This window comes from Aptenodytes patagonicus, chromosome 1 (assembly GCF_965638725.1).
Source record: "Aptenodytes patagonicus chromosome 1, bAptPat1.pri.cur, whole genome shotgun sequence".
Classification (NCBI taxonomy): Eukaryota; Metazoa; Chordata; class Aves; order Sphenisciformes; family Spheniscidae; genus Aptenodytes; species Aptenodytes patagonicus.
The window spans coordinates 224,882,932-224,953,828 of record NC_134949.1 but is presented as its reverse complement, the minus strand read 5'-3'; the positions used below and the strand labels follow the sequence as shown (position 1 = coordinate 224,953,828).

The following is a 70,897-nucleotide window of genomic DNA, read 5'->3' as shown; positions in this document are numbered from 1 at the left end:
AAACCAGAGGAATAGGGGACTACGTGGGCATCTGTTCTGTCACTGCTGCTCTTCAGTCTCACCGAACAAACTTTACTAGCACCTGCCTTGCCTTCAAGGAGACTTCCAGGGATAACTATGTTGCCAGCTAAAACAGAAGACAAACAGGCATGGTTTTGAGAAAAAAGCAAGCTTGCTACACAGGAATAAGTTAATAGAAACGTTAGACAACTATGGCAATAATAAAATGAACAATTACTACATTATGGAACATGCACATGGAATTCTATTTGATTAACGGTGTTATTTTGCAGAGCCAACTTATAATGAACATGCACGTATTTTGAAATTGCTATAAGATCTGTCTACAATTTCCAACTGCTTTTTTTTTTTTTTTTGCTGATGCCCCACTACTTATACATAGGCAAAACGCTGGGGAGACTGCTATTCTGTGTAAGAACTCTTTTCCTTAGGGAAAGTAGGGAGCATTAGGGGTCTGGGAATTATTGAATGTTAAGCCTGCTTTGGGATAACACCTATTGTTATTGTAGGTTAGCAACTGTTTCTTGAAACAGATCCAGTAAAGAGATTTATTTTCACCTTCTTAGAGTAATTGGGATGTTTCTGGCAACTCTGAGATTTGCAGTGTTTCACATGAGCAGAGCGCGGGGGGGAACGGGATGGCTGCACCCAGAATCATTAACAGAACCTTGGCAGCCAAACAAGCAGTTACAGGATTTCTGCAGCCGGTGACAGAAATAACACTACAGGAGAGACAAAGCTACTTTTCAGAGAAGTAATAGTGATTTCTAACAGGAACTCTGTGCATGGGAAAAGGAAACAGTTTGTATATTCTTAAGACAAGCATTGCTTTCACAAAACACAATCAGCTGAGCAGCTAAGGAAAATCCACTTTCACTAAAACACATTAATTTCTCAGCAGTGATACTTAAGATAATTTAAATAGACATATTGCTTCGTTACACAGAAGAGACATATTGCTTCATTATACAGAATGTGCCAAACAGCCGGGTCAAAGCAAGGTAAATACCTCAGATGCACCTTGGAAAAACCTACTGCCCTGAACTGGCAGGATATTTAAGATGACAATTTCCTCTGCCTCAAGAATCTGCTAAAAAAAAAAAAAGGTTGAATCGAAATTTATCTTCAGTGATTATTTGTCCCATTTTCAGACACCTCTCTGTCAGTCTCTGACCTGCTTTAGCAAGTGTTCTCTTTAAAATTATATTACTGGATTCCACCGCAGTTGCATCCTTTCTCTGCACCCCCAGAAATAAGATGGGAGCCACTATGGTTTCAGCACATGGTTTTCCTCCACAGGAATCTCTTAAGTTAAAGGAGTACCTGCCATTGCAATCCGCTCTTCCCCTGCACCCTGCCAAGCCATCGCTATTCAGACTACCTGCTGCAGGTTCCTAAGTGATGCACCGACGTGCCTACAAAATGAGGCATTCCTCACCAACAGGACAACTCAAATAGGCTAAATAAGGAGCTTTTGGCTGATTACAGACAATCTAAGCATCTCTGGAAAAGGCTGTGCAACGATCAAGCACACCAAGCGATCAAGGCTCGTGGAGCCAGCTAATTAGCAACGCTAGTCACAGCTGCGTGTCTCATCCGAGCTCCAGAAGACACTTCAGTAGCTAAAGGAGTGTATTACTGCGTTTCCCTTCCTCAATTTGCCTCAGTACATCGGTCAAAAAGATCTCATTTACACAGTCAGAAAGCACTCTTCAGCTCTTTCGGCCAATTCTATGGCGCGGGGTATCAACTTTCCTTCTTTGATTAGGCCTGTAAGCCTGGGCTCACCCAACCTGACTCTACTGATGTGGGGCTCATAGTCTCAGAGGTCGCGACCACCTCGCGTTGCTCTCTTTAGCAGGGGAACTCACAGACATTCCCAGGATGGGAAAGATTTTTTTATTTATTTATTAAAACTGTAATTGAGATGTTCTTTAAAAAAAAAGACAATTTTCCATATGACTTCTAATTAAAAAAATGCCTTTTTTTATAGCATTAACATAGATTTGGGCTATTTTCATATATTCAGAGGAACAGAGCAAGCTATTAGATAAAACATTTTTTAACGATCAAGGCAACAATTGCATTAACATGAAAGCATGCCAGAAAGCATATACAAATAGCAGTGGAAAGAAAAGATAATACTTTTTAAGAGTAATTTTTACTACTCCAATGTAAATAAAAGCTCGTGAAAGCATTCCTTAAGATGTATATAGCCACTTCAACATCTAAGCTTACTTAGTAAAGGGGTTTTCTTCAAATTTATTCTTCTTCTTTGACTGCATTAAAACATTAAGAACTGTATTTGTCATAGTCTGTACAATCATTCAATTTTCTGTTGCTGGGGGTCTTTCCCACTGCAACTGGAAAGTACATAAAAGGACAACTGTAAATAAGTGCTAAAATTGGCATGCATCAGGATAGCTGCAAAACTTAACTGTTCAACCATTTCAAAGTTCATCTATTTCCACCTGTTTCAGTTAGACAGAACTTGACAATTAAAAGCACTGTATTTAGTGCTATCTCAAAATACCTTAAAAAAAAACCTTCAGCAGAATATACAGATCAGAAGTGCTATTACACAAAGTTTCCTGTGTCTTAAGACGCCACTCACTAGAATTGCAAAAACAACGGAGAAAAAGTTGCCAAAACTAAAACGTACCTTACAAAAGAATACACATTCTCAAAGAGGCACAGCTTTACTAAGAAATTCAATAGTATGTAAAAAGCAATTCACATTTTATTTTAAATTGCAATAAACTGTACAAAAATGTTTCATTCTTGCCAAAAATAACAGCAATATTTTCAATCTTACTTCTAGACAAACAACAAAGTCTTATTTTAATCTTTCCTGGGTGAGTTTACAAATAAACAGACAATAAGATGCACGGGTTTGTGTCAGAGTCAGGATAGAACGAACAGATTTAAATGTTGGTGGAATAAATTTTAAGTTTTTAGTGTCTTTTAGGAATTTCAGCACTCCCGCCATGCCTGTTAAAAGCCTAAAGAAAAAGAGTTTTGTGTCTCACACAAAGGAATGTAAACAGTCATCGAGAGATTAAAGAGGTTGACTCTTCCAATGAAACCGTAAACGTACCTCTGTACCACTAACATTCACTTTACACCGTGAACAGTCCACAGCGCGAGGATCGCGCAATAGCTGCATCCACTCTCCAAAATGCCAATTAAATATACAAAGACCTTTTTTTTTTTTTTAGTTTTCAAAAAGAATAAAACCCTAAGTAACAGAACTGAAATGGATGACACTCTTTTTAACATTTTGAGGGTTTTTTTCTTACCCTAATTCATGAGTGAATATGTAACAGCCTCACCAGATCTACAATCACAATGTACTTTTTCCAAGATGCAATAAAGTAAACGAGCATCTAGTTAAGTCAATCAGATGTAGAAAGCACCCCTGCCAAGAGCACGGGCTTGTTTTCAGGCTTGGTTTTGTTCGCATAACACATTTAATGCAGACTAACAAAACATAATTTGGGTCACTGACCACAGCTTCTTCAGTCCGAGACCTAAAATGGAAATACAATTGCAGTGATTTTATAGATTTCACAGTTGTGTTTTTTTCTTAGCGTTGAAACTTAATTAAGAAACAGCTGTTTCAACAGGTTGCTTAGAGCTTAAAAAATTAAGCATCTTCTGTTACTTCAGAGTTGTTTGAGGGAATAAAGTCTTCTTGAAATTCCACTTTATCTGGATAGAGTTTAATGTAGGTGTCCACCATTAAATCTAAGTCATGTTTTATATCAAAGTTTATGTTCAGCAAAGCTAAGTTGCTTGACCTTTGCTCTGTCAGGGTGTTTTTCAGGTATGCCTTTAAGCGCTTTCGTCCTATTTCATATTTTTCGTTCTCCACCTTCATCACTGGAAGTATGCACAAGACTTTAAGCAATGCGTAAACATTAGGGAAAAACTTTATGTCAGGCAAGTGAAGTGCTTCATAAATAGTAGCTGGAAGTTCAATATCTTTTCCTCTGTGCTTCCACTTGATTCTCCAACAGTGAAGCTCAGCAGAAAGTGTGTCTGGATTAGGCAAGTCATTTTTGTACATGTCAGCGTGATGTTCCTCAGATGTATTGAATTTGAGCTGCCCCATGACTGAGGGCACCAACGATAAACACTTCAGAGCTTTTAAATGTTGTTCCGAGAATATATCTTTTAATTCTTGAATAATATGCTCCACTGTGGGGACACTAAGGATTTCTTTGTAGTAGTTTTCTGATGTTACCTCAGAGTCCAAGTTACCTTGTTGAGCCCTGCGAAATTTTCCTGGGAGTTTAATTTGTACATCCAGTTTTGTAGCCAAATTTGTTGCTTCCTCAAACCAAAATTCATGGTAAACTTCAATATTCTCCATCACTTCATTCAGAGAATGCAACACTGCTGTTAAACTGCTAGCTGCAAAGAACACATCTGATGTTTGTCCCTGGAGATTTTTTCCGAATGCTCTCGTAAAAGACAGAACGTTTTTCAGAATTACGATAGTGACAATGAAGTCAAAATCTGTTAATGCACTTGAAAGTACAAACGCTCGACCGGCAATAAAGTTGTTCCACCTGACGGATGAGTCACTGCTTACTGCATCCAAGCACAGTACCAGTGCTTGCATGAGGTCCACTAAAACCTCGAAAGTATCATGCCTGCCTGTCCACTGAGAACGGCAGATCTCCTTCAGCTCGTTACCCTTCTCCTCGTTGTTCTGAAAAAGAACAGAAATTGTGTTGTCCAGTTCTACCAGTAATTGCGGAGACTGATTAAAAAGACAGCAAACTTCTTCGATTGTTCCCAACGCAATGGAAACGCCAACAACAGGAACGGATTTTGCCAGCCAAACGTTTAAGGCACACGAGGAACACAGCGTATACACAGCTTGCGGATACTTTTCCAGGAGTCTTGTAGCCACAACTTTCATCTTAGAAGCAAACCCACTGGAGACGATGTAGGCTTGACCTCGACAGTACTCCATGTTTAGACCCCACTTTTCAGTAATAGTCGCGTGAAACTTTACAGCTAAAATTTCGGGATCAGCCTCATAAGGTAAAAACCCTATGAATTCTTCTCTTAGATTATGAGAATCATCAACAAATCTCACCAACACCGGCAAGTGTTCCTCTCCTGCTATGTCTACTACTTCATCAGTGACAATAGAAAAGAAGTGCGAGTCTCTTACTTCCCTCAGTGTCTCTTCTCTAACACAGCTTTCACAGATCTCAAGCATTTGTTTCTGCTGAGTTTTCGAACAATACTCAAGATTGACTGCAGTCATCTCAAATCGTTTCCTCAGAACTTCATCTCCAGCATTTATTCTATATTCCAGTAAAGCCTGAAAGTTATCTGAAGTAAAAATACCTTCTGGAAGCTCATCAACACTATGGCCATCCAAAGGAATATTTTGTTTACCCATTAAGATCAAAATTTCAAACAAAGATTTAAGGTAATCTTTGTTTTCTCTTTCTTCCAGTGTTAAGGGGACAGCTTCTTCCTCTCGTTCTTCCCCTCCTTCCTCTGAGACAGTATTTTGCTCATTGCTTTCGTTCAATTCTTGAGTTGCCTGTTCCCGTTCAAAAGCTTCATCAACTACAAAATGTAAAATACTGTAAGTGTCAAGATAACATGAATAAAACATAACATTTGCTTTCCCCTACTATCCCCATTACCTTTAAGTTACTGGAGTCCAGAGAAGAAAAAAGTGAATGGGTATTTCGGGAAGAGTTTAGACTGGCTGTTTGAATCAAGCAGCAACTCAACTATCCTCCTGATACATATAAACTTACAGTTATGTGTCCTGCATTACCTTGTCAGCCTTAGTAAACAAAGGTTTTATGAACTCAATTATTTTGCCCACTTACTCTTTTGTTGCTTCAGTGTTCTTATTTCATCTTCACTCTTTAAAAAAACAAAACAAAACACTTATACTGATGATAATGTCTAGCACATGACCTTAAAGTATTAAAACACATCAAGATCAGATACAAATATTGTAGTTGAGACCATTTTAAGAGTGTTAATATTTACCAAAAAGTGCTAGAAGGTCCAAGAGGAGGTTTCTTCAGGTAGTTTATTGCTGCCATGACACATATCTACTAACTACACGAGAATAGGTTGCTATTACTGCTAAGATTCCCATACTTATGAGTTTGTTCAGTATGTATTTTATAATTATTAGTAAATAGATTCCATTAAAGAATTCTGTTTCAATATGAACATGCACTGCCAGTAGACAAGAACCGTCTTTAACTATTTTCAGTCAATAAACAGACTCAAACTCATGAAGAAACATTTAGAAATTGTCTGTAATTTTCCAACATATAAGCAGAGTTTAGGAGTTGAATTCCTCTTAATTGTCAGTATACTTACAACCAGAGACCTAGAGACACTTTTTTTATAAATAACACAAAAGAGGTATTGACAACACACAATTCCACAAAAAACCGCTTGATCTTGGTTTTATACATGGATCATCATTTCAGAACAATAAGCTAAAACAAGCATGTCTGAATTGGTGCAGACTTCAAAAGTTAACGGGTGAACTGAAGATCACAATCAATATGTAGCAAGAATTTCAGGGTACTGTGCATAAGTTGTATTCAGTTAGCGCAGTAATAACAAGGAAAAAGAAGCTATGCACTTTCTTTGGAAGACAGAATCATCTCTGGATCAAGACATTTCATCTTCCAGATTATTTCATTAAACCTGCCTTAGTAGGTAAAATTTTTATCAGCGTAATATTTGGGCATTTAACTTATAATCAACAAAAAGATACTAGAATAGGCAGTACACTCAAGTGCTAAATATTATTATTTGACACTTTTATACAAAAGTTTCACATGAACTTACTTGCCTTTATGGTTTTAATATTAAAAAAAAAAACCTTACATGAAATCTTACCAGCTCTTTTATCCTTTTCCTATGTCTGCTGTGGGGATTGTTCAAGTGACTTGTAAGATCAAATATAGTTGGAACAGCATTATCCCGTAAAACCGTTCTGTAAGGGCTCTGTAAGAAGACAGACATCTAGATTAAGGATATCTTTGGGGAGTTCTCACTGTGTGTGCGCACAAAAAGCCCCCAGAATTTCGGATGCCATGCCCCCCCCTTTTCTTTTTTCTTCCTTTTTTTAAAAAGTATTTTCACTTTCTGATGTTTCAAAACAAAGAGAAAGCTATGCTATGCGATTCACATTTTGGGGTGTCAAGAGAACACTGAAAAATAGAAAAGAGATATTGAAAAAACACCCCACCGCCCCAACCCAAACCACAAACACTTTTTCTTCCCCATTGTCTTCACATCAAAGATCCCAGATGCAATAATTAACGCTGTAATATTATGATTTTTTTTTTTTCTGGATAAAGAGACATCTATGCATCAGAAAGGAAACCTTCTGTTACTATTGAGCTTTGGTTTTTATCACTTATTTCACAATTCTAGAAACAATCACATAACCATTTTCACAATGAAAATGTTCAACTGCTTCTTTATGTAGACTTATGAATTCCACAAAACACTATCGTGAAAGATCATATTGAAGGAAAACGTATCTGTCAAATGAGCAGGAGGAAGAAAAGACTTCTAGATAGTCATGTAAATGTTTCTAGCAGTTAAAGTATTTTAAGTAAAATTTTATATTTGGATATATTGTAAACTTACATCGTCTAAACTGGCTAATTTCAAGTACAGAATTTTAACTGATTATGCTTATACCTGTCATTAGATTGAAACACATTTTAAACAAACTGAGTTTCATAAAGCTTCATTTCAGATTCAGAATTACGTCCAACATTCATTTGTTCATTCGTTTCTGGGATGCTGGCTAATCAGAGACCCTGTCATGTGTAATACCACCAGGAGCTCAAAGTCTGACCTGCGTATTTTAACTATCCTTTATAATTAAGGACTGATTTTGCCTATTTATCAATGTAAAATTCAGCCTGGAAATTCAAACTTGATACAAAGCCCCAAATCCACCATTTCCTACTGTTATGTAAGCTGTTAAAATCAGCGTTATCATGTTAACAAGAAGAATTGAAAGCTATTATTTCATTAACAGGAAACAGTGCCTTGATTTTAGCTGGATAAAATAAAACAGGAACCAAAAGCTTGACAGATGCAAAGAATGTTTACATCTCTTGGCCACAAAAGAGTGTAATTTAACTGAATCACACCATGTACACACTTCAGTAACAGCACATTAATGATTTTAAATAATTAGAGGTATGCAAACTTACATACTTACACCCAATAAATTTATATAATGTTGTAACATCTAGTGACAACAAACAAACTGAGCATTGCTTTGCATGAGGAAAGAACTGCAGTGAAGACCAGGGCTCCACAAACATATTAAACCAGCAGGAGCAGCTCTGCTTTTCTCTTCCCCGACTGCTCCTTTCCACCTCATCCTTTGTGCCAACATCTGCGAGTCTGTGCGGTGCCCTGGACCATGACAACGATCTCAATTAAGACTCAGAGATTAATTTTCCCAGGGACCAGTTACCCAGGAGATCAAAGACTAAAATGCAGCATTTTGATGAAAAATGTTAGTCACATTTTGCAAGACGCAATAAACAAATGCTTGGTTTTACTTACACTTCTACATATCATAGAAGTCTCAAAATGTTTAGCGCACAATCTGTAATGCTTGTTGAGTTGATCTGGAGTTTTATCTTCTAAATCTGCCCTTCGACAGTTCTCTACCCATCTTTGACATCTGCATGTAAGCAAAAGAATTAGCTAGTTTTAAGAGAAAACAAAATGCCCTACAATTTCAAACGGTACTCAAAATTGGAGTGCAGTGAGCCTTGCCCTTTATGCAAGGCTAAGGAAAGTTCTGTACACCTTCCGTTGTAACATACCATCAAGTCTTCTTAAAAATTTGTTCTTCTCCTTTTGCTCACCACTTAACACCACCCCAACAAATTCATGAATCTTTTCCCTTAATGTATATATTCTTGCTTAACACCGCCCCAGAAAATTCAGGAATCTTTTCCCTTATTTTATACATTCTTGCCTTTGTCTCACACGCACAGCAGATTGTAACGCAGCTGCTCATGAAACCTGACCATTTAATTCTTAAGAACTTAATCTTAAAAAGAACAGTTAAAAAAGCAAGAGATGTGCTTGTAGACTAAAGTCATAAGTTTTTGAAGGCAGCTATTAAAATAGTTGTCTTCTCTGCCTCCCTCCAAAATACAGCATTTTTCTTATTTATTGTGGTCATTGGGGAGTTCAGAGTAGATTTTTGAAAAGTGAAATAATAAAAATAAAAAAGCAATCAGTCTACAGACAGTGCTCACACGCCTGAAGTAAGTTTTCATTAGACACGTATCTTTACAACATTTACTTCTGCTTTGGATTAGTTCTCTGAGATATAAAACAAAGCTAAAGAAACATTTCCCCGACTAATAGGGCTCCTTTTAGATATGCAAGGTACTGTTTCCTCTGGTGAGTAAACCATTTGCAGTAATTGATGCAAATGCATTAGTCAGCTTATATTTCCCCCAACAGGGTCTATGCAATCACTTTCTTGCTATGGATTTCTGAGCAACAACATGCATAGACTGATTCTGCACAACTACTCCAGTAAAACTCATCTGCTATTTTATTTGTGCAGTAATATATATATATATAAACACAAGACTCCAGCAGCTATTGATAGCTCTGTATTTAAAAGTTTCAAAAAAAAAAGTCATTCTCTTCCTGCAAAAATAACCCTCTGAAGCAGCATTATTTTAATGCACTTGCTTACACCTTGTGGCTTCACAGAGCCACCAATTTACAACAGCACGTAAGTAAACAGACAGTTGAAAACATACAGTACGGATGACTAAAAACCTTCACACGAACACGACTGATGATCTGTTCACTATTCTAACTGTACAGAGTGGTTACACCAGCTCCCATTCCTCCTCGGGTAAATCCTTCCCCAGACAAACTCAAGAACGCCAGACACAACTACAGTATAAAGAATTTATGGTAATATGACAATAACTCTACAGCAAAAAGGAGAAGGAACTTTCACTACAGTCTCAGTGACTTATTTTACTTTACAACCCATCACTTCGCTACATACTTTTCAACACGGACTCGTATTTTAAAGCGTTGTGTTGGCAATGTCCACAAAGTTCCAGGAACCTAAACAAAGAAGTTACATGAAGAGTCTACTATTTCAGTAAGGCAAAGTGGGGGAGATCTCCCCACAACCCAATCATTGCTGAAATTCATGAAAGTGAAAAAATTACTCGGTCCATTTAAAAACAAAAGGCTTTAAATGTTTTGGGTTTTTTTATTCCTAAATTAAAAAGATTATGAGTCCTGACCCAAGAAACAGCTAGAAGTTACGAGAAAGCAATTTTTTTTTATTACTTTTTACTGCAAACATGGAATTATTGCTCATAGGAGCAAGGAGGGAGGAAAAATAATTAGTGATTATTCAACAATTTAGGAATGAAGGCTGTCTCGCCAGATGTTTTGGTGGGCAGCCCAAATGAGGAAATCCACAGCTCTGAGTGGATTCACCATCACCTCTACTTCAACTGAGTGCAATAAAGGGCAACTGTGAAGATGAAAGGGGGGAATCTTGGATTCAGATCTCTGCTGGCTTAACTGCTTGTGCGTCTTAATTTTTCATTCATGCAAAATATCAAAATAACAGTGACAGCAAGTGCCGTAAAACAGGAATCATTTCTAATATTGCTCTCGTAGATCTAGACATAGTATCCTCAATAATGACTTAAAATAATAATAAGAAAAAAATATCGTTTCTTGCTCAGTTTTTTGGCACCACAGATCTTGTACTCTTGCTGGATAGTGCAATCACGCCAACAAGAGAACAGGAGAGCGTTCTTCATTTAACCAAATGGTATAAACAGTCTTTTTACACGGGAGACCCTTAGCATGCAGATCATATTGAAACCGGCTCTCATACTTTCTGAGTGGGTGCTGATTACTAGATAACTCATTAAAGGTGATCGCACCGGGCTGTCACAAAGGCTCATGAGCCTCCCTATAGTTAGTGGGGAGGGTTTCAGACCAGAGGGGTATCCAGAGGAAGAGCCTGACCCTAGTGGTCTTACCTGCCTCTCTCAGTGACTCAGGGAAGCTGAGGAAGACTGCCAGGGGGCAAAGTCAGAGCTCCTCACATTAGGATAGCTCCTCTGAATCACCTCCTGGCAACCGCATAGGGACAAATCGGTGGCAGCGATGGTGCATCTAGCACATATACCAGAACTGGCACACAGTTGTCAAGGACAGACAAAAATCAGCCCAAATCCCGTCACCTCTGATGTTGCTGCCAACCAGAGAACAAGTTAAGTAGATACTAGTAATAGCTAGGGACCAGATAGGACTAATCAGTGATGGCAAAAGATACCGTGAGCTCTTCAGAGGGGTCTTACTGGGGAAATGAGTCTCACAAAGATTAAATTAACCACCCAATACTCCTCTCCCTTCCCAACTCCTTCTACAGTTACACAGAAGTGGCTGTGGCCGCTGCCTTTTGTGCTGAAGTCAACACTGTCTGAGCACACGGTCCAAAAGAAGCCCTTGGCACGCAAAGCCCCAGTTTGCGGATCCTGATCGGACACGGGCGCCAAGCTCCTCATCCCATCGGAGCAGCAGATGGGAAACCGGAGCTCTAGACATCTAGGAAACTGCTGGCAAAGGCTGGAGCGTTGACATTTTCTCAGGTAGCTACAGGACTAGAGGGAGATGGTGGAGGCTATGCGACTGGACTCAAACATGCAAACTCCATCTGAGCCTGAATTCGGCCCTTCAGTCTTGCTACGAGTTTGGCTCCAAATCGAACGCTCTCCGAGGAACGAGGAATGCAAGAACAAAGAAAAAGGAGGTCAGACCCCTGCAATCACCCAACATAGCTCTGCATGGTATTATCCAAGCAGCAATTAAGAAGACCTTAGAATAAAATTACGTACAAGAATTTCTCCAGTTTTCTTAGTATTCAGCTAACGCACATGGTATACTGTTGCACAAGTGTTTTAGCTGCAAAATATTTGGCACAAATTAAAAGCCATTTCAATGCAATGTATTACAACACTGCTTAGGTATCACTCATTAGCTTTTAAGAAGGCTTTCTTCAGTCACAAAACCTTACATTTTCAGAGATCTGCTGACATCTCATGGAAGCTCAAATGGCATTTTATTTAGGTGCGGGTAGAGTGTTTTATGTTACCCCAGTATTGGTCAACTGCAGAAGAACAGCATCCCTTTGCTGAAGTAGTAGTTTGTTCTAAATACTCAACACCTCACCGTAACTCAAACCACCATGTCGAACAGAGTCAGAAACACAGACAAGGGTCAAACAGACAGATCGTCCTGTGGGGATCACTGCCTAGGCTGTACAGAACTATAAAATACACATCCTTATTGGGGTAACAGAGGCTATTTACATTAATGTTTGACATGAAAAGACTACTTGCCATCCATTAAACGCGGCTGGTTCTTTTTCAAAGCCTACTCTGTGCACCCTTTCTCGTTTTCTCAGGTAGTGACAATAAATGAAGCTAGTCTTAAGTAACTGGTTAGCTCTCACAGACTTGCTAACGCTCAAAAGATCAGACTTGGGATGTCTAACTGGAACTGCTTAGCACTGAACTGGGAAAACGTAAAGGCAGTTATTCAGTTACTGTGGAAAAACTGAAAGCAGTAAGGTAGTAGAGACAATTTATCTAGGACCAGGTATTTCTCATCAATGATTTTATTAAAACTAAAATTTATTTTTAAAGACGTATTCTAATGCCCTTATACTCAACTTTCTCACTGTAAGCTGCCAAGCACAAGCAACATATTTTTGGCATAAAGTACTTTTCCTCACCAGACCAGTTTGATCGATATCGCAAGAGGTTTCTACGACAGCAAGCAGTACGAGCAGCACATTGTCATTTACAACTGCAGATGATTGCCATAATTCAAACAGGAGAATAAACCACTAACATCCTCCAGTCTACAAAGCCAGAAGGTTGCATGGATTTATCAGTCTTTAAATGCTGCTGTTAAAATAGAACATATGACCAGCTTTGGACATTTTAACATAGGTTAAAAGAGAGAGGTGTAAGATACTAGGGGGGAAAAAAACTTGTAGAGAACTTAAAGAGAGTGTCATCCTTGTCACTGCACATTTTTAAGAGCACAACAAAGATGCTAGAAACAGTTTAGGTATAGCTTATCCTTCCTTTGGACAGTGGAAAGGTCTAGACGATCCTTCCGGGTCAATTTTAACTCTATTTTCTACTATTCTGTTACAGGAACACTAACCGTATTAGCCTGAACTACTTCAAGGGGATTATGAAGTAGTCATGTGCTCAGAAAGCATGCTTACTCACATACTGTAGAAACCTAAGCCAGCACATGCTTCCTAAAACCATGTCTGCAATCCACTTTAATGTTTGCAAAAGAAATATCTGTAAAACGATATTGTTCAACTCGTTGTAGCTGACAAGCATTGTTTTTTTCAAAAGGTTTTTATTTCTAAACTTCCACAAATGGTGGTTAAAAGTAGTAGTAGTCTAATTCCAAAATACAGTGTTAAAAAAAAAATCTTTGAAATTAGTGCATTGTTTAATTAACTGCACATTTTTGTATATATCTCTGTATTGCTACCATTGAAAACATTCCTTCAGAACGTCTTTCAATAGAAAAATTATAAACTGAAGGGGGTATTTTCTTCATACAATAAACTGTCACGTATTGACCAATTTTGCACGACTTGACATGACTCGGATTTTATGGCACGGACTCCTTACAAATTAAGACCGAACTTCAGACAGCACCAAATCTCTTCAATTCCGCACAAACTGCAGTCATTCCTTTGACTGTGCAAGAACCTGCAGCTCTCACAGGATAGAGGGTGGAAAGAGACAAGGCTAGGAGTGAATCACACAAACAAAAGGTTAAGAGTAGGCAACCAACTATTTCAATTTCAGTTTTCATTAAAGGCACAAACATATGTAATAAGGATTGTACTGCAAAACCTTGCATGTATGGGCATCAGAAAGAGGTCTGGTTATCCTAGCTTTAACGCAAGGCATTGCATTCACCCAGGAGAGCTTGACGACATATCTGAAAACACAGCTTTGAGCAGCAGCTCCTACCTATATAAGGTTTTTGTATCTTCGCTTGAAATCACCTACAGGGGACTGCTTTCTTAGAAAAAACTATGTACCCACAATTCCCACGGGTTTTGAAAGTTTCCAAAAATCAGGTCAACCAGCTTCAAGGAAGGAAGGAAGCGAGTATCACGTATAAATAGTCAAAAATTTCAGCCTTAATTACCTGCTGTTAGGAGAGAGAGAACTAGTATTGCTCTGGCCCCTATGCACCTTCCAGAATTGTGAGGAACAAGTTAAGTCAAATGATTTTAAGAGCGTTATCTAGATTTAAAGGTGAGCTTCTACATGGGGGTTTCTACATCTAAGTGCATGATTTATTTTTCATGGTATTTTCCACGGCCTCTCACTCACACACTTCTTGCTTTACCACCTGCACCACCCCTGCTTTTCACCCGTTGGGAACCTGAATATCCCATCATTTCTGCTGTTGCTCGTGATGCTTCGCCACCAACCATCATCCTCGCAATCCTGTGACAGCTGCCTGTCACACCGGTGTCCTATTTGTCACGCACACACCTCGTCGTCCAGTGCCACCTCACCTCTGTACGTGCAGTACGACTGACAGACTTCCACCTTCTGAGCCAGTGCCGGCCCTGCATGGGCTCCCCACGACGCCTGGGCTCCCCGGGCTCCCCTGCCTCATTCCACTGCTCCTGCACCCCTCCAGCTGCCCCACACCTCTAACAACCATACATCCCATCGCTGCCCCACGCCCCTAACAGATCTGCACGCCCTCACACCCAAGGTACCCCCTCACACCCTCCCACACCCCTCACAGCCGGGCAGCCCCTCATAACCAGGCACTCCTTCACACCCCTCACAGCCAGGCACCCTCTCACTCCCTCCCACTCCCCACACAGCCAGGCAGCCCCTCACTCCTTCAGCATTCCTCCCCCTCCCCCCCAAGCCAGGCAGCCCCTCACTCCCTCAACCCCCCCACTCCCCTCACAGTCAGGCAGCCCCTCACTCCCTCAACCCCCCCACTCCCCTCACAGCCAGGCAGCCCCTCACTCCCTCAGCCCCCCCCGCTCCCCTCACAGCCAGGCAGCCCCTCACTCCCTCAGCCTCCCCGCTCCCCTCACAGCCAGGCAGCCCCTCACTCCCTCAGCCCCCTCACTCCCCTCACAGCCAGGCAGCCCCTCACTCCCTCAGCCCCCCCGCTCCCCTCACAGCCAGGCAGCCCCTCACTCCCTCAGCCCCCCGCTCCCCTCATGCCCTCAGCCCCCCGCTCCCCTCACAGCCAGGCAGCCCCTCACTCCCTCAGCCCCCCCGCTCCCCTCACAGCCAGGCAGCCCCTCACTCCCTCAGCCCCCCCGCTCCCCTCACAGCCAGGCAGCCCCTCACTCCCTCAGCCCCCCCGCTCCCCTCACAGCCAGGCAGCCCCTCACTCCCTCAACCCCCCCACTCCCCTCACCCGCCACCCCCTGGAGCGGCACCGCCGCCGGTCACCGTCACTCCCACGACCCCCCCACCCCCACCCCCGGGGAGGGGGAAGAGACGGCCGCCCCGGCGCATGCGCAGCTGCTCGCCCGCCTCCCCGCCGCAGGCCGGAGGGTCCCGCGGAGCCCCGCCCCCCCGGCGCCACAGCGCGCGCGGCCTCCGCCAGGAGAGCCGGCAGCTCCGGGCGGCCGCCGGCCCCTCACCGCCCCCCCCCCCCCCCCCCCCGGCCCCGGCCCGGCCTGCCGCCGACCCTCCCTGTCCCGTACCGCGGCGGCCCCCCCCGCCTAGGTGAGAAGGCGCGGAGAGGGGTTGCGGGGGAAGCGGGAGGGAGAGAGGCAGGCGCCTCCCCGCCGCGGTGTCTCCTCAGGCGGAGCGGAGGGCTGCGGGCCGGCGGGGCCTGAGGGGAGAGGCGAGCGCGCCCGCGCCCCGCCGCCCCCCCCCCTCTGCAGCGCGGGCTGCCTTCCTGAGGCGGCGCCGGCAGTGCCCGGCTGGGGTCTCACCTGACCGGGTCCCGGGGGAAGCGGAAGAAGGCCAGGTCGGACTGGGTGCTCTTGCGGGTGCAGTTGGGAGCCGCACAGAAGTTCGGCATGGTCCCCCGGATTAGCGCCGCTGCCCCTTTAAATCCGCGGGCCGGAGGGAGGAGGGGGGGGGGTGTGTATGTGGGGTGGAGGAGGAGGACGGGGGGGAGGGAGGGAGGAGGGGGGTAGGGGAGGGGGGGGAAGCGGCTCTACACTGCTGTGAGCGGCCGGGAGGATTCACCGCCGCCCTCCGCCGGGAGAAGAGCCGCCTCCTTCCCACGATGCACCGCGCCCGGCCGCCCGCGGGAGAGTGCCCATGCGCCGCGCCGCGCCGGAGGGGCCCGGATGAGCGGTGCGCATGCGCCCCCGGCGCGGCGGGGGCGGCCCTGCCCCGCCGAGGGGGGCGCGCGCGCCGAGGGGGGCGCGCCTGCGCACGGGGAGCGGCCGGCGGCGGCGGCGGCGCCGCGCATGCGTAGAGGCGCCGGGCAGGGCCGGCCCGTCTTCCGCCGGGCCGCTGCGGGGCGGGGAGCGCATCGAGCGCGTTTACCTTAAAAACGGACCTGGGATGCGGAGTGAGGTCATCGTCTTCTCACCGTGTCTGTCTTCTTCCGCTTTGCTTTGCAGGAGGCTGCCGTTACTCCGCGGCCCGGATGGATAATGAGAGAAACCAGGCGTGTTTTAAGCAGTAAAGCAGTCGGAGGGGGAGTATGCGTAGTGTGACGGCTGGGCCAGGTCTGTCGTAGGTAAAAATGAAGCGAAGCTTAGCGCAAAGAAACGGGAAACCGGATAGTTGGGAGGAGAAAAAGGACTCGTTCACCAAACGTGGCCTGCTGGTAGTTCGAGGAAGTAGATACAGCAGCCGTGAAAGGTATAAAGGCAAGCGGTAACCGTTTCAGGTGTAGTAGTGCTATGGGGTAAGAATTCAGCTTTCGTGCATCTTTTATATAGCTTTAAAATCACACGAAAAGCGTCCTGACAGGGAGATTTGTTGGGCTTTAGGAAGCATAATCCAAATACATGAAATAGCCGAAGGGCGTGTCCCTTTCAAAAAAGTGCATAAAGGAAAAACAACAAAAAAAAAATACTCATTCGATTCCTTTCGGCTGGCTTCAAAACTTGTGAGCTTTTTTGTTTAGTATGCGTTGGACGAAAGCTGTCTTTTGCATGAGGAAGCCTTGTCATCAAGTGCCCTTCAAGCTAGGAACCTCAAAGCATGTTTCGTTGGACCAATTTCGATAGCATCCGTTTATTTGGTGTTAATTCTTTGCCAGATTTCTAACTCGGGCATGTAGCTGAGTTCATTCCTTTTAAGTATTTTTGCGTCATCACTGAAGCCAATGCTAAAGGTACGTTCAGCTGCGTCTGACTGCTTACACTTTACTGGGCGATTGCCAACGTTCGTATACAGTGAACCGTCTAAGGGAGTTAGTCAGATGAGGAACTTTTTTTCTAAATACACTCATTTACCTTCAGGTTAGATTTAATTCGGGTAACTGCCATCTGGTTTGCTGTGCAGATTGCACAAATGTTTCTGCTGGTGCAAGGGAGTGCAGAGGAGAGGGCAGGATCATCTTCAATTGCAGTAATAGTTTGGAGGCATGGCTGGGTAATGTTAATGTGAGGCACCCTAATTTTCCAACACTTTTAAAACCCGTTTCAGTATGAAAAAATACTTTTTCACCCTTCAATAATTGTTATTATCTTTTGCCCAAGATTGAAGGGCCTTTTCCCCTCCAAATTGATTCACCGAACAAAAGCGTGTGCGTGCTGAAACTCCTCCTTAGGGTTCTGAACAAGCAAAACCAGAACATTATAATGGCGGTATTAGAAGTAAATTAACCGTGGCACATACTTCTAAACGGCTACTTCTGACCGAAGCTTCTGTTGCTACTGCATCATTTGAATCACTATACAAGCATCTTATGGCTGTTACCTTCTAAATGTGTATATACTCGCATATGAGCTTTCCTAATGAAATGAATGCAATGACTTGTGCACAAAGTTAACTTACTGAAGTCTGCTGGATGATGTTTTTTATGCGGAGACTAATTTTTAAGTGATTCCTATATAACGGAAAGAAAATGAACTTAATTATCTTTAAAAACCAACAAGATTACTGGAAGCCCATTATTTTTAAAGAAAATTCGTTTACATTACTACTTAGTTGGAAATTCCAAAAATTAGCTTCTGTTGTAGAGTACAGAAATCACCGAAACCGTTTTTTTTCCTGCAGAGTAGCCTTTGAAGTGTACATACGTAATTTGTATGACAGTGATTTTGTGTCTGAAATAATCCTCCAGATTATTCTGGAGGTGTCATTCACAGTGTATTTCCAAGTGTGTCTGTCTATGGTCTATTGACACTGAGTGGGGATTATAGATTGTATTGGTAGTGTTGTACATAGAGTCTGTATTCTCTGGATAAAGTATTCTTAAAGGAATTTTGTGTGTTCGCGTGGATTTTTTTAATTGCTTTCCCTCCCGCCCCCGCTGTGTCTTTTAAGGTCAGCTGTATCTTAAATCCAGGATTCTCTATCACTTAATAGTGGTTGTAAAATATCCTCTTTAATGTACTTCTGGAAATGAACTGCATGTCTTTTTCCCAGGGTGAAAGTCAGTATGCCTTTATTTTCCGATTGTACTGTTTAAGTACGATCGTGTGCTCCTGCAGGTTTCCTGCCGTTAAAAGTTTATTTGCAAGAGAATATTTGAAGTCTGAAATGCTTTCATGACTCTTACTGCTATTATATTCTCTTGCAAGTCTTACAGCTGCATTGTTGTTGGGATAACCTGTCTGTAAGAACTAAAAGAACGTGGGGTTAATCCTGTAGAGGTATTTTTGTATATCTGTATCCATGCTTCCTTTGAGACGTGCTGAAATTCGCAGTGACAGGATGAAAAACAAGGTGCTTATGTCCAGGGTTTGCCTACCGTTCTGGAGAACGGGAAGGCAAAGGTGGGGAATAACTTCAGTCTTGCACACTGTATGAGAGAGGACCTCTGACACTATGTGAGTGCACGCTGAGTATGCAATACTAGTGACCACTGTGCAACTTAACTCCAACCCTAACTTAGAATCATAGAATCATTCAGGTTGGAAAAGACCTCCAAGATCATCGAGTCCAACTGTCGACCCAACACCACCAGGCCCACTAAACCATGTCCCTCAGCGCCTCATCTACTCGTCTTTTAAATACCTCCAGGGATGGGGACTCCACCACTTCCCTGGGCAGCCTGGTCCAATGTTTAACCACTCTTTCAGTACAGAAATTTTTCCTCACGTCCAATCTAAACCTTCCCTTGGAGGCTGGAGTAACTTGGAGTAACGCAGCATCCTGGCTCCTCCCTCGTGGTTAGTTTTTTGCAGATGAAAGTCAGCAATGTCTGTGACTATATTAAAAGGTTATCAGACCCAATTCCCATTGCATTTTCCCTATTTCACTGGGATCTTTTTTGCTTCTTTTTACGATTCTGATTCAAAGAATGCTGATTTTCCTCAGGTTTTTATCAGATCTTCAATGCGAGGAAATCCAGAGGGCTGTTGGCTTTGCTCGCTTTCATGCGAGGGTGGTGTTCGTGTCAGGGTCGGCCCAAATGACGTGGTTTTGTGCACAGGCATAGCTTTCCAAGTGACCCGTACCGAGCCATTTACTCAGAGCAGTCTGCGTCCTGCCCTACAGCTGCTTCCCTCCCTGCAGTAGGAAAGCAGCCTTCTAAATTACAACCAACTGCTCCGAGTCCAGTCCTCGCTTCCACCGGAGCTGCTGCAATTTCTGAAGCGTTCAGCCAGCCCACGCAGATGATTACGGCCTACCGTGCTGCTCTGCGGGCAGCACATGCTAACGGACAGACAGACGTTTATATCGCCGCAAAGGAGTTAAAGTGAGGGAATCTGAGTCATCTTTTATTTTCCCGATTTGCTTGCCTCAACCCAGGAGCCCTAGGTTATCCTTTTTTTTTGCCTGCGCGAGCCTTGCTAACAACCGGTGTTAAGACCAACCTCTTAAAAAGTACGTGAACTTTTCCCAAAGTTTCAGTGAAGACTCTGCAGTGACAGAGGCGTTACTGATTGCGGTTTGCAAACTCGGCACCAACGTGCTTTCCTTTTCCATTGCTGTTTTCACTCTGCAACGATGCTGCACGTTTAAGTAAACTTCCCTTTGCAAGGTGTTCCGGGGTCAATATGATTTCTTGAATTCAGGGCACGGCAAACGAATGGGGTCCTTCAAAACCAGTTGGGCATAAAGAGTTTACGAATCATCACATTGCTAGGAAAAACGAGGTCGGTGGTTGTCCGATGCCTGGTTTCATTGGCCATTAGGTAATTACGATCGTTAACTGTTTATCCTGTTGTCTGTGGAGCTGCCTTTGCTGTCCGGTCTCCACGGAGTGATCGAATACATCATTTACAGTTGATGTGTTCACTTGCTTCCCCAGCATTTATATAGCCCATCTAGCCCTGTAAAAATATTTGGTCAAAATCGGGAGCAAATAATTCACTGATGAGTTGTCTTGAACTTCGAAGCAATACGTGGTCTGTTGATGGGTTAAAAGAGCAACTCGAGGGAGAACATAACACTAATCAGGTCCTATTGTGGCTGAATTCTGCTGAATGCTGCTCTGGGATATGTTTTTTGAGTTGCAGAAGTGTGCTAGGGTTACCGATGGTTTGTAATACGCGTATGTGACCGTAGATAAGGACACAAGTTGTGCAGTGGAGCGATAACTTTAATACTTTGCCTTATTCGCGTGCTTTCCACTCTGAGAAGTGGCTTTGCTTTCTTCCCAGCAAGTTTATACGTTCTTCATCGGTTGGACTCGATGATCTTAGAGGTCTTTTCCTCAATGATTCTATGATTCTATGATTCACCAATACAGCACGCTACAAAGAAGATGGAGGTTTGCATCTGCCTCCCTAGATAGCAGAGGGTACCGACTTTAATTCGCTCTCTGATATGCCGCAGAATGACACAAGGAAGGGGTTTTGGTTTTTTTTTTTTTTCATTATCTGAGGTTATATAATCAAGTTTTTGCCTCCGAGTAGCGGAGTGCTTAAATAGGTGCTCAGCTTGATGCGCGGTGGCGTTTTGATGGATTTAAGCCGTGCCGAATTTAGGTACTTTCAGCCCTGAGGCTCTTGCGATTTGTAAAATAAATACGTATGTTGAATATAATACGTATTACTTATTCCCCCCCCCCCCCCCATTATATCTATTAACTGGCAACACACAAAGCTATCTCCAGTGAAAGCATTTGAAACGTCTTTGTGGATTTAAATACAAATAGTCCTGGGTGACAATCCCTGTAGCTGACAAGGCTGTATATAAAAGGCTCCTCTGGCAAGCTGCCAGCGCCTAAACATTGCTGAGGCTTCTGCGCTTATCTTAACCAGGAGGAAAAATGTGACGGGAAGGCGTTTGAGGAGGAAGAGAGAGTTTAGGAGTGGTCTGAGGGCGATAGAATGAACTTGAGAGAGAGATGCTTATGTCAGGAACGCGTATCGACTCACTGAATAACCTCTTAAGGGAAGTGGAAACTCCGTTGGTTAGGCCATTTAACTCGGAAACAAAAAAAAGACCAAGAAATAATTTAACTTCTGTTAGAATCTGGACTATTTCTCTCTTATGCAAGACACAGAAGATACTTCAAACAGTCTTTAAATTCCCTAAAAATTTAAATTACCTACAACGTTGCATTCATCTTAGTATAAAAGCATAGTGGGTTTCTTGCTTCTTTTCTCAATCGCTAGCAGGCTGATACGAATAGTATTTTTTTTCCTTGATTTTCCAATTTTACTTTTGAAATTACCAACCTAAGACTCGTGGAAGCTGAAAATTCACCGTTTATGGCAGAAAAGAGACAGCTGCAGTAGCTGTGAGTGGTTCTCATCTAGCAGCGAGCTGATGTGCCTCTCTTCTACCCCGGAAGGGCTGCTCTGAAGAAAAAGGATTATTTTGGAGTCTGTATCAGTCAGGTTGTAGCGATGCGAGCGGAGATGGAGCTAATAATCCAGCGAGAACCGCAGCGAGGCTGCTGTGCTCGTTTCCTACGAGCCCCCGAAGAGCTGAGAAGCACGGCTTTGTCCTGGTGACCTGGGCTGCATACAAATCACCTTCTCCACGTGAAAATCGCTGCTCCTCCCTTGGGTCGTCTCACCGCTGGTGCTTCCAAGCTACCGCTCATTGTCTTCCCCCTTCCATTGTCTTCGGGGATGGAAAGAAGTGTGGTGAGACGCAGATTATTCTGTAAGTGCCCAGAAAGTTTCATTAATTAGACCAGTGGCTGTAATTGATGAGAATCGTATTATTTAAGCTGCTGATGGGGGATCTGAGGATGTCAGGTCGTGGAGAACGTAACGCAAAGTAGGAGTGCTTGATGGTCACTGTATTCCTTTCCCTTACTGGAAGGAGGAACAAATTTTGCTTAAATGCATATAATTGAGCAAATTCTTAGAAAGAATACCCAGCAGTATGGTGTTATAAATAATAACGCGTGGCTTTTGTATATCACTGTCTGTCATTAGTTTTTAAAATGCTTTATAAAAGTGGGAAACGGAGGCACGAGAGAGGTGATACAACTTGTCCAGGGTTGCTCAGTAGGTCACCACCAGATGAAGAACACCGCAGGTCCTGCTGAGCCCCAGTTTCATCTCTGCTGGCCGTAACAGGAAAGCTAACGGTGAGCTGCTGTTAACACATTTAGAGCTAAGGTACCAGCCTAATATCACCCAGCTACAAAAATTCAGTGATTTACTGCTTGAAGCTGTTTCAATGATGTGAATTCTTAGCTCGCCTCAACTGCAAAATAAAATGGATTATTACAAACAACTTTCACCTTGTGGTTTTTGACACTGTTGAGCATTGCCTCCTTAGGAAACGACGAAACGTCGCTGCTGTTGTCAAGTTTCTCTCTTGTTTTGCTTTCCAAACAGTCAGAAAGTGCTCTGTAATTTTGGGCCTCCTTAACTGATGACTCGGAGTCCGAGGATGTAGGTAATGAGAACTAAGAAAGTGATTAACATCTGGAAGGCAACTAAGGCTAGAAAAAACGCTGGCGTTTTCACATTCGGCATTTTCACATTCGGCGTTTTCACATTCAGCATTTTCCTCCTTCACCCACAATGAATTTGTTTATTTTATATGAACTTACCGAGAAAAATGTCACCTGTGGGACACCTAGCCATTTTTCTGTATTAACAAAGTAAGCCTAAACCATATTGTCTTCGTTTTCATTTTTTTTAGTATATAGCTGGAACACTCCTGACATTTTGTTCATCAGACATAAAGAAATGCTGTCAAGTCTCGGTCTCCTCTGGGTGACCTCCCTGGGCTAGGCTTGAAGATCCAAGCTGGCTCCGTGCAGTCATTCTGAGGCCAGATAACCTTAATCTAGTCTTACGGAAAGATCCGTGCTGCTCCTGGGACCGGTTAGGGCTGTGCAGCAGATTAGTGATTTTTATGGGGTGGGGGGGACTTGGACTGAAGACGACCCACCTCAGCAGAGCCCGCTGGGCTCGGGGGTAGCTCTGGTGCGTCTGCTGGGACTCATCTCTGCTGCTCTGCAGGGACAACCTTGGTGGACCCATCCCAGTTGATCAACCACTGCAGAGCTCTGGCCTTGGTTCGGGTTACTTACGCTTTTCGAGGCTCATTATTTATGTGTTTTGGGGTTTTTTTTTCCTTTGTCCGTGGTATCTCAGCCCTCCCATTTTTATGGGTAATAGAGAATTGATTGTAGGTTAAGCTGAAGTAAATGGCAACGGTGCTGCCATAACTACAAGCCTAATTTGGCCTTCGGACTTTCTGGACCTCTCTCGCGAATTTCCAAGTCTGGATCTTCATCCTTAATAAAAATAAGAAGTCTTCTTGGAAATCATCTTACGACATCTGTAGAAACGCAGCAGTCGCAGACACTTCATACATAACTGGCTCGTTTTTCACGTCTCTGTTCTGTGCGCCGAAGGAAATGAAGCGTATACCATTTTCTTGAGTACATACATACGCACGTACGTGAGTGTCGGTGTGTGCCTGTCCACCTTGCCCATCATAACTTTTGATCCCGTTGGCTAGTTTCGTCCACATTTGTAAAAAAACTGAAGATCAAAAAAAAAAAAAAAACAAATTCATGTAATTAAGTTTAACAAATCATAGAATCATAGAATCATTGAGGTTGGAAAAGACCTCTAAGATCATCGAGTCCAACCGTCAACCCAACACCACCATGCCCACTAAACCATGTCCCTAAGCGCCTCATCTACTCGTCTTTTAAATACCTCCAGGGATGGGGACTCCACCACTTCCCTGGGCAGCCTGGTCCAGTGCTTGACAACCCTTTCAGTGAAGACATTTTTCCTAATACCCAATCTAAACCTCCCCTGGCGAAACTTGAGGCCGTTTCCTCTCGTCCTATCACTAGTTACTTGGGAGAAGAGACCGACCCCACCTCGCTACAACCTCCTTTCAGGTGGTTGTAGAGAGCGATGAGGTCTCCCCTCAGCCTCCTTTTCTCCAAATACAGCTGCTGAGCAGAGCTGAGAAAAGGTATTTGTGCTCTCTCCGAGCTGCGTTGTTAGCAGAGATGTCGCTGGAGAGCGTGTATGAGAACAGAGTGCATTAATAAACACATGAACTCGAAGAAAACGTTCAGCTAAAATCTACGCCTTAGTAGATAAATTTTCTTCAAGAAAAAGAGGTTTTGGTAGCTTCTTGCTCGCGGAATGATTTATTTTACAAATGTCAGGGCCAGCTGTTAACCGCCTCGGATGCAATAAAAGGGATACTCTGCATCCCAGTTACAACTGACGAATAAACCTCAGAAAGGATCACCTGGCAAGCGGCGAGGCTGTCCTGCCTGCTCCCGGTGACCGCGGTAATCCGACTAAAAGCCACATTCCCAGATCAGTTTGCAGCGGTGTCCCTGACCTGCAAACCTGAGGTTTCGATTGGACGTGAGGAAAAATTTCTGTACTGAAAGAGTGGTTAAACATTGGACCAGGCTGCCCAGGGAAGTGGTGGAGTCCCCATCCCTGGAGGTATTTAAAAGACGAGTAGATGAGGCGCTGAGGGACATGGTTTAGTGGGCACGGTGGTGTTGGGTCAACGGTTGGACTCGATGATCTTAGAGGTCTTTTCCAACTTCAACTTCTGGCGCTAACCTGGTCTGCACCTTCCTCGGTTTTGTGCAAAGCTTAGGACATTTATTTTTATTAGGTAATATTATGCAGAGATGATGCTACCTTGCCTTCCGCTGGTTCTTGTTTAGAAAGGCATTAAAAAAGGAAAATTGTTCTAGCTCTCCTTTACTGTTTGGCATAATTGTTTTCAAGTACTTGAGGTTCATACCGCTGTGAAGAACAATAGGAGATTGCAGGTGAGAAAATGTTCATCACTGATCACAGGGAAGAAACGTTTTTATCTGTAGTTAGGTGGCAATAACGGCACTTGCAGATCTGGAAATGGGTGTCGCGGTTCAACACGCACCATCCCTCCGCCCCGTCTTCACCTCGGCGAACGTCCGGCCGGTTCTGGCATTTCGAAAGCAAACTGTAAGGCTTTTTGGGAGGGAGCAGAATAAGGAGGAGCCCTGCCCTCCTCTTCATCAAACTGTCCGTCTGCATCAAAGCGCCCGTTCGCTTCGCAAAATCAGGAAGCGTGCGAGACGAAGCGTGGAAAACGAAGCGCCTGCCGCAAAAATGAAGCCCTGCGAGATGGAGACCCGCTAGCAAAAGCTCATCCTGGCGGGGCTTCAGTCTGATTCCCCGGCGATCGCCCTGCAGAGAGTTTTATAGATGGGATTTTTTTGTTTTTTGGGTTTTTTTTGTTTTCTCGCAGCAACGCGCAGCCACAAACAGACGGACGCGTTGTTTTTAAGCTTCGGCTGCGCCCCAGGGGGATTTCCTTTTCTATTTCCAACCTGATCTAAGGACTTTTGAAGGGAGGCAATTGCTGCTCGTCTCGGAAACCCGCAGGGGAGGAGTGACGACCGCTGCTGCCTACGAAATAGCTGCCAGGCCCGGGGCTCCGAGGTCGGTGCTGGTGGCTCTCGGGAGCAGGCGGTTGCGCGGCTCCCCGATGAATTACCGCCGGCAGCAAAGAAAAAAAAAACCACAGCCCCGAAGCGGGTGTGAGCGCGGCTTTAGGGCGCGGGGTTTATGACCTTATTGTTTGCGCGGAAGCGCGGTGACTACAGCCCTGCGCGGCACCGCGCGTAACCGCTGCCGGTTTTAAGTCAGAAGGCTGGAAGCGGCCAAATGACGTCAGGGCTGATGTCAACCCTGCCAGGTTTCTTTGCAGAAGCAGCGGCCAGCCTGAAGTTGAGGGGTGCGTGGGAGGCGTTTAAACCCCGCCGCACTCCGCGCTCCCCAGCCCCGGCGGACAACGCGCGCGGGTTTTTGTCCCCTCTCGCTGCCCGTACCCGGCCGCCGGGCCATGGCGGGACGGCCGGCGCCGCTTCCCACCGCGTCGACGAACGCCGAGAGGACTACAGCTCCCGGGCGTGCCCTGCGCCGGCGCGCATGCGCGAAGCGCCCCTCCTCCCCGCGCCATCTTGGCACCCGTTTCTTCCATCTCCTCCACTCGCGGCAGGTGGCTGCGGGGGGGGGGCGGGGACTACAACTCCCGGCGTGCGCCGCGGCGGTCGCGCATGGGCAGTGCGTCCCGCCGCCATCTTGGCCCGGGGAAGCGCTGCCGCCGCCGCCACTAAACAAACCCGAGAGCGGCACCGGGGGGAGGAGGGGCCCTGCCGCCGAGGAGCCTTTCGATGTGCCAGGCACGGCCGGGCAGGTGGGTCCCGCTCCCCGGCAGCGCCGCCGCGCCTCCCCGCCTTGCCTGGGGCGCTCCCCCTCGGGGAGAGGGGCAGCTCGCCTCCCCTGGACGGAGGGGACCCGCCGCCCCCTCACGGGCCCGGGCCCGCGGGCAGCGCCCCGTCCCCCGCCTGCAGGCCGCCGGCGCCGCCCCTCCGCCCGGCGCGGGGAAGCGGCCGCCGCCCGCTCTCTCCCTCCCTCCCTCCCTTCCTACTGCCGGCGGGGGCCCCGGGGGCGGCCGCCCCCGAGCCCGGCGGGGACCCAGCGCCGCTGGCTCCCGCCGGTCCCCCGCGCCGAGGGCCGGAGAGTCCCCGGGTGGCGGCCGCCTCCGGGCGCCCTTGTGGGAGATCCTCCCTCCTTCCAGCCCCGCTTTGGAAGGTGCGGCGGCGCCGGGGCTTTTGTTCCCGGTGCCCACCCCCCACCACCACCACCCCGTTGCGCCGTTCCCTGCCCGGGGAACGCGGCGCGGCCGCGGCTGGCACAAGCCGGCTCGCACCGCTCGCCTCCAGCTCCTCTTTTTCCTTTATTATGCTCGTTGCAACGGGGAGATGCGCCCTCCTTCCCCGCCACCCCCGGAATCTCGCCGAGATGCGATCGGGCGAGGGGGTGTTCCCGTGTTTGGGTTTTTTTGGGGGCTGGTGTTGGTACGTGGAAAGCAAATTTTCACGGTGTTTTTGCCGTTCTGTCATATAATAGGCTAGTGCTAAATGCATTCCCCGGGGGGGAAGGGGGGGCGTGCGGTTAGCTGGAAGAGTTCTTATAATAGGTGCTCTGTGCATAAAGAGAGGGAGGAGACACGAACATCAATTCGGAGAGCGTTTCAGCATGAAAAAAGGCTTGAGAAGGAGGTAGGAAACTCGGTGAAAAGGCTTGGGTGATGGACCTGAGCAAGGGAGTATAGGAAGTCCGTGCTCTTGTGAAACTGCTGAATTCCTGCATGGCAAAGCATGCCATTACAAAGGTTGGAGCAGGGGTGGGAGCGACTGTGTCGGGGGAGTTGTGAGCAGGCTGAGGAGAGTTTACGTTAATCGGCTCGGGAAATCAGTAAATGATGGAGTTGCGCTTACTGCGTTTATATTCCTTTTTCAGCGAGGCTGAGCTCTGGGGGAGCACAAACACGAGGGAAAGATGCCTGTGGTGTGGCCAACTCTTCTGGATCTCAGCAGAGATGAATGCAAGAGGATCCTTCGCAAACTGGGTACAGTAAGATACGATTTGTGGGTCTGTATGTTTGCCCTTTTAAGACTTGCCTGCCTGCTCCTTCCATGAAATACTTTAATATGTCTACAGGCAACTTACAAGTCATTTCCTGCATTTTGCATGTGTCATTGGTTTGACAGCCCTGGCTTAAAATGATGTTTGGCAGATGCTCTCTGCCTGAGCAGAATGAATAGAGCAGAATTGTTTTAGTTTGGTAGAATCTCTCATGGATGTCCTGGTCCATCTCTGCCTCGATGTTGCAGTGTTGCATTGCTCTTTTTACAACTATTAACGTGCAAGGGGATACTCTGTGAGAGGAGGGTCTTCGTTTGTCTTTCAGTTCTGTATTAGACACCTTTCTGTACCAAAAAAAAATCGTGGAACCCTGGTTTAATTGACACGGTGGGACTGAGTTCAAGTAGTAAAGGTACTATCGTAAAGACTTGAAACAGGAGGGGAAAAAAATTGTGATGGTTTGTGATTTGCAGTTACACAAATTATCAGGGGAGTGTGAAAACAGTGTTCTCTTTTAACTGTCCTAACAACAGGAGCTTTTTGCATTGTTTCAAATGAATTTCAAGATCTGAGACCCCTGCCCAATAGATATATATTGGGAGATTTTTTTGTGCTCTGTCCTTGTAAATACATGTGTACAAGGAGACACGCTTTTGTATTTTGGAAAGTAATAAAAATATTTGCTCTTCCCTCACATCCACTTTTGGCTACCACAGGGGAGAGAAACCCTTGTTAGACCATTGATCTGATCTTGCGCAGTCGTTTTTGAGTTCTTAGAGCTGAATTTCTTTTTATTTAGTTAAGGATTTTTTGCCAGTTAAATCATGTGTAGTATCAGAAGGGGAAAAAAAACCACCTTAGATTTCTTTTCAGGCTTTCTTCCGAGGAGCATAACCTAAGAGGTGATGTCAGGAAGAAAGCTGAGGCTGCCTCTAACTTCCTGTGACAGTCAAGTCACAGCTTTTCTTGTTTTCATTTTACTTGAATGTTAAAAGATGATGTGCTGTACTTTTCAACTGTGCCAGGGTTCTCGTACCTTACGAAGCCATCCACTTTATTTTCTGAGTGTTGAGAATTTATTTTCCCTCGCTTTGCCCTTTTTATTTCATTTCTTGGGAATCTGGGATTTGTGTTCTGTTGAAACGGACTTTGGTGCAGATGTTGCACACGACGTTGCAACTAAGCCGTACACCCATTAAGGTGACAGCCCTAGGTCTTAAGTGAGGCTCAAGAAGTGCGAAAAGCAGGAGAAAGTGCAGGATGCCGAGAGATTTGAACCGCATCTGTGCCGCTAAATTTTGTTAACGTAGCTCTGCTGGCTAGGACCGTGGAAAAAAAACTTCCAGCCCAGCTGACGGCAGTGTGCTGGCAGAACCCTGCTGGTGCAGCTGAGCCAAACAGAACTGCAGCTACACCTCCTTCAATGACATAACCTAGGCTGACAGGGGAAAAAAAAAAAAGAAAAAAAAAATTTTTTTTTCTTTTTTTCCTGCTGGCGTGAGCTGTGTCCCCACAAGAGGGCCCTGCCAGCACCATCAGAGGATCAGAGCCTGTAGCGGCCCTGTCTCTTCTGGGGTAGGGGAGCCCTCAGTTTAAATAGACGCACCGCAAGACTGGAGGGGGAAGGAGCACGGGCAGTGGGAGCGAATAGCCGTCTAACAGTCGTATCCAGCAATATTCCTCCGCTTTATAGAGTCCCACTTTTTCAGCTCTCGGCCCAAGATCTTATTTGGCTGACGGTTCAGCAGTAGTGGGGTAATCCGTGATGAGTGAAGCGCAGTGGTGTAGGTGAGGCTGAAACGCGTCCTGAGGCGTGCAATACCTAGCGTTGTTCTGCGGTGTTTGTGGTTTATAACTGAATAAGGGGATGATGGTAGCACCTTACACTTGAAATAATGATATTTATTTGTGAAACCTGTTTTGGCCGTTTGATGTGTTTTGTGTTGGAAAGAGAGCGCACCAGTTAGTGATTGCTACATAGACATAAGGGTGAGGAAGCCAGTTAGAGCTGTTCCGTAATCTTCACTAGCTTCTAAAAAGCCCGAATGTGCGTTTTTAAAGCTCTAGTGTAGAGGATCTCTATTAAAAATGCAGAAAGGAGAAAAAAAAAAAAATTATCCTTGCTAAGTAATTATATGGTTGTATCTGAGAATTACTTTATGTTGTTAACAGAGGAAAATAATTAGTATCTTAAATATTGTAACATGGTTGTCTAAATAAATGTTGATATTAGTAATAACCACTGCATTAATTAGCAAATGTTTTATAACTGAAGCTGTAAATGCTTCTGTAGGTCACTCAGCATCCCTGTGCAGGCTGCATAGTTAACCAAAGCGACTCTGCTTTGTGTTTTGTCTGCTTAATCAGGACAGGAGGGCAGGACTTCTTTTCAGCACAATTCCTTGATTTGATTTGTAAATTAGCTCTTTGGAATCCTAATCTGAAAGCTTTTCAGAATAGCATCAGTCTTTCTTTTGCAGCAAACTTCAGAGGTGTTAGGTTTTGGCCTGCCCCTTTTATTCTTGCTTTGGTTAACTGGGATCTGTTGTGGGGTTGGTTTGGTTGGCTGCTGAAATGCACCTATGTAAGTATCAGAAGAATTTGTATTTCTGGTTTAAAGCAGGAGTTTCAGTAACATTTCCTTAAACTGTGCTAAGCTTAGAATAGCAAGTAATTCTTTGTCAAATTAGCAGACTCCATTATTTGCATTAGGTGTATTTTCACTCTGCTTAGTAGGACAACATTCAGAAGTTTCGGTAGTCTTTAACTAGCCTATTTTTTAAAGTGCCGACGGCATGACTTTTACATAGGTCACCTGGAGTTATAAATTTACGTTAAATCAGAGTTGTATTTTTGTGAGTTAATCTTCACGATGGCTCTACGTGTAAGAATAGCTGGATCGTTTCTTTTGTGTTGAGCAGGTTTAATTCAGTGTGTTGCATTCTTTTCAGATTCAAGCAGTTGTACATATCAAGTAAATGGGCATAGAAGATTATGATGATAGTATTTAACAAACTAGAGCTGATGTTCTCTGTGCTGATTAAGGGAAAGCATTAGGAAAAAATCAGTTGCTCTTTTGATACTGTATTTCTTTTTCCAGCCAAGCTTTTCCATGGAACTTCTAATAATGATATGTTTTAAAGTTTTTCTTATCCTGTTTCTAGAGAATTCTGAGCTGCTCTCCAAATTTGGGGACTGTTTCTTCAAGCTTTCTGGCTGAACTGTGAGCTCAGAGAGAGCTTGAAATACTCGGTTGGGTTTAAAAACTGGATAATCCTCTGTGATGATGCAATTGTTTCATAGAAAAGCTGTATGCTGCAGAGTAATTGACTGAGAGAATTCTAAATCATCAATCTTTTTTGAAAAGCACTAAATAATTGAAAGGCATGTTCCTTTTAATAATTTTGAAAATTAATAGAATACTGTCAGTAATACTGAAAATAACATTTTTTTTTTTTCCTTTGCTGTGAGCATTAAATAGAAATACTATTTGCTCTAATTCTTCAGAACTGGAGGCATATGCAGGTGTCATCAGTGCCTTACGTGCACAGGGAGACCTTACGAAAGAGAAGAAGGACCTTCTTGGAGAACTCTCTAAAGTGCTTAGGTAATCCTGACCTTTTTAAAATAAGAACCGATGACCTGTTTTCTCTTGAGGTATTGTGTGCTTTTCCTATCGGTAGTATCACAAAGCAAATCTTAATTTAGAGAAGTAATTCTCCATCTTGTGGAGGTTTGATTCCTATTCTGCTTCGAGTTTTTAGTAAGGAAAACAACTGTGCTTCTGTGGTTGGAGCTTTACTGTTTTGTTGGTGTTTTGGGAGATACCGAGTGTTAGAATCGTTACAGCTAACTCATGAGTGTACGCTAGCTTGGAGTTTCGTCAAGGTAGGACTTCAAGGTCTTTGGGCCCAGGTTACATCAAGAAAGAACGTTGCATGTTCTGTGCAAATTTTTCTACCGTGTGCTTTAAATTTATTGCTCTCATTAGGAGGTTGGATTCTAGTTGTTTTGCAGGGGTACCCTGTGAACAGTAATGTTCTTTTTATTCTTCAGTAATATTTTTGAACAATAATACATTCATTCTTTCTCACTGTGATAGAAAAAATTAAGTGACAATCTCATAAATGTAAATGCCTGTTCCCTTTCATCTCGAGTGGATTATTCATCAGTTTCGTTTTAGCTAGAAGTTTTAGATAAATGTTCACGTCTCCGTCTGACTAAAATATATTGCTATTTTTTTTTAATAGTATTTCAACGGAGCGACATCGTGCTGAAGTTCGGAGAGCAGTAAATGATGAACGACTAACGACTATTGCACACAAGTAAGTTACAGGGCATTTTCTACGTGATTTCCAAAGGTACCCTTTGGAAAATCCATTATGCCTTAACTGAATGATAGAACTTTGAAGATTGATGGTGTTTTAAAGAACAGTTGTTAAAACAGTGTATGGATGAAGGAATTACTGTATCAGACTTAGATCAGGGAACTAGAAACAGTTATTTAGTACCGTTGCATTTCGAATCTGAAGGCATCCCATTCACAAGTACAATATAAGAAACAGTCTTTTGCAATGAAAAGCTTTCTGTAAGATAGACCAGAAGAAACGGAGAGTAGAGAAGTCCATAAGCAGGATGAACACGTTTCCTTTATTTTTTTTGTTTTACCTTTAATTTTTTTAAAATCCGTTTGGAAAGGTTATATTAAGAGGGACTTAAGGGAGGGGAAGAGGTGGCAGAGATTAGTGGAAAAGAGTGTATCAGCACAGAGGGGGGAAAAAAAATGGTCAGAGTAAAAAAAACTGCAGCAAGCTAACTGATGACATCAGTGTCCACTGTTCTCTGCTCGATGCGGCTGCTGTGCTGGCATCAGCTGGGCTGGTTCCTCCTGGCGTTTGCTTTCGCAAGCTCCGCGTGATTTTGAGAGGTGGAGAGGAGCAAGAGGACAAGTGCTTACGTATCTTTGATAGTTGCTGAACAGTCTTACTATTAAGAGCTGGATTGTAAGTGTCTGTATTTTTCTTTCTTTTTCTTTTGTAACCGTTGATTTTTTTGACTCCTGTAGCTTAGGTGTTATGGGGAAAAAAAAAGGAAATCATACAAATAGCAGGCCACTTGGAGTTAGCGATTGTCTGGTCCGAGACTCGCCAAAATCAGCATACTGTTTTAGTGCTGCAGAAGGACATTTAACATTTTAGTGTTTTAATGTTCAAGTTTAAAGAGTTAGACATAGGCTGTTTACCAAACAAAACCCACCAAGTTCCTTACGCTTCTTTAAAGAAGGGGGGGGGGGGGAAGAAAAATAAGCGTTTAATTGTCAAGTCAGGATTCTTTTCTTGAATCAAGTTTCTTTTTCAAGTAGTAGTTCTGTTTTTAGCATTTTACAGAACAAGCATAAAGTTTGTCCTGAGGTGTTGCACTTCAAACGGATGAGATACTATAATCCAGACAAGGTGCAATTGTGAAGTGCTGAATCTTTTTTTTTTTTTTCCCCCTGTGGTAATTCTTCGTAAGTGATGGTTGGTAATACGGTATTTGACTTAAATAATTCTCTAACTCATTAGGAAAGCCGACGTTGCTAGTTTTGCTGTATGCAACATTTACAGTCTTATTTTTTATTTTAAAAATGTATTTTTACCTCACTGATGTAGCTCTGCTTGTACTATATGAATATATATGAAGAATGCTGAAGCGTATCAGGATTTAACAACAGAGCAGATCCTCTGCGTTTTACAAACTAATTTATGGTAGCTTTTGCTGCAACTTGCTTGCAATAGTTCACGTGTGAAGTTGTTTTTCAGAATATATTAATACATGAAATGGGTTGATTTGCTTAAGAACGTAACAGCGTTGAAAAATAATTTGCCTTTTTGGTTTTGCTGATTTGACAAATGACTCATGTAAAACAGTCATAAACAGAAACAATTCTCCATCTAGATAAGAACAGCATTTTTTTGGAAACGTTCTAGTTTGTGTGTACTGAGGTTAAGAGAAAATGAGAGCAGCAGGCTGGTTTCTGTTGTGGAAGATGCACAGGGTGTACTTAAATCATTTAATGTTCTGTTACCTTGTTTGGGACTACTTTAATAAATTGGAGACAGCTTTCTGTTCAGGGAAAGCAAGATTTGCATTAGAAGCCAAGGGTTTTTCCCTGCAACATAATAAATTTCATTAGTCTTATGAAATCTATTGGATGTCTAGGTATTTTTGTCATCCAGAAGTAGCGAGTGTACCAACTCTACCTGAATAGTAGCTAATGTAACATGGAGGTTTTGAACATGACATCCACAGACCTCTGGCCCGTTAAGGGCTCTGTAAAACAAAACAGTAAAAGAAGAAGCAACTCTTAAATTTTCTATGGGAGGATTTCTACATCAGGTGGGAAAAATGTAAGGGCTTTCACGAAATGAAGAAAGTTGAAGATTATTGCTCTAGTATGTCTTTAGAAACTGCTGTTTAGACTTCCACTGTTGAAAAAAGGCACTTAAATAAGAGTACTGAGTATTTTGGAAACTCGGCAGAATACTTACAGAATGTGCATTTCTGTTTAGTATGTCTGGACCAAATAGCTCTTCCGAATGGTCTATAGAAGGTCGTCGACTGGTGCCGCTGATGCCACGGCTTGTTCCACAAACAGCGTTTACTGTTACCGCTAATGCTGTTGCCAATGCAGCTGTTCAGCACAACGCATCTCTTCCAGTTCCTGCAGAAACTGGAAACAAAGAAGGTGAGAGAAAGCTGGGATTCTACTGCAGTCTATGGGAATATAAAAATTATGTCGCAGTATAAGTTGTTATCTTAGATTTTAAGTGTTAGATTTTTTTTTTAAATCTGAATCATTTTTATTGCACAGTAGTCATAGAAATATGAAAAAAATATTTTTTTTTTCCTTAAAAGATGCTTTTGCAGCAATCTGACAGCTTTGTGTTAGTGAGCACACTAGCAATTGAAATTTAAAAAAAAATGAATTGCCAGGAAATGAGGGGGAAATTCACTGGTTAACTCATTAAGCTCTATAGACTATAAAAACTTGGACCGATGGCTTAGGATTTTGTAAAGTTCTGTAAGTGATGAAGGATGTTTCAGAACACTTTTGTTTAGGAATGCGAGTAGGTTTTGGTGAAAGTCAAGAAAATTTTGTTGGTTTTCTTTTTTTTTTTTTAACTTCAGATTAAACATACCAAGTTAACAAGTTAAAAGATTGCTTTCTGCTTTCCCTATGCCTTTTAAATAATGCTAGTACACATTCCATCTAACTTGGCTGAATAGGCTCGAATTATGCTTCATGCAACTAGAGAATGTGTAACACTTCTTAAAATAGGCTGTTTTATCCTGTTTTTATGAGAAATACTGGATCGTTGTACTGTTCCTTATAAGCAAAAGTTTAAAAAAGCTGATTAGCAAAATCAGTTGTTCATTACTGAAGGAATATTTTGGTTTCTTCAACTGATGTATTGTTGAGGAGAGGCACTAGCTATTTTCTATCAGTTACCAGTCTAGATATGGTCATTTACAGAAAAGCAAAAAGATCAAAATATTGAATTAATGCTAAAATGAAAAATAACAAATTGTAAAGTAAAACATCAGATTAATACAAATACAAAAATTAAATCGGCAGCACAGATTTCTGGGGACGGGAGGAGGGGAGGTTAGATTTCTTGTGTTGTCTTTCAAGGCCATTAATTCCATGGCCATGCTTAGGTCAAACTGGGGAGTATTCAACAGTAACAGGATTGCAGAGGCAAAGATGTGGATAATGACCCAATAAGTCTTTGGCTTCCATTTCAATTGTTAAAATAGTGATAGAATAATGGGATTCTGCACTTCAGTTATATGGAAGGTGTCTTTTCTCCTCTTCAGTGGTGGTTTGCTATTCCTACACAAGTACCACTTCAACCCCAACATCTACCCCTGTTCCAAGTGGCAGTGTAGCAACAGTGAAGTCCCCCAGACCTGCCAGTCCAGCCTCCAATGTAGTCGTCTTGCCAAGTGGAAGTACTGTTTACGTCAAAAGTAAGTGACATTAGCAACTGATTAACAAAAGGGAAAGAAAGGGACAGTCTTGTGGCTGAAGCATGGACTGAGTTAAACACTCTGACCTTGGGCAAGCCATTTAATGCCTTTTTGCCTTCGTTTAGTCTAAAGAATGAATTTATTGCTTCCCTTTTTCAGAGAAATTGTTTTCAGGATAAATCCACTCACTGTAAAGTGCTGCAGGGAGCAGTAATGGCAAGGACAACAAGAGTGAAAAGTATTTTGAAAATAAAATATAGGAATTGCTGTATATCAGTGGATTTCTAATCCAGCCTGTTCAGAACTTGTCTTTAAGGTGGCTCTGCTGGTTGCTTCTGCAGAGGACTTCCCTCTTCCTTCTGCTTAAATAATGCATAGTAGTCACTTATTTGAGTTAGAAAAGGTCCTGCCTTCCCACTTTCACAGTTGACGTAGACTTTTTTAGAATACAGTAGTTTGGCAAGCATTTATATGCTTACATTAACTGTGTCTGGCCATTTTGTGATTTATTTGGAAGTGCATCTTAGTGAGGCTTGCATTCCTGGGCAGCTGTGAAAAATCCATACGAAATCCCACCAGATACCCATCTTCGTGTATTTAAATTTGGAAATCCAGGGCATAATGCCTAGAAACAGTCTTTTTTTTCTTGTCCCCCCCTGCTTCATTCTTTGGCTAATAAATCAGCTAGTTCTAAAAGCAGAATACATCCTCATACATATGCCCAGCTCATCAAAGGTAGTTTTATTTAGCTAATAATTAAAAATGTTTCCTTCTGTCTTTCTTTGGTGTCTATCAAAATGCAGGTGACAAAGATTAATGGTGAAGTTGATAAGTGCTATTTTTATGCTTGCTGTGGATACCTTTACTATTTTAAAAATTATTTTAATCTTTATGCTATATGTGCGTTTGTTTAAACTTCTAGCTAGTCAGAAATGTCACATTATACATAAATATAATGTTAACTGCAAACCACCATCTTTAATGGCTATATCAACCCACGGAACCCATTACATTAAGATTTTTCATTTTTCTGATTTAATGCACTAATCACTCAGCTTTAGTTTAAAGATTCAGGGGAAAATGTTCTTAACCTCTTAAAAATTTAATTTGGACCTCTGTTGAATTATTACATGGTAATGAGTATAAAACCAGTCTAGACACACAATAGAGGGATGAAACGTTCTCATTTTTATTCTGTCCATCCCTAGATTTTTTTTTTCCCCACTTCGTGTGCTTCATTTTGTTCTTTGTGGTTTTTCTTTTTTTTTTTTTAAGGAATCTTGTGTCTTTGAGAATGTGCTATATCAGTCACATTAGTTTTAAAAACCTGCTTAAAAGCAAACTCGGGAGGCCTGAGTTACAGTCGTGACTTTGCCACTGATCTGTTGTGTGACCTCATCCAAGTCACAGTCTGATTGAGCCATTAACCTCTCCGTGCCTCTGCTTCCTTGCTTGTCAAGTGTGAGTTAGTCGAGCTGCATTACCTTTTAGCTAAATGCTTATGGAAAACTTTGTGCAAATGCAGTTTCTAACATGAAATTATAGGAATAACGTTCTTGCAGAACCCCAGTGGTGAAAACAGGAGATGAAATGAGCTGCGCTTAATATAAAGTGTTTGGTGGTGGGTTTTTTTTGTGGATGAGGACCACAAACAAATAGCTTTCTCTTCAGTATTTCTCGGTGACCCACCAAAATAACATCTGTGTCCTAACATCCTAGCTGCATGTGGATTTTTGATTCAGATGGATTCTGAGGTTCTGAAATTCCTTCACATTTTCAATGTAATCAGTGACCTCACAGTTACAAGTTTATGTAGTGCACTCGCAGTAATGCTTAAAAGCCTGTTCATAATGGACCTTAAAGTCTTGTAACCAAATCTCTGCTTTATAGATGGAGATCACCGCTAGGCTTGTTCAGGGCCATAAAGTAAATTGTTGCTTAAAGCTTTGAAATCCGGACTGAGAGATCCACGCTTCATCTATACTGCTACAGCCAGCTAAAGCTATTTTTTGGAGTTCAAAGCAAACTTAAAATAGAGCCTTTGCTTCTCTTCTCTAGTTCAGTTTCCCATCTTTGTGTGGATACAACTGTCAGCCTTCTGAAGCGTACCTGCAAATGAGTTGGTACTCGTACGAGGAGAGAATCCCATTTTTTCAGAAATCACTTGCTGTGCTACTGGGCGCTTTCTTGTCCATGTTAATTCCTGCATCTTCACTTTTCAAATGCCAGAATATTTAGTTATTTTAATTAGAGATTGACTGTAATTAGATCTTGACCCTAATTAGAGATTGACTGCCAACCAAGTTTGCTTGGGTTACCAGCAAGACTGGTTTTTGCCGCGACAGCATTTTTGTCTTTAAGTCCCAGGCATATGGAACAAGATCTTCAGTCTTGTTCTGCATAGGGGGGATTGCGTCTTTTCAGCTTATCTCTGTTTTTTAAAATTGTTTAACGCTGGCTAATTTGGTAAACATAAATGCTACCCGACAGCTGTAAGATTTTCAGGGTAATTAAACTATGTCTTTCTGTAATGTATACCAATTTATGAACCTTTTGCCTATTTAGGAGAGTTTCACATGGATTTAAGATCTGAAAGATCTTAAAAAATGAAAGATCTTAAAACACTGCAGAAAGGGCTATCCATTGCTCAGCTGAATATTGCAGCATCCTTTTTTTTTCCTACATGTGCAGTAGATGATTGTGAGGGAGAATGAACACATTTGAGGCTGGATTTCTGTTGTTTTTCATGATTGTTAGGTGCTGGTTTATATCTGTTGCACAGAACGCACCAAACAAGGCAGAAGCTGATAGAGATGTTTGACCTTCATAGTTAAAGTCTGTCTAAAAAAAAAAAAAAAAGGATCTCAAGATGATGCGTTGAGGTGAAAGGGAGAAGGGTACTGTAATTTGTCATTACAGTGGTATGAAAGTAGGTACAAAGGCTGAAATCGGAGAAGACTGCAGGAGGATAAACTTCGATAGTCCAGTTGTAAACAAAACCAGCAGCAACAGCAGCAGTGTACTGTAGAGTTTTAAACTGAAGTGTGCATGACGTTATCCCAAACCTCTTGTGTGCGTAGTCTCATTAGTCAAACTTCTGGAGACAGAATGAAATCCCTGTACTGGCTCTTATGTTCTTTTAATCTCTTAAACTGAATGAAGTAACCCAGTAACTGAGTAGCTTGGGTTTTGTAGGGTTTGTTTCTTTGCTTTATGGCACTTTAAGTGTGGTCTGTATCGAGGACTAAGACCATCTGTGGTGTGATACAGGTTAGTTGTGACCACAAGAAATAATTTATCCTCTATTTCTTTTCATCTTATTTGAAAGTGGGTATAACCTCAGCAAGTTTGAAGTGTTTTAGAAAGCATTGAGCGCTGCAAATGGGGAAAATATAATTTAGAAAAAGTACTTCTTTTCCAGGTGTCAGCTGCTCAGATGATGATGAAAAGCCCCGCAAAAGGCGGCGAACAAATTCTTCTAGTTCTTCCCCTGTTCTCCTGAAAGAAGTCCCGAAGGCAGTGACTCCTGTCACTAAAACTATCACAGTGCCTGTAAGTGGCAGCCCCAAGATGAGTAATATAATGCAGAGCATTGCCAACTCCTTACCACCACACATGTCGCCTGTGAAAATAACCTTCACTAAGCCCTCAACACAGACAACAAACACGACAACACAGAAGGTATGTGGGGGAAGCGCCAAATGTTACTTTATTCTGATTTTTTTCAATGAATAAGATGTGATGTTTGACTCTTCCTTTCTATGAACTGTCTAGCTGGTTTTTAAGGATTGTGCTTGGGATAAGGTAATCCCTCTTTAAAACGAACAAAGAGAAAACCAGACTCTTGTATGAATTTAGTTCACCTGTGTGTGAAAGGACCTGGATTGACAGCCGTGGAGACTGAAGCCCTCTTTTTATCCACAGAACAGGTACAGCACAGGCAGCGGGAGTGCAAGCTTCCCCCAGACTGCCCCACCAATGTGCCTCAACCCTGACCTGAAGGGACCACTTCTAGGGATGAGAGGGGATTCAGTCTCCATGCTCATTCAATTCTTGGCCTCTCTGGTGAGACTGCCAACAAGGTTGCCAGTTAGTACCCTTTGTGGTGTTGGGTTTTGTGATATGGACACTAGTCCACTGAGAACTGGATCACATAGGCCACTGAACAGCCTTCAGATGGTAACAACTATTGGTCAAAGGTAATCTTTCTTATTTCTATTTTCCTTATTTATAATTATTCTTTGCAGTAGTAGAATTCCAGGAGAGGTGGCATGGGCTTTCCCTTGCCAAGCCTTTTGTCTAGAGACTAGTTTTTTGGGGTCTATAAAGCTTATTCTTGGAGCTGATCGAAGTCTGGGGGGCTTTATTTTCCTTTCAGTACTAGTGTGCCATTTCTCATTCTACATTAACAGTGTTATAGTGATCAAAATCAGTTGCATTATTTCAGCTGAGTATGCCCAGCTTTCACCAGAATGCAGTGTGTGGAAAAGGTTTTCCATGTTGACATTTTGTATTGGAGTCAGATTTTTACATGCCTAATCTATGGCATGACTATTTTCCTGTGCTTTAGGAAGCATTTCAGATGTGTCTACTTTTTTGTCCTTAAGATTTAAAAGAAGATTAATGGCTCAGACCAAGTTCATTCTTGGTACGGTTATTAATTAAGGCAGACTTGGGGGGGGTGGGGTGGTCTGTGGAATTAATTTGGCCTTGGTACCGAGAGACTGATGGTAGGCTGGCCACTAACAAGCATTTTTTGTCCAACTGTGAGAGTTTGACTATTGAGCTCAAACCTTCACACGGTATTCGTTCTGTTAGTCGTCTTCATTGTTTTATGACTCTGTTTGGATTAGCAGAGTTCCCATGTCCTGATTTTTGGAAACTTTAAAACCAAGGAAGATTAACTGAAGTAATGTGCAATAAAGAACTTGCTTTCTGGCCTTTTCCCACTTCAGAGCTCTTTGATGCTTTCATTTGATTCACCGTTCTTTAACAGTGTCCTTAATCAGATTTCATCTCTGAATACGTGTATGGAAATTCGTGAGTGAGCACAAACCATCAAATAAAATGTCCTGCATTCAATGCAGCAAATCCACAGCTAGGATAGGGCTTAACCTACCCATCCTGTTGCCCTTGTTGGGCTCATCTTTTGTGCAGGAAGAATTTTTTTTTGCCTTAAACGTCTGTAGTGTTGTATTAAGTATGAGCGTATCATGGTAGTTAAAGATGGAGTGTATTAAATCTCCAAAAGGAAGAGAATGGACTGTTGATAGGGTCTTCTCTGCAGTTGTGCCTCTGCTTGTTCTGACATGGAAATTTTAGTTTGCTTTGCACAGTATTGTTTGACTCTCTTACTAATCTGCAATGATAGGAAGATCATCGCTTGTTTCATCAGGGAGCCATAGTAGCGTTTGTATCTGAACTTGTCACACTGCCCTCTTTTGTTGGATTTAGATATGCCAAAATACGTAACTGGACCATTTTGGTGGGAGAAATCCCTTTTAGGAGTTTTAAATTAAATGTCAGACTTGTTAGACTCAAATTGGAAAGGTACTATTTTAAACAAGTGCTGTTGGATATGAGTGAAATTGTTGGATATGAATGAAATTCTTCGTTTCTGCATGCCAGCTTTCTGAATTGTTTTGACGTTTTAGTGGGTTGGAGGAAGATTTGTCATAACAACTAATAATGTCACAGCTCCAGTTTCTGGTTTCTCTTACAGTAAAGTCCTCTGTCTAGGACACAGAAGGAATCTAGCTAGTGAAGCTTCTGGCAGTTAATGCCTTTATTTCTTCAGGGACTAGGCTTTGATATCTCTCAAAATAGAGCTGACAGGACTAATTTCAGTGTATGTTAGGAATTAGTTTTTACCTTAACAATTAAAATCAACAACAACAAAAAAGCAACTAGCTTTTTTTTTTTTTTTAATCAGGCAGTCTTTCTGCTATAAAAGATGTGATGCAGTTTTGGTACCCATGATGAGATTACTTTGATCATACGTGAGAAAATAGTAACGGAAAAATATAATTGTTGTGATTTGAGCTTTAATACTTACAAATTTTTACCCGAAAGTTCTTCTGGATATACTTAATACATGAAGATCACTAAACTTTGTTCTGCTGTGTTAATTTTGAGAGAATAAAGAGACCCAAACCTGCTTAGTCACAGGACAGCAATCATTGTTGAACTATAATGCTTTACAAGCTTTTTTCCTTGCATGATTAAATAAAGTGTTATTAAGTGATAATCTTGGACAGATGGTTTTATCTCTCTTTGAATGAAGAACAGTAGTGTTGAGGAGTTGTGATTATGCCCAGATTCATCCTGCATTTCTGTACTTACTTAGTTGAGACGCTGAACTTGCCCTCTTGCACTATGGATTCTGTAGGAAGCTTTATGTGAATAGTCTGCCTTTTTTAACGGCAAGTTGTCCTTTGACTGTGTTCCTAAATTAGTTATCCTAGGTGGAATGGACCTGGCCCTAAAATTCAAACACTTGGGAAGTATTTCTAGTGTTAACTGACCATTTAAGAAACAGGATAAAACTCCAGAGGCATATCGTAGGATCTTTCCACTTGCAAGCCTTGTACCAGGATCAAGCTGTGTCGTGTTCGGCTCGTCTTGTGTGGTCATAGCCTAAGAGCAATTTCAGAAGGGTGTTTTGATTAAATCAAGGTTAAGCAGAAGGCAAAAATGAGAGTGACGCAGAGAAAATGTTCTCCCTTAGGAATGCAATAAAGTGGTAGAGCAGCAGCTGTGGAAACCTTGTCCTTCAGGCATTGGTCAGTTGTGGTCAACCTGCTGTAGCTCATGGAGGTGTAAGGTTTTGGTTTTCCTCAGATCAAGATATTAAAGGCTGAGCTAAGTAACGGGGACCATAAAACTAAGCACTGGGGGGAAAGGAGAGGCAGAGGCAACCATGGTGGTGAAATTTGCTGCTTTTATTCCATCCATGTGGTTATCTATCTCCTTTTTTAACTTTTTTGGTTTTGAACAAATTATAAACTCTTAATCTCTTATTGCTTGATCTGTCACTTAAGTCTATTTCTGGTGCCATTATCATATTATTTCTTTTCTCTATCAGGCAAGGTTTCAATAATCTTTGGGTAGTAGTGTAAGACTTGGTTTGAGCTGACCCAGGTTTTCTTTACTCCTTCTGTACCTTTTTTCTATCTGCTTTTGTTACATCAAGTCATTAATAAGTTTTAATTTCCAAAGTTTTAATAAATGAAATTTTTTTGGGGACAATTGCATTATTAAAACAATTCTCAATATTCTTGCATGGTAAACTGAAAATATGTTGTATTTCTGTGCTGTGTGTTTCTATTTTAACTGTGTGGTTGTAAGTACAAGGAGGTACCTATAAGCAGAATAAAAGGAATCTCTTTACATAAACAGTCCCCATATTCAATACTTAAGAAATGCTTAGTTTTCTAGGTCAGTTGCATAAGAACAAACCTCTTCCAATGTTGTAATGAATTCTGTGTTTTTCTATGTCAAATTAGATTCATGGTGTTGCAATTGTAACTCGCACTGGGGTAATGTTTATTGTCTTTAGACAAATGGTTTTCAGACAGATAGAAAGAATTTCTTGTTACTGAGAGCACTAATTAAAGCAGAAATTGTTTTAAACTTAAACCAGGTTTTTCACTGATGAAATATTGATTGTTTTACAGCCTTGTGGATCAAAAATATTTCCTGTTACTGACTCAGCAACTGCTTGTTAATTGTTAAAGAGAAAAATAAAAATCATCTATTCTCTCATTGCCATTTCTTGATGTACGTACAAGGTTTGGGAGAATGGTGTTTAAAACTTGAGTGAAATCCCTTCAGTTCCATTTAAAATGGGCTTCAGGCTTCCTGGCCCATTTTAATGAAGCCAAGCAGTTCATTCCTGTCTGTTTGCCTTCAGACATGAGATAATTCTACTTTAATTAGATAGTAATTGTTTTCCTCAAAAAAAAACCAAACCAAAACAAAACACCCTGCTGATTTTAAGGAAATGTTTGTCACTGCTTCTTCAAACTAATTGAAATGTTTTGTTGCCAGCAAGTGTGAATATGACACTCTTAATAAACGTGTATCCCTAAAACTAAATACACATAGATATATTACTGAAATTTTATGCTTTTAAATAAACGCAAAGAACAAATGAATTTCTTGTTGTTCTTTTTCTTCTTTCAGGTGATAATAGTAACCACCTCTCCAAGCTCAACTTTTGTACCCAACATCCTTTCAAAGTCCCACAACTATGCAGCAGTTACGAAACTTGTCCCAACATCAGTCATTGCCTCAACTACTCAAAAGCAGCCAGTGGTTATAACTGCTTCTCAGTCCTCTTTGGTCAGTAGCAGCAGCAGCAGTAGCTGTTCCACTCCCTCCTGTACCGCAAATACTATTGCTGTGACTGCTGTAGTATCATCAACACCATCAGTGGTTATGTCAACAGTAGCACAAGGTATGGCAATAACGTTATATTTATAAAAGCTCTTTCACTGATGAGTTGGACTTTGTTTTGAGAATAGCATAGGGGAGATGCACTTTATGTTTACAAATGACGAGTAGAGCAGAGGAGAGGTGAAGGAAGTCTACTGATGAAACTAATCCGAGATATTCCACAAAAGTTCTTGTTGGACTCTTTCACTCTTTACTTCAACAGTTAATGTGCACATCCTCTTTTTGAAGAGAATGTGATGAGACGGTGTGGCATAGCTTTTTATTTTGAAAAGATTTCACTTGCAGCATTAAAACACTATAGGCTCAAAATGTTTGGCTTTAGGAACTCTATCTGATGCGTGGAAAATGGACGTTTCCAATATTTGAAGATGACTGCTTCTCTTCAAGCCTGATTTACAAAAACATAAAGTTAACATCAAATAAATACAATTTACGCTTGACATGCCTAGTCTTTAGAATATTTCTTGTGGTACCTAATCTTGATGACACTTCTGAAAGGTAGAGAAGTGTTTATACCTTTTTATCTGTGTATTTTATCAGCATGTCAGTTTTCAAGTCCTTAAAAATTAAGATCTGAGTGGTCCTGGATTAAAATTCCTAGGTTTCTGATTTCTAATTCCAACTATGTATGCTAGCTCAGCTGATTCAACTCCACAGCCACTACCTAACCATTTGGAAGGGAAGCTGTGGATGAATGAAAGGGCCTCAGTGACCAGCACTTGAAAAATACGCTGCTTGACGATGACAAGTATCAGATGGCAATTTTTCCTGGTCCATATCTTCCATTCTTGTTCCATTCCACAAAAAGTTGGGCAACCAAATCGAGGCCGAGGAGGTATTTTACCTTCCATATTGCTTCTGTTAATCAGATCCTGAAGATACTGATAGAGCAGAGTATCCTGAAGATACTACAGAGCAGAAGGGCTTACAGCAGAATTTCATATTGTTTGAACTGTGGATTTTTAGGTGGGTTTGATCATGGAAGAAGAAGCTATAATTCTAAAATATATTAGGTGGAATATCTCTTAATATGTTTTTTTCCCCAAGATTATCAGTGTCACTGCAGAAGATGTTGGTGAAACATTTTGTGTCATAAACTGATAATCATTCCGACTGTGAAGAAAGTTAAATTCATGAATGAAAACAGCTGACCAAGGAAATGGAGAAACTGTCTTAGATGATGCAGTGAGAAAAGGGTTGCTTATTTAGGTTGCCAGAATTGTAGCTTATGATGATTTCTGTCATTATCGCTGCCATCTGTAAATGTAGAGAAATAAGAGAGGAGATTTTCTTTCTATTTTCCACTACAGCTGGGACGTGGTTAAAATCTGCCTTCATAAGACATGGACTTCATGTTTGTCTCTTTTGGTGCTTATGGATGTGCAGTTTAGAATTCTAGATGAAGCCAAATTTTGCTGGAAATGTTGTTGCAACTATGTAAGGGAATGACCGAAATAAGTATTAAGATTTATTTGGGAACTTTGTCTTTCCATCTTACTGCAAACTTGTTTTAATCACTTTATTACTTGTAAGATCACCTAACCTATCAGCACAAAACATGTGTGTTCCACAGTTTTCTAAATGACATGTCATTACTTGATTCATTCTTTTAAAATAATGTTGTGCTGACTAACAGGTACTCCCTTCTAATGTTGATGGGTTTGATATTTGTCATCCTCATGCCCTAACTTTTTGTAGTTACGATTTTCACTATAAATATTTTGCTTTCTTGAAGCTTTAAGATCAGGCTTTGAAAATATTTGTGAATTATTTGTACTACAAAAGGTGCAGGACATAGACTGCGATTGTGGTCTTTCCATTAGCTGCTGTTCTGCTGCCACACTGAAAATCTGTATAAAGCTCCCTTGCCTCTGAACAGAGTGCTTCTGCTATGTGGGAGGTTTTTTTACGCATGTATATCTATGCATCTTTTGGTAGTAAAGACAGTTTAAATGCAAAAGTATTTAAGAAATCGTAATATTTCTCTTTTGTGCTGCACTGTTCAGTCTTAAACCATTTACTCTTTCACAGGTGTCTCTACATCGGCAATTAAAGTTGCTTCTACCAGACTACCTTCCCCCAAAGGTTTGGTTGGGAATCCGACTCAGATCTTAGCACAGTTTCCCAAACAGCATCAGCAGTCCCCCAAACAGCAGCTGCACCAAATACAACAGGCCCAACAACAACAACAACAGCAGCAACAACAGCAGCAGCAGCAACAACAACAACAACAGCAGCAGCAGCAGCAGCTGGCGCAGTCTTCTGTAGCTCAACAGCAGCCACAGCAATCTCAGTTGCCACCTGGCATCAAGCCCACCATTCAGATCAAACAGGAATCAGGTAGTTGGAGTTAATCTTTGGTCATATTGCTGGTTGGTGAGGTCTAACCACAACTCAAGAAAGTAGGGCAGAATTCTGTCCCAAAACGTGCATGGGGAGCTATTATTAAGGTATAATTACTTGAGTACAGGATTTGGCGTTAAACCTGGCTATAAGTAGATAGTGAAGGATGTCTCAATGTTTTCAGCGAACAGTAATTGAAGAATTTGGTTCTGTCGCTGCTCGTTTGGTTCAGGTATACAGACCATGCTTTAGGAATAAATGTTTTATCTTTAGAGATTGAAAGGTATGTAAATATCTTCAAAAGTAACATGATTGGCAACCTGGAAGACACCAGTTTTCTGAAGATCCCAGAGCTGTTCAACTGTATCAACTGGAAAAATAAGTTAATCCGTGTTTTAATTCTTTTCTTGGGTCCAGAAATCAACCTACTTTTGAGGTACTTGTCAAAACAAATACAATTAGATCTGAGACTGGAAGTTGGACTGGATTCTTTTTGTAACATTGATTCATTCAGTTGACTTTGGGCAAGTCGTGTAATCTTTCTGTGTTGGCTTACTCTGCTGTAGAATACAGTTCTCATCTCCGTAAGATGTAGTAAGAAGTAACACTTGTAAAGTTACCTAATTCTAAAGGAAGAAGTGCTATAAAAGTGCAAAGTATTTTTATGTCCATATTTTACATTAATCATGTCAGTAAAGTTATTATTTTATATTCACACTATTTAGATCAAAGAATTAAAATACACCATAGAATGAAAAAATAAACAGCCCTACTCCTGTCCTTTGATAAACTTCCTTTTGGATTATAGGACTATTGCCTAAGAAAAAATATCCACTGATGAAGACCGATAAGAGGCCTCCATCCTCCAGTCACTGAACAATATTTGATCAATAAGAGCTCCACTCCTTGCATTCTACCATGGGTTTGGGCTCAACGTTCTTTTTAGTTAAAGTTTCTTTGGAAATACCATCTGATACCTATTCTTTCTGGAAGATGTGAAGCAATTTTCACAGAGACTTTGCTTTTTATCCAGTTTTGTGTCTGTATGATGCAAAGGCTTCAATTTCTCTTTCCTAACTTCATTATTTAAGTTTGGAGCTTACTCGCTCCATGCTGCTTTTATGGTCAACATAGAAAGAAGAAAACATCTCTGGAGGATGTTTCATGTCCTGAGGGGACAAAATTGTTCACCTAGAAATATTTGTGTACAAATATAAGTGCCTACATTTAGATGGGATTAATTCAGGCTGGGTGTTTCATGGCATTTGACCAACACAATGCAATGCATTTACCTCGTCATGGAACAGAACGTAAGATGCAAGTGTCGTGGATATACTTTTGAACAGATGACATGAATCTCCTGGTTTGCAACTGAGAGGTGGATCTCGCAGAGGTCCTATTCCACTACACAAATTGAGAGAGAGGGAGCAGAGTCCTTGCTGTACTAAGGTGTCTTCATCCTTTGTTCTTGCTGACTCTACCCAGAGCTTGTTTCAGCCCAGTTCCTTTGTGGCTTCAAGATAACCAATAAATCAAGAGGAGAGAGAGCAGTTTACTTAAAGCAACGTTCCCTAGCCAGTGTCACAGTTGCTTCCTTACACCCACTAATACTCTTTGTGCAGAAAGCTTTTTTTAATTTATTCAGAGGGATGAAATCCCAACTAGGCTAATTAAGACACGTTAGAATTTACAGACTAAATTGATGAAGAACTATGTCACTTTTAGGTGGTTCATTGTATGTGAACCAATTCAGTATTGGTTGTAACCTCTTGGTTCCTGGGAAGCGTTCTATTTTTTGAATCATGGACCAGAAAAGGTTAAAAATCACTACAACAAATCAATGATGGAATGGAATCCCATGCCTCAATGGGAGTGGCTAGGAACTGAAACAGGCACATGAAAGGCAAAGATGATGACTGTCCTGTTATTTGCAAAACAAAAAAAAAAACGAAGCAAAAAAACCAACCCAAACAAAAAAAAATTCTTTTCAGGATCAAGAATACATGGGCTCAGAATAGAAGCCTTGTGAGGCTACTTGCCCACTAGGACTTGGTCTGAGAAAGCATTTCAGAAAGTAACTTTTCGTGCCTGTATTTTAACAGTGACCTTTCTCCTTTCCTAGGTGTTAAAATAATCACTCAACAGGTGCAGCCCAGTAAAATCCTTCCCAAACCAGTTACAGCGACCTTGCCCAGCAGTAGCAATTCACCCATTATGGTGGTTAGCAGTAATGGGACTATCATGACAACTAAACTGGTCACTACTCCCACTGGTAAGTTATGGCTCTGAGAAGGGAAGGGAGGGTAAACCCAGACATACAGGTGATCAAACATGGTTTATTAGGGTAAAAAAGGCACTTCTGTCTTGTGAACAGTGCACACAACAGCACATTCACAATCCTGTTGATATTTATTCTAGATTAGGATTTTTGCACTGAGTGCTCTTTTATTCTTCTTACGATCTTTTTGAATTGGTACACAAAAATATGATCGTTCCTTCCCCACTGGGTTTATTTTAAAGGAAGTTTTCTTGCAGCTTATACTGATACTTTGCACTTCTGTAGCACCTTATATTAGACGATTTACATTAATTAAACTTCTTAGGCACCTCAAGCAGATAGGTCAGCATCATTCCTATTTTACATATATGGACCTCAAAAGGCAGGTGACTTGCTCATAGTCCTGCAGTGAATTTATAAAAAGGCCAGTAAATTGAATTTTTAAACTCCCAGTGTTTTTCTGGGGATCAAATTGTATTTGTGTTTTCTTATTGGTTAAAGATAGAAATAATGCAGGCTGTTCAGATTGTAAACTTGTATGAGGAAAACTTGAAAGGCAGCTTTATCCTAGTTTTCAGAAAACTCTAACTTCCTGAATTTTTAGTGTGGGTTGGGAATATTAGCATAAACTAATGGTTAGTATTCTTTTTTAACTTTCGAAGTACTTCGCAAAAACATTCTTAAGTACATAAAAAATCTAGCAGTTTTGCAGTTCATTTAATTGGTAAAACCTGTATTGTGCTCTCTTGGATTTGAACACATGGCTTTCTTGTTACAACAAACTGTTTTGCTCTGTGATCTTTAATAATTAAGGTCTGTAGTGCACTATCTGCAGCAGTACGAGCAGAATGGAATTACAATGTTTGTGTAGCTGTTGACTCACATTATTATTTTGAGCAAGTTTCTTTTGTGGACTCAGTTCTGTTTCCGTTCTGAGAAGGAGTAGGTCTGAAAAAAACAGCATTTATACCACGTCAGGAGGTTTCTTTTGTACTGCTAAATGCTGAATTTTGTGCTGCTAAATCCATAAAATTGCATTATCATCAAAAATTATATTTTTCTCTGAGTGATATTTAGACCAGTCATTGGTGGTGTTCTTTATAAACAATTTATCATATAGGAGAAGTGAGAGTATAGGTGTCTTTCAAGAGAGGAAGGGGATCACTTCTGGTAGTGTCATCTGATGCCTAACTCTTGGGCATCTAAGGGAGCAAGTCGCAAACATACAGGCAGAATCTAAACACCTATGGAAAATTAAAATCTTAGGCACAAGGACGTGAATTAAAATATGGCAGTCATAGAACATTTGGTAAAATACTTCAGAAGGCTCTTACGTTAAAGCTGGTATATACTTGAATATTGCTCTGTGGGTTTAAAAAGTACTAGGAGAATTGTAAAGGGTGGTAATAAATTGCAGTGTGGGGTCTCCTTGAATAAAATCTAATGCTTTTTTTTTTTCCTAAACTAACTTATTTTTCCACAAATACTAGTAGAGGATCATGTTCTAACAGTGAACTTTCTTGTTCTCTCTTTAAAACAGGAACTCAAGCAACATATACGCGGCCAACGGTTAGCCCCTCTATAGGGGCTCGGATGGCTGGAACTCCAGGGGCTGCTACTTACGTGAAAACTACAAGTGGTAGCATCATTACTGTAGTACCAAAATCACTGGCTACGCTGGGAGGGAAGATTATCAGCAGTAATATTGTTTCTGGTAGGCATATGAGTACTTTGATATTAAGACTTATTTCAAAAGTAACTTTAGACTTGCTCTTTAGACTTGCTTGTTCAGGGCTTTTCTGTGGGTTACGTGCTCAAATAATTATTAGGACCTTTATTGGAGAAGTTAATTCAGAAGAAAAATAGCTGAGGATGAAGAATAAAATAATGGGTAGAAGTTACGGAGGTAAATTGTTTTTAAGGATTGCAGTAGTTCTTGCGTTAAAGAAGGAAACATCTAACGTGAGGGAATCTTGTGAGGAAAAGAGAAACGTGGGGGAGGAGAACTACTATATTGTCCTCTGTTAGAGGGCAGAAAGATCAGAAAACCGTATTAGCCCCAATTTAAAGCATTTTATAATCAGGATGCTGCCCTTTTCTATTCCACTGCACGTCCAAAGAACCAGAATAAAAATGAACTGTATATCTTAAATTTGGCTATGCAGTCTTGTCGTGGTTTAGCCTCAGCCAGCAACTAAGCACCACCCAGCCGCTTGTTCATTACCCCCCCCGGTGGGATGGGGGAGAGAATCGGAAGGGTAAAAGTGAGAAAACTCGTGGGTTGAGATAAAGACAGTTTAATAGGTAAAGCAAAAGGCGCACACGCAAGCGAAGCAAACCAAGGGATTCATTCACTGCTTCCCATCGGCAGGCAGGTGTTCAGCCATCCCCAGGAAAGCAGGGCTCCATCACCGTGTAATGGTGACTTGGGAAAACAAACGCCATTGCTCTGAACGTCCCCCCCTTCCTCCTTCTTCCCCCAGCTTTATATGCTGAGCATGACGTCATATGGTGTGAAATATCCCTTGGGTCAGTTGGGGTCAGCTGTCCCGGCCGTGTCCCCTCCCAACTTCTTGTGCACCCCCAGCCTGCTCACTGGTGGGGTGGGGTGAGGAGCAGAAAAGGCCTTGACTCTCTGTCAGCACTGCTCAGCAATAACCAAAACACCCCTGTGTTATCGACACTGTTTCCGGAACAAATCCGAAACGCAGCCCCATACCAGCTACTGTGAAGAAAATTATCTCTACCCCAGCCAAAACCAGCACAAGTCACCGCCTTACCTTGTTCTTCTTTTATCAGTGTCAGCCTGGCTTTCCCTTACCCCGTGTTCTAACTTGAAGTTTTTCCTCCCAGCCTCACGCAGACCCTGCTGCTTATCTTTGTTAGTCTGCTGACCAGCCTTGACGCTCTCTGCCAATATAGTCTCTAAACATAGGGTCTCTTTAGGACCAGGACCAAGCACACTCACACCAGTCGCAACTTCTTAATACCTGTTTTGAACTTTAATAGCGCTAATGCAGAGAAGGTCTGCTGCATTTCCTAGCTAGGTGCACGTGTACAGCAAGATCTGCTGGGTCTGTTCATCCTGTCTAGTAATATCTTTACATTAGTCCGAGGTCCCATTGTTGGTGCTTAGCGTGGCACCAGCCAGCTCCTGTCACTGGAAGGTGCTGCCCAAACTATCCAGTAAACCCCGTCTGGGGTGTAGTCTGGTAGAGGTACCTCAGTTTTTCAGATTCTGATTTCTACAAAATGATATTTAGGGCAGATACAGTAGCTTCTTTGGGAACAAGTAACTTTTTTAGCCTGTTGTGGGCATGATGAGTTGTTAAGAAGATTTCTAGATCTACTAGCGAGTTTATACGCAAATGCAAGTATTATTTTCCTTAGCACCAGCTAATGCAGGGAAACCCTTGGCTGGTCCTGATAAAGATAATAACGATTGTCCTGAAACAACACAAGTTTGGAATGGATGCCTGCTTTTTTTTTTTTTGTTGTTTCGTGGAGGGGTTGGGGGTTTTGGGGTGGGTTTTTTTGCAGAGAGCGCAGTCTTTAGATGCCTCTGAAGTCACTAGAATTAAGTAAATCATGATCTTGTCTCAGCATGTCTTCCCTTTCCCAGAATTAGTAGAATTATTAATCTGAAATATGTAGTGGAGTATCTACAGGCATGACTAATGGGTAGAAGGTAGTGAGGGGAATCCTTGGGTTTGCAGCTCTGCTGTGACTGAGTGATACTTTCTTCAAGGAGAAAGTGGAAGGTGTTGATAAAAAGCTGAGAAATGAAATGGCAGTCTGATAACAGCGATGACTTACATATCGGTGTGTGTACTCTTGTAGTCTGTGGAGGGCTGACCAGAATTACCTGTCACTGCAGGTAAATAAAAACCTGATACAGGGAATGGAACTAATTAAATACTGGGAGAGGAACAGAAATAGCCAACACAGCTCTTCAAAAAAAGGAAAAAAAAACACAACCACTTCTAAACTCAAGTTTTAAGAACTGATTGTAAAACAATAGCATATTTTTCTTTTTTCCTTCTTTCAATCCACTACTCATCACTTGTATTGCAACAGTTCAGTGCCAGAAAGAGCTGGTATTTCTCTTGACCGGAGATACATTCGTGGTACGTAGATTCTTCTACAGAGGTTATCTGTAGAAGAATATTTGTCTGTGCAAGTAGGACCTTGAGTTGAGTATTAGTGGTGTCCTTATCCCCCCATAATTCTAGCCTTTGAAAAGTTAGGCATGATAGCCTGAGAAAGCTGTATTAGTCTGCTCCGTAATTTGTGAGAAGGGGCTGACTGTCCTAATATAGAATAAACTGCTTTGTTCTGGGCATGCCTGTTTTTACTGTAGGTGAAAGATTTGTGGAGTGGGCATCTAATCTTTATACGTTGAGTTGGGTGACATAAGTTCCCATTCCAGATGCTGCCTTTTTTTTTTTTTGCTTTTTTGTTGTGCTGTCAGATTTAAATGCGATGATTCCTATATAGCTCACTAACTTCTACAGTGGAAGGAAATGTACATGTGATAAACTGCACTTTTTTTTTTTTTCCCCCCACAAAAATTTAGGAACTACAACCAAAATCACTACAATTCCAATGACATCCAAACCCAATGTGATTGTTGTGCAAAAGACTACTGGAAAAGGAACTACAATTCAAGGGCTTCCAGGCAAAAATGTTGTCACAACGCTGTTGAATGCTGGGGTAAGAAAGAGTTTCAAGTCTCAAATCGATTGTCAAGTGACAGGCTGTGTGGTGGCTGCTGCATTCGTTCTGCTAAAGTCCATGTTAAAAGCAAACTGTGCATGAGCTCCTTAACAGATACAGCATGCCTTAATGTCAGGGATGTTTGAAAAGCAAGTATGTTTTGCAGGATATGAAAGATGCTTAAAAGAAGCTGGGAATGTTCTCAAAGGAAATAAAAGCTTTTGAGCTTGCCTTTTTTTCCCATGGTTAATGATTTTGTAATCCTGAAGGGATTAAGTAGAAGAAAATTACTAGAATCTTGCCCTGTTTGTGCTCTAGTGAGAACCGCGGTCCTGTGTTATAAACTTGCATCTCCAACTGTTTATCTTCTGGATGTAAAGGGCAGAAATAAACTGTCCCTTCACAGTAAGGGTATGACCTTTAAATTTATGTGGTGTGTAACACTAACATCCTGTACCTGAGTACTGTATAGCGTTGAATTATTTTTTGGATAACCTAATGTGTACTAAGAAGAAAATCAAGTTTCCAGCTTCAACTGGGTTTACCTATAAGTGCTAGTAAATAAAAATGATGAACATGCTTTATGTTCCTCGATAGAACTGTGAGATTTAATGTCTTAATCACGTAATCTTTAAAAGTTTACCTGAGTAGCAGAGCTGAGTAGGGAGGGTTGGTTTTTTTTTTTAAACCTTTTAGGATTTTTTTTTTTAAGATTTTGAACTTTCCTAGTTTACAAAACTGAAAGCTGTATTTTCACACAAGTGGAAATCTCATGATGTTACATGGTAGGAACCACCAGAATGCGGTGATATTTCTGAAACAAGTATGATTCTTGGGATTTCCAGCTACTCGATGGGAATTGGTAGGAATACTGGGAGAACCGGCAACTAATGTTGTTCCTCATCTGGTTGGTTAGTGTGCAGAGCTAAAAAAAAGCATGCTCAATGTCTCTGCTCTTCTTAAGCTATCAGGAGTCTAGTCATACGTCAGCGCTATTCCAAAGTCAAATGTTTCCTGTGAAACAGCTGTGAATCTGCATATTTTTTTTTTTTATTAAGTGAACTTTTAGTTTAAAAATAAGTCCATACGTAATTAATGTCTTGGTCATGAGGATAATACAAAGATCTCTATTTAAATAATTTCTCTTTAGAATCTCAATTGAAGTTTTGTAGATGTCTTGCCAAAGTTAGTGTTAATAGAAATAAGAGGTTTTAAAAAACACTTGCGAAGGGTTTGAGGAAAGTTCCAAATTCTATGAATTCTCTGAAGCAACTTCAGAAAACTTGTCAGTGTCTTTTAGTTACTCCTTTTTGTTCACCCCTTCAGAGCTGCTCAAAAGGTAAAGTAATGGAAAAGGGGATTTTGGCAGCTTTTCCGTTCAAAGCCATAGGGTTTTTTGTTCTTGGTCTTTGAATGTTTTTTCTATCAAATAAGTCTAGTTGCAGCAGCAGCAGGTTGATTTCGTGGTACACACTCACCTATAACTGTGTATTTTTTTAGAGAAGTGGGTCTCTCTGAAGAATTTCACTAAGTTAACCTGTAAACTTTGACTTCTCTACAGGGGGAGAAAACTATTCAGGCAGTGCCAGCAGGAGCAAAACCTGCTATCATCACTGCCACAAGACCCATCACAAAAATGATTGTTACACAGCCAAAAGGAATAGGGTCCACGGTCCAGCCAGCCACCAAAATCATCCCAACTAAAATTGTTTATGGTCAGCAAGGGAAAACGCAGGTACAGTGAGGACCCATTTCTGTCTTGAAATGTACCCCTAAATTTTAATGGGAAGTAAATAATTAAATAATTTTTCACTGTGTTGCCGCATTTGTTGCAGGATTAATATATATCTATGGGGAACGAGACTTAGGGGTGTAATGAGGTGCCCTTGATTCTAATTTCTTGAGCACAATGTTTGTGTTTGTTAGCTCTTTCTGGAGGCCTAGAGCAAGCCAAAAGGATTTACTAAGCCTTTTACATAGCTGAAACTATCTGGTCATGGCTCTAGATGCCTGTTTAAGTCTTGCAGCTAATGGCTAGATTGTGAGAAATAAAGACGCAGAGTCTGGATGTAGGTCATCCATCAAATCTGAGGTTTTATTGAAGTAATTTTCTGGTTAATGTATGTTCAGGTTGTCCCTGCAACCTTGTGTAGTTGGTGGGGCTGTGGACAGAGAATCTGGCTTATTTCTGGACGCTTTCAGTTTCAGCTGTTCCTCTGGTTGCGCTTAGTATTTAAAAGAACTAACTCTTATCAGATATAATATTTTGCGTGTCTTGATTGTTCAAGACTGTATTTATTGTGGGCTGCGGAAGAGAGGTGCTTGTCCTTATCAGTGCAGTGCATGTTCCAGCTCACTTGCGTCACACCGTAGTTGTATCCAGCCCTGAAAAATGACTGTTTAGTGGTTTATTGTGTTAAGTACTCCAAATTACCAGGAAGTACATTCTTGCGCATTGCCATTTACTTGGGCTTTGTGGTTTAATAATCAGAGCTGCTGAATTTACAGGTAGACTTTTTCAGTAAATTATGAATATTATGTAGGTCTTGCCATTCTATTTGAGTGGCACCCTGTGCTCTGGTTGCTCAGGTCTGTTTTCTTGAGTGCTCTTACGATACACAAAATTTGTCTCTCTAATTAGGTTCTCATAAAACCAAAGCCAGTGACGTTTCAAGCAACAGTTGTGAGTGAACAAACTAGGCAGTTGGTGACTGAAACGTTACAGCAGGCGTCAAGGGTAGCAGAGACAGGAAACTCGTCTCTCCCAGAAGTGAAAGAAGAACCACAAACCTACACCGACAGCAGCTCTTCTTCTACAGAGTCCTCCCAGAGCTCTCAAGGTGTGTATTAATGTCACAGAAAATACAAATGTCTCCCAAGCATGCTAGCTGGCTTCATATAATTCACTCTGTCTCCTTTTAGCGCATGTTTTCACCCAATCTGTTAGCAGTGAGTGTCGTTGTTCACTTCCCTTACGGCTTTATTTATCTTTTGTGAGCTATTTACTACATGCCTCCATTTCCTATGTGAAAAGTGGAGATAATGGTTTCTTGCTGGGCTCTGACTTGCTGTTACAATGCTTGTGGCCTGCACCCTGTTCCCTCTTTCTTGGGGAGTCTGTCAGAGGTAGGCAGTGTAGCAGGTTTTTTGGCAGCCATGCTCTGTCCTGACTGTATTGAAGCATCTCTCCATTGCATGACTGAAAGCTGTCATGTGACCAACACAAATTTTGGTCCTTTTATAGGCACATACATGTGCATCAGGACATGTATCAGACATGCAGTCCTGATGGGGATGCTGCAAGGCTTCAAGCCGTGATATGGAAGCAGCTCTTTGTGTTGTAGAGGAGGATAAATAATAGGGCATAAATAACACCCAGCCTTTGGTCAGGAGTGACCGTAGGGTGTATCACTGCATCAAATAAAAGCAAATGTGTCTCAGTGAAATGTGTGTACTTAACGTGCCTTTCGATCACCTTTTCTATATAATTCTGTAACTGTTGGTCTATACTGGCATTTTAAGTAAATTAAAAGAAGTTTTGAAGATTCAGCAAACTTACCAAATTTAGGAGCTGTTAATTCAGAATGCTGAATACATGTTGATCACCTGAACTGCCAACACCTTCTGAAAAGAGTTCAATCCAAGGCAAATTCAACATACAAAGAAACCTGCTGAACTTTGATTGTTCAAACCAAAGCTTGTACAAGCAACTAAGATACAGGATCTTTTTTTTTTTATTTTTTTCCTGGAAAGTGTTCATAACATCAGCAGTGTTTTACTTCAAGAGTCAATTGTAATAAAAACTAAAGTATTGCAGAATGAGAGTATGCATCCTTGGCAGTGTTCAAAATGCTAATGGATAATGAGTAACCTGGTCTAATTTTGAACTATAGCCCTGCTTTAAAGCAAGAAGTTGGACAAGAGACCTCCAACCCAAAATGGTTCTATGATGACTTGATGTGCCTTTGTTCTTCTGCAAACAGATTCTCAGCCTGTAGTCCACGTGATTGCTTCAAGAAGTCAAGATTGGTCAGAACATGAAATTGCTGTGGACACAAGCCCTACAATAATTTACCAGGATGTATCCAGTGAATCTCAGTCAGCTACTTCCACGATAAAAGCTTTGCTGGAACTGCAGCAGACAACAGGTGTGAAAACATATGCAGTTGTTAGGATAAGTTCAAAGCTTATTACTTGCTTAAGCAGCAGTTTGTAATAAGTTTTGTAATTGAAAAGCACCTGTCTTGAATCAGCTTGCTTCCTTTCTTCTTATCCTGTAACAGTTTGAACCTATTATATAATGTTCACTATCTATTTAATTAAACTTTTGCATTTATATTGGAGGTTTATTTTATTATGGAGGTTTGTATATTGGAGGTTTATTTTATTTTGGATGTTTATTTTATGTTTTTCTTTTCTTCTAAAGCAGTGAAGGAAAAGTTAGAATCGAAGCCAAGGCAGCCTACCATTGACTTGAGCCAAATGGCTGTCCCAATCCAGATGACCCAAGAAAAGAGGCATTCTCCAGAAAGTCCTTCAATTGCTGTAGTAGAGTCGGAACTAGTTGCTGAATATATCACAACTGGTAAGTGACTGAAGTAGTGTGATGGTGGGTTTGCAGCTGAAGTCTGGGGACTTCATTTTGGAGTTTTCTTACAATGAGTTTCGTTTTTGTGTTTCACTGTAATTTACTGTAGAGGAAATGAGTCTTTTCTTCCACTCTTGAGACCCTGTGCAGGGGACAGAGATTGCATCTGCTTTTCTGAGGCATAGTGGAGAACGTTTCTAACTGAAACAAAGGGGTTTTGCTTCAGGACATCCTAGTTGAACAGATTTTCTGTTCCCTGATCTGATGGAGAGGACAGGCTGTCCCACTGGTCTTCAAGGAAAATGTCTAGTAAGGAAGAAGTAGAAAACAAAGTTACGGGAACTGTATACTATTTTTTGTACGTAGTGAGTGGAGTCAGACTTTGAGTTAGTTTAAGCCATATTTGCAAAATGTTACTTGCTTACCAGCACTAAGTGGGTTTTTAAGCCAGGTGTGCATTTAGCATGCTGATATAGTCCCCAGTTTCTTTATTTGCTAGAAGGCTTTGAACTGATAAATTTGCACTCTTTAAACAAATATATTATTCAGATTGAAACTGTGTTTGGGATTCCGCTCTTAACTTTTTAAGCTCTTGACGACTCCTATCTGGTTGTCCATTTTGTGTAAGTCCTTGACTCCCTTATCTCTCTCATGCTCCCTACTACCCCAGAACACTAGGTGTGAGCCACTTCCCATACATACATGAGAGGATCAGATTACCTGTTTTCCGTTTTAATTTCTTAAGTCCATGTTATTGGTTTCCCTACTTTATTTGGAAAATGAAAGCAAAAGTGTGCTGAAAATCCACATTGGAAAAGAGGAATAAAACTTGATTATATTAAATTATATAAGTACGTATCAAACTCCAGTGTTTCTAGTGTTAAATGTCTAATCTGATATTTTCACTTTTCATTTTCCTGCTCTGGACCTCCTCCCCTCGCTTCCATCCCTTCTATGGTCTAACTTTAAGTTGTGTGAAATTGGAGCTGGGGTGGGATGTTATTGTTATTCTTTTAAATAACACTTACTGTATCTGGCTTCAATTTTGAATGTTTGAGTCATGCTCCCTTGGATCTCTTTTAAAACAAACTCAAAAGTACAATAAATAGTGTTAAAGTGATCTCCAATGAACAGTCAGTTATCTTCACTGACACAGATACTGTGTGTTGTGCTTCTATTCCAGAATCCAGTTTTTGCTGGGTCTTGCTGTAAAAGTCGGTGTAAAATAGGGCCCTTTGCAGGGAGGACGGGAAATTACAGTCGGTATCTTTGTAGATTTAAGTCCTTTTCTGCCGCTTAGAAGCCATGCAAAGTAAAAAAGTTGAAAATTTCCTTGAGCTATGATTACTATTTGAAATACTGGGATTTTTATAAACCTTGAGTTGATATACAGGAGTCTACCAGAGAAATGCAGGCTGCCGTGTGTTGACAAGCAGCCAGTTTCTGCTACAGCACAAAACTAGTTATTTCGCTCTTAGATTTTTGTCCCTTCCCTCAGTTTCTGTGAACACTGCCAGGGAATGCAGGTAATTGAGTTTTTCTTTTTGTTTTAACGTGTGCTTCTCAGGATTCATCGGTAATCCACGTAGCTGTATTTTCTGCTAAAAATTCAGTACTAAGATAGTAAACAGTCTATAATCTGTTGTGAAATCCCCTGCATGCGCTTAAACCAAAGGATTAGGCACACTTCAATCTATATGGGAGCTGGGACTCAGCGTGTGCTTCCTCGTGCGATGAAGGGAGCGGTTCACACATCTTAGTGTCACCATTTTTTGTCTGTCTGCAGACTCAGGAAGACAACACTGTATTGGTTCACATTCGGAAGAATATCTACACAACCATATAGGTTAGAAACTTTATTTTTAAATGAAGTTTTCAATTGTGCAGGAACTGTTGGGGGATATCCACGACGGATCTGGCACAGCATGCAGGCCAGTATTGATATAATCCAACTCCTTTCTTGGAGTGGGAAAGTAAAATTACTATATTAATTCAAAATATGACCTTTGTTTTAACTTTCAGGAAGGTCACTAGAAACTTCTGAACTTTGTTACAACTGAATTTAAACTTTTCTTGTTCTCCTTCAGTTATTAATAATTTTGTAACTAAGAAGTTAAAGCAAATACTTACATATTAGTACGGACAGGCATAAAGTAATTTGGATTCATGTCTTATCAGTGACTGCAATATAGAATGGTTTGTGGGGTTTTTTTTCTCACCAGAAGATCATTTCTCTTGTCAATCCACTATTTAATTACAGAGCCATCACCGTAGCTCCATAATTCATGCTGGATCTGTTCTAAAAAAGTGACATAGACCCATGACAAGGTCTCCGTTTTTTGGTCTCTGATTTCTGATCAACCTCACTTGCTTTCATAATACCTAAACATTTTCTAATTGCTAATCTTTCAAATTTAGCCTACGCTCTGGAGAGGATTTCTTGCAGTTTATCAGTGGTAGAAATTCAGTGAGCAAGGCTTGCTGTTCTTAATTGCAGTCAATCGTGCAGCTGCTTTTAACAGTGTAAAAACCACAGAATAGCTTGTGCTCTACGGTGTTATGCTGGTGCTGTATAAAGAACCCAGCTGAAAATGGAGTACAAATTCTGCTTGCAGAGTTGGTGTGTTGGGAGAGGGAGGCCAGAAGGAGGTTTGGACCAAGCATGATTGATTACTTAGGAAACAGAGACAAAAGCAAAACCCCTGAGTTGCTACTTTAAGAGGCTTCTCAGAATAGATCTACACTTTAAGGTTGAAGCTAGCATACAGTAAAAGATGTTTTTCATGCTCAGATCTTTATTTCACTCATACATGCTTTCAGTTGAAGCTTAAATGCCAAGCAAATAGTTGAAGTTACTGCAGTTAGTTCTGGAGAAGTGCCACTGACCTCTTTGCTTTCAGTCAGTCATCGGTCCCAGCCCCACCAGCAGTCATCTCAGCCCCAGAGGACTCTGCTGCAGCATGTGGCTCAGTCGCAGACAGCAACGCAGACTTCTGTTGTGGTGAAATCTATCCCCGCATCCTCCACAGGCGCAATTACCCATATCATGCAGCAGGTTGTACCCTTTCTTTTCCCACCAGTCTATAAACAGCAGTAGGTTATATGAATTATGTAGGACCAGGGCTTGTTCTGAATGAATACGTCGTGTTGCTGCCACTGAAAATGCTAAGTGTAAGGGCAAATTAATAACTTAATCTTAATATTGCCTGTTTTGATGGTGAGGGTGGTGGGATAAAAGGGAAGCAGTTAATGAGATTACTTGAGACTGTTAAGTAAGAGGTATTAACAGCCACTGTGGAAAAGATAGTGCTTCCTAGATGTGTTCTTGCTGTCTGTATGTCATCTCTTCAACAGCAACAAGCTGCTTTTTTCTGTATGTTGTATTGCAAGGGCCTAGGCTCTTTAGACTACGTTGGTGTTAGTGTAGGGGGAAGAGGGATGAAGCAGAATCTGGTCAGTACACAGAGCGCACAGTGTCTTCTTCAGTTGAGGGCTTTAGTTTGTGAATAGGCAAACTTCTTTGAATCAGAAAGTAAGATCGTATTTAGACCAGTACCGTGAGGATGCCAAACACTTCAAACAAACAGTGTAGCTTGTGGTGAAATCTTACTGAAGCCACTCCCGATGCCTTTGTTGAAGACTGCTCAATTCTGCGGTGCTTTAACTTCTAGGGACAGCTGTGGACCAGAACAGTAGTGTGTTAGGGTTATAAACCCACTTCAGAGAGTGTGTTTTCACAGGTGTTTGAGTAGGCTGCTTCATCTTGCTAAGGCCTTTTATTAATACGTTTATACCATGGTATACAAAGCATAGTAACGTAGATCTCTTGCTCCCTCAAAAAAATCAAACAGTGTTTGTGCAATGCCCAAGAAAAGTTGCAATAAAATTTTGAGGAAGGAAGAAGAGAGGGTCTCTGCCGAAATAGGGTAGACTGTAGGTATATGGGAGCTGCAGAAGAAAACATGGAGAAGATGACTAGGATCTCAAGAGGCAGAATAAGAATTTATTGTGCGGAGAGGCTCTGGCTTTAATGAGGAGCTACTGGTTGAACCACCTGCTAATCCCTGCTGCTTCATATCCAACTGCCATGCAACCTTAGGGGCTTTGAACCTTAGTCTGACACTCGCGAGGGCTACGTCATGTCCATTGAGGATTAGTTATGCAGTTAATGTCACATAGAGACGTACCACATTTTAACATGATAAAAATAGCTATTAATTGCTTACGTATTGTGGAATCTCCATGTAAGGGTATCTTTTTATACATGAAAATTTGTCTGTAATGGTAAAATAAGTTAAAGTAGTCCAGTTGAAACATTAAAAATTATTTTTAGATTGTTTATTCTTATAATTCATATTTCTCTTTACTAACTTGCTCTAACTTCTTCTTATTAAGGCCTTAAGCAGTCACACTGCATTTACCAAACACAGTGAACAACTTGGAACTGAGGAAGGAGAAGTGGAAGAGATGGACACCTTAGATCCTCAGACTGGCCTGTTCTACAGATCTGCCCTGACACAATCGCAGGCACAAAAACAGCAAAAACTGAGTCAGCCACAGCTGGAACAGACTCAACTGCAAGTGAAAACTCTGCAGTGTTTCCAGACTAAGCAGAAGCAGACAATCCACCTGCAGGCCGATCAAATCCAGCACAAACTCCCACAAATGCCCCAGCTTTCTATAAGGCATCAAAAGCTAACCCCCCTGCAGCAAGAGCAAGCACAGACCAAACCAGATGCACAGCACCCCCCACACCACATGATGGCCAAAGAAAGGCAACTCCCTACCTTAGTGGCACAGCCACAGCAAACTGTAGTACAGGTGCTTGCAGTAAAAACCACGCAGCAGCTGCCCAAACTGCAACAGGCACCAACGGCACAAAAAATCTACGTGCAACCCCAACCCCCCCAGAGTCAAATGCAGCTACCTGCCTCTTCAGAGAAACAGCCAGCAAGCCAGGTAACGGAATATTGATAGCATGCAAAATACACGTCGCTGTTCAAGGAAAAAAAAAAAAAAAATCAAAACACCAACCCTGTCGCTGTAGCAGTGTTTTGTCCTGGCAAGAGAGAACTCCTCATTCTGCTGGTATTAATTACCCCATCAGAAGGTTGACACTAGGAAAGAGAAGCACATGTTATAGGGGAAAAATCCATAGAGCTCACAAACGTGTTTTGTTGGACAGTTTTTATGAATTTCTGCCACCACTGGTGCATGGAATTTGTCCCTAATTATTTTCTTTTAATTTTTAGATATGACACCTTATTAATTTCCGTTCCCGTAGCACTTTTTATTTCTGTGGAAATAAAGATGAATACACTGCAGTCTCCTAAGGCTCTCCATTGTACGTCTTCCTTTGTAGTTTACATCTTCCTGAAGTTATATGGCTTTCATGTACAGGAGTAATTTGATTTTCCTTGGGAGGGGAAAATGTAAAGACTGAGGAACATGGAAAAAAAAAAAAAGTATTTTAAGTAACTCCAGAAAAAGTACAATTTTTTTTTTTTTTTTGGCCCTTTCAGGAATACATGTGAAAACAAGAGGGTTAACAAACATCACATGGGGATGTAAATCCCAAAGGAAAACAAGGCTGCTGTGGTATTATACTGCTACAATCCTTATCTAGCAGCCTAAAAAGCTGCTTTTCCCCAGGCTTTAATTAACTGTTGCCATATCATTGCTAATTCCTTTGTTAAAACACTGAGTTTCAACTGTCTTCCTAATAGCAAGTATGTTGTTTGTGCCATACTGTCCTTGGAAATATTGATTAGATTTTCAATAAAAAAAAAAAATCTAGCTGTAACATGCACAACAAAAATTTGATTTTCAGGTGCAGCATCCAATTATAACGCAAGGATCCACTGTTACAAAGATAACTTTTGAGGGGCGTCAGCCTCCTTCTGTTTCAAAGGTAGCAGGTGGCAGTTCTGTGCCCAAACTGGCATTGCCGGTTACCAGCCTATTTCCCATGCAGGCATCCGCGAAGACAGCAGTAGCAGATATTTTGAGAGTGTCTATGGTGGAAGCTCAGATTGATACAAACGTAGAACATACGATAGTGGATCCCCCAAACAAGGCCATGTCCACTAGTAAACTGGCTAGCGAAGCAGAGTCGTCACCTTGTACCCAGGTGCCGAGGGTGACTGCAGTAGGGATGACGGCAACTTCCATCCCCCAGCAACAGACATGTACAGAATCCAGTTCAAGTCCTCCTGCTGTTGGTCCTACTTTAACAGAGAGGAAACTCGATGCACAAGGAATGCCTACAACAAACCAGTTTGTACACATTCAGAATATATCACAAAAGAAAGCTGAAGAGAGTTCATCAGAAATTGTTATCCAGGTAAGAGAAGACCAGAGCAAATAAGGCAAAGGTTGAGCAGAGCAAACTCGTGTCTTATGTGATGATAGCAACTGAACGATGTTCGAATATTTTTGTTTTCCTTCTTCAGTTTTTGGTTCTCTTTCTTACTCTTATGCTTGTAATGGATTGCTACTTCAAAGTGTGTAATTCTTCTTAAAATGAGCTCGAGTTTCTTTAGCGCTGTATCATTCACTGTGTCCTCGGTGTCTTCCTTTCTTTTTCTGTTGAGAAGACAAACCAAGCTTATCTAGTTTTACAGAGTACTTTCATTTGAAATGCTTAAAAATGTGACCTTCACCACTTACTATGGAACTATGCTCTAGAATTTTCTTACAGTATCTATTAATGTTACCTCTGAGTATAAAATCAGTGCAAAAAAACGAAGTAGTGGGGTTCTGCTTACGGGGAAAGTTCAGCAAATAAGGTCTGGATTCAGAAGAAAGCTTGTTAACTTCACTTGCAACCAGTCTTACCACTTCTGAGATAAAATGACTATTGATCTTTAGCCTAAATGCTTTGAGTCATTGCCTAACTGATGATTGATATTTTCATTGATTCTGCTGTCTTAAATATGATGTTTTATGATGTAATACATGGTCAGAATGTCAACTGAGGAAGTATTTAAGTCATCCGAGGACTCGTAGTGGTATAATACGAATCTTTGTAGGCAAGTTGGCGTTGTATATGTTCACACAAATGATAGCGTGGCTTGAAATGGTTTTACTGTGTATCATATTTGTGTTGCAGTGAAAATACTTCCGATGTGGGAGAATAATTTGCGTACAGAGCTTTCAAATTTTCCACGCTACTTTGTAAAATCTTCATTGCAGCTAACTTCGCTTTTGTAGAAATCATCATTTTTGTACTCATTTTTAGTCCTCATTTCCTTAAGTAGACAAAGGTAGATTTCTATTTTACTTCAAATCTGTATATTTTGAGAATCTGTATTGTTTATCATTGTGGCATGCTGCAAGCTGTTTCAAAAGTAAAATGCTGCCCAGAATTTCAGTTATAAAGCTGTAGATTTAGTTTCTAGAACCTGTGAAAGTATAAGCGGGAATAAATAGCTTAGATCCGTTGTGTTTCCTCAGCCTCTACGCTGCAGCAGCTTGGAGCAGGGCCGGAGCTTGTATTGTATCGTATACAAAAAACGTAGCTAGTCCTTATATCTGAATGTCTTGTCTGAAAAAGATAAGGAAAAGATAAGGCTGAAGAAAGCGTTACCTCCGCTCTGCGTTTGGGGAATGATGGATGGTGGGCTTTGGTGGTTTACCTGTTGGTTATGCTGTCACAGACCTTTAGTGAAGATCCAAGGCCAAGATCAGTGCCTTGACAGCAAGATGATTCAAATTTTCTTTCACAACCTAATCCGGTGAAAGGGTGCTTTGAAGCTTTAGCTAACGCAATGTAACGTGCAAGGGGCCTTAGCTAGGGAAAATTGCTCTTGGAAACCCAATATCCCTTTTCCATGAGTACCTGCGCTTGCGCAGATGCCTTTACCTGTGAAAACCATGAGTGTTAAAATTTAAATCTTCTCTTTCTTTCAGACTATCCCTCACTATTCCATCCCTTGTCACTCCAGCTCCAATGTGGTAGTGGAACCCAGCGGGCTCCTGGAGCTCAACAACTTCACCAGTCAGCGCCTCGACGATGAGGAGACAGCAATGGAGCAAGATGTGGACAGTAGCACTGAGGACGGCACTGAGCCCAGCCCCTCTCGAAGTTCTGCTGAACAATCCTAAGGAATTGGGACACTGGAGTGCACTTTAAAATGTCTTGGGATTTTCAGTATCCAAGATGCCCTTGTATTGTGATGTCTTAGAGCACTTTGCCTATTAGAGTTGTTCATTGGACCCTTGAAGCATCAGTATGTTTTAACAAGACGGTATTGCAAAAGCTGCATCTTAAAAATTGTTTCCAAAAAAAAGAAAAAAAAAAAAAGATGTAGTTACGGAGATTTAGTAAACCTGTGACAGTGGAATGTACTCCTGTTAAAAAGCAAATCTGCAGCGAATTCTACAGCTCGTGCTATTGAAGCCCTTGCCCAGATACTGAAACAGCTTTCAGTGAAAAGGGATCGTTATTTTGCTGTGTCTTTTTGTTAGCTGTTGAGCAAAACACCATCAAAAAAAAGAAGAGAATGTTTAATAAATATTTGTATTTTTAAATAGCATGTGAGAGAAAAAGTGTCTCTGACAGTGCTGGAAAAGCCCCAGGAATTTTGGAATTGGTTAGCTTTCTTGCACTTGTGCTCACTTAGAGTTAAGATTTTTTTCATAAGCCTAAAAATATAGTTTATTTTTTTTAAATTCTTGTTGGCGAATGTTTGGAAATAAGCAAAATCACTAACTGGTAGCAAAGTGGATTTGCTAGTGGATTTTTGTTTTCATGCTTTACAAGAAGTAGGGTAACGGTGTATGAGGCATTTCTTTGTGCCATAAGCGCATGAAATGCTCATCGGCTCTAGTTGATCTTTGATTATTTATTTAAATATAAAATTTAAAGTGAGGCCAAGTTGTTTAAAAAGTTCCTGTGAAACAGGCCGGTGTGTTAATTCTAATGCAAACGGGGCGGGGGGGTGTGTGATGTATTTTGCTATAAACCAGTTTTTCAAAATGGGGGATAAGTGGTTCAGCATCTTTCAAGGTTGAACCTCCGAATTTAGAAGTGAGCTAAGGCTTTTAAAAATCTGTATTTTACTCTTACATGCTGTTTTTAAAGTGATCATTTGGGGAGTTTAAAAGCTTAAATCGGTATACGGTGGTAGGTTTCAGAAATCAGCCTTATGACTTGGCTTGTTGAAGCAATACATTGGGTTTTTGTGATGGTTACAAGCCACAGAGAGAGGTTTGGGTTCAGATGGGATAAGAGAACCAGTTTTAATACATTCTGCTAATGAAGACAATACTCTTTTTTTTTTTTTTCCAAATGTATATAAAAACACGTTTTTAACTGTTTTGTATAGATTTCATTATAAATAACTAAGCATTTTAAGACTTTGACATATCATTTAATTGTATATACATCTATCAGCCTAACTGCCCACTTTTTGGTGCTGAAGTACTACTGTAAGTAGATTTCATCCAAAGTCTAATACAGCTTTTTGCGTCAGTCTTTTTTTTTTTTAAGCTGTGATTTTACTGTTGATATTGTAGTTAAGATGAAATTCCAACTAGAGTAATTCAAACTAAAAAATACAAAACCTAAAAAACCGTTTATCTTACTTGTCCTGAGTATCCACCTATGTAAGAACATGCAGTAACCCCTAGATGGTGCTGTTGGTTTTTCAGCTAACCTCAGTTATTTTATAAATTAAGTCCCTATGACTTCCATACACTTTTTTTTCCCTTCTGTTTTCTTTTCCGTCAGCGTTGGTTCCAAATTAATGTAGTTTATTGTGGTGGTGAAGTGTCCTGATAAATGCAGCGTGCAAATGCTGGAAGAGGGGGGTAGGAAACTAATCATTTTTGCGTTACCTTTACGTTGGAATAGGTATTGGTTTGGTTTCTGCTGTACTTAGTGCTCAGGATGGAAGAGAATAATATATATGAAATGAAACACACCGTATTTCTTTCTCTAGTAAAAAAAACCCCAACCCTACCAACATGCCATTCTAGGTGGTTCAGGTTTTGATAGTTGTTTGAGAGCTTTTACTCTTGTTTTAGTGAAATCACGGTGACCAACAAGAGTGACCAAGTTATGATCTGAGTCCCGAAAGTTCCGCATCGCTACAGAGTGACAAAAAGCGATTTAATACCGATTTTTGCCGCCAGTGGGATTGGACAGTCCGTTGTGCTTTGCAGATGCCAGCGTAAGGCAGAGTCTGTGGTTTTCCACAGACAGTTACAAGAAGCCCAAAGCAGATGACACGCGGTTCTTCTGGCTTGTATCAAATTTTCGTTGCCACCTGGGGTCTTGCGGTATTTGAGTGTCCCTGGCATATCTAGGACTGAAAGGCCATGAGAATACAAAGTAGAGCACGATTTTTCTTCAGCGTTTTTGCCCAAGAACTTTGCCTTAAATGATGGTTTCAGGTTTAGGTGAATGTACGTGCTCTCTCCAGCCAGAAAGGGGCACTAAGAAATGGCATAAGGTTGAATTCGACACTCCTAATGCATGAAGTATATTGAGTTCTGGTCCAATTTATTCCGATGTTTTATGTAAGACTTTTGTTTGCATCTTTAGTGATGACTTTACAGCAAAGGTATGAACAACTACAGTGAACTATTTGACAGTTCCTTAAAAACACGAAAGCTTTTAGTGTTGCTATGAGAGGTAATTGTTTTCAGATTGGCAAATTGAAGCAGATGGCGGGAGTATCTAGGGGTCATGTAAGAAATTGAGAAAAAGGGCCAATGCATTCGTTCTTGAAACTCCTCTCTTGATGCTTTCCCAAATTGAGCTGAATTTTTTCAGATTCTCTTACTTAATTTGTCTGTTCCAGCACTTCGCCATATAAATACCTTTAATAATAAGGAATATACAAGGTGAACTAAAATTTAGGGTCAAGATGTTAATTTTTTTTTTTCCTAGTTACTTGATTTTTGAGAACAACTGCAAGAAGACATGCTCGGAGCATTTGGCCTTCTCCCCCTTTTCATGAACTCCAGGCAGCACTGCCTGTTCCTTGACCTGCCCTGCAGATGTGCAGATTTTTCATACCTGCCCCGGGATACTTGCTTCATCCTACTGCAGCCACGTATCCGCTCCTCACAGCCTTATAAATATCGCTGAGCTGCTAAAAATAAAACATCAGGGTGTAAGGTAACATTTGCATATCCCTTCTCCCTAACAAGCTGCATCTTCCTTCCTGAAACGAATTTGATGGAATATCCTTGGAATAGTAGAAAGGTGAGCTGTGGTGACGGTGACGATCTTTGGTACTAGGAATTAGCAGGTAATAGGCTTGTAACTTAGCAGGAAGCTGTGGATGACTTGGAGGGCGAGTAAAACAGCGTTAAAGGGCGGCTTTGAATTCATTTTAACAAATGCGCTCTGGTACTGCCATAGTACATACGTGAATTTTCAAAAAAAGGATGCTAAGGAAGTGAAACGGGGTTAAAGGAAGTAGTGAAACAAGGGGGGAGTTATGCGCGCTTTAAAGGTGCGTGCAATTGTAGAGGACTACGTGTTTTCTGGAAAGATTTAACCATCAGGGTAAAAGTATTTTCAGCCTCAGTCTTTCTCCCACTGGCAAAATGAGCTTTTGAAATTTCGGGGCAAAATAGAAAAACAGAAGCTACTAGCAGTTGTGAGCGGAGGACCCTTCGAACAGGATGCATGACTAAATAGATGGGATTTTAAAAAAAACACAAGCCACCTAAGACCTTTAAAAAAAAAATCAAAAGTCAGGGAAACTTCAGACTACATGCTTTTGTCTCTGGTGTATAAATAGTTCCTGAAGTCTAAGGGTTTCACAGATGAGGGTGGTTATGCATCCCCATAGGTGCCCTGCAAAGGCAGATGGTTTCAGCTTGGCAATGTTCAAGCCGGAGAAGAGACTGATCATAACTTAAGATAAGGAACTAGAAATACCAGACTAGAGGTTTGCCTGTATTGGAAAAATAGTATGTTTAGCGCCTGCGTCTCTCTGCTGGGCTCAGGACTTGCTCCTTTCCCTGGGTTTGATGTAAACCATTAAGAATGATTACTGACAGCCTGTGCAAAGTTTCCTTCCGTGCTATGGGGCTTAGAGTTTTTCCCCCTGCCCAAAGTCTGTCCTGAAAACCCGCTGCCGTCTGTGAATCGGGTTTCTTCCAGCAGAAATGCAACACATAAGCTATGTTCACTCTAAATTTATCAGAAGCTATCAAAGTGAGAGGGAAGAAGTACCCTAAGATACATTTGTGGGTTCCTATGCAAGAAGAAATTGTCATTAAGGGCATTTTAGTCTGGTACAGAGGCATAGAAGTGGAAACTTGGAAAAAATCAATAGATTGAGGATCATTAACTAGGGTTACCAGGGGGTGCCGCGTTTTCTGTCATTTGGAGTCTTTTCTCTCC

At 41.5% G+C, this 70,897-nt stretch overlaps 2 protein-coding genes across 5 annotated transcripts; one reads left to right on the top strand and one right to left on the bottom strand.

Annotated features, from left to right (window-relative positions):
* Positions 1–2,736: 2,736 nt before the first annotated feature.
* THAP12 (THAP domain containing 12) lies at positions 2,737–16,228 on the bottom strand. Of its 2 annotated transcripts, none has more exons than XM_076328486.1 (5): positions 16,103–16,228; positions 8,626–8,746; positions 6,928–7,035; positions 5,889–5,925; positions 2,737–5,616 (listed from the first exon to the last, which is right to left on the bottom strand). In XM_076328486.1, the coding sequence occupies exons 1-5, from the start codon at positions 16,189–16,191 to the stop codon at positions 3,668–3,670; spliced, it is 2,304 nt and encodes a 767-aa protein (XP_076184601.1). In that variant the 5' UTR covers positions 16,192–16,228; the 3' UTR covers positions 2,737–3,667. The 2 variants fall into 2 exon arrangements, with proteins under 2 accessions (XP_076184601.1, XP_076184599.1); XM_076328484.1 differs by lacking the exon at positions 16,103–16,228 and adding an exon at positions 14,702–14,852.
* A 10,603-nt stretch (positions 16,229–26,831) lies between these two features.
* On the top strand, positions 26,832–68,449 carry EMSY (EMSY transcriptional repressor, BRCA2 interacting). Of its 3 annotated transcripts, XM_076328483.1 has the most exons (21): positions 26,832–26,900; positions 28,010–28,118; positions 31,643–31,742; positions 32,386–32,460; positions 34,687–34,862; positions 35,996–36,148; positions 39,570–39,829; positions 44,333–44,606; positions 46,637–46,945; positions 49,071–49,220; positions 50,767–50,940; positions 53,803–53,939; positions 55,504–55,677; positions 56,584–56,782; positions 57,926–58,090; positions 58,372–58,527; positions 60,317–60,376; positions 61,431–61,585; positions 62,926–63,489; positions 64,361–64,873; positions 66,442–68,449. In XM_076328483.1, exons 2-21 carry the CDS (start codon positions 28,049–28,051, stop codon positions 66,634–66,636), a joined length of 4,059 nt encoding a protein of 1,352 aa, XP_076184598.1. In that variant the 5' UTR covers positions 26,832–26,900; positions 28,010–28,048; the 3' UTR covers positions 66,637–68,449. The 3 variants fall into 3 exon arrangements, with proteins under 3 accessions (XP_076184598.1, XP_076184596.1, XP_076184597.1); XM_076328481.1 differs by lacking the exons at positions 64,361–64,873; positions 66,442–68,449 and having other exon boundaries at positions 58,369–58,527; positions 62,926–64,333; XM_076328482.1 differs by lacking the exons at positions 60,317–60,376; positions 64,361–64,873; positions 66,442–68,449 and having other exon boundaries at positions 58,369–58,527; positions 62,926–64,333.
* The last annotated feature ends 2,448 nt before the right edge of the window (positions 68,450–70,897 follow it).

Excerpts from the sequence above, each read along its gene's own strand:
- EMSY (XM_076328483.1), top strand. The coding sequence starts at position 28,049 with ATGCCTGTGGTGTGGCCAACTCTTCTGGATCTCAGCAGAGATGAATGC. Across the intron at positions 36,149-39,569 it reads AAGTACTGTTTACGTCAAAA|GTGTCAGCTGCTCAGATGAT; the intron begins GTAAGTGACATT and ends CTTCTTTTCCAG. Across the intron at positions 64,874-66,441 it reads CATCAGAAATTGTTATCCAG|ACTATCCCTCACTATTCCAT; the intron begins GTAAGAGAAGAC and ends TCTTTCTTTCAG.
- THAP12 (XM_076328484.1), bottom strand. The coding sequence starts at position 14,805 with ATGAGGCAGGGGAGCCCGGGGAGCCCAGGCGTCGTGGGGAGCCCATGC. Across the intron at positions 7,036-8,625 it reads CTTCTATGATATGTAGAAGT|AGCCCTTACAGAACGGTTTT; the intron begins GTAAGTAAAACC and ends GTCTTCTTACAG. Across the intron at positions 5,617-5,888 it reads AACACTGAAGCAACAAAAGA|TTGATGAAGCTTTTGAACGG; the intron begins GTAAGTGGGCAA and ends TACATTTTGTAG.